Below are 72089 nucleotides of genomic sequence, written 5' to 3'. Positions count from 1 at the left end.
CAGTCTTTAAGGTCAAACTTGGTTCACGAGTTCCAAGATATTTAAGTTTTTTAAGATTTAGAAATTTCCCTTTTGAATTGTAATTGAGCTAATTCAAGGCAAATAAGCTGGTCATCAAGGATCATCAGATAAAATGTCATTTTCATGGAAGCATTTCTGGAATCAGCAGACAGTATCTAATCCACTGGACATTAGATGCATCAAGATGTAGTAAGCTTTAGTTTGAAGATATTGGTTCCTATGCATAGATAGCCAACAGGAAGGGGGCATTATATTCTGCACTAAATAGATTCATGATGAATTGCTAGTGGATGTCCTTTTCCTGGGCCCTCAAGTCTGGATCGTTAAGATCATCAAACAAGATTTTCAAATTTTTAGTTTGGTAAGGAATGCATGATGCTTCCCCTAGAAAAGAAAATTTTTAGTCTTTGACCAATAGACTTATGAATCAAAAACTTCTCCTCCTAGGAACCTCTCCATTCAGCCGTCAAAATAGCTGATGACCGTACTGAATCAGTATAATGGAAAGCAAACTTACCTTAAAGGAAGTAATGATAATAGGAGAAAAGGAAAAAAATAAATTAATTTAAAGGCATAAAGAAGAACTCAGAGTGGATTTGCTCGAGGAATTACATTCAGGAACATCTGTTCTTGTTGGCACAGCAATTTGAAGTAAAACCACTTTATCACGCCAGTACGGATTTTCTTCAAGGAACTTCTCAAATGCCAGGATCTTTTGGGGAATTCCTTTAATCATATCAAGGCGATCAACTCCTAGCATCACCTGTAATCAAATTTCTTTAGCAAAAACTAAGATCAAGTATAAAAGTTTCTAGGACATGCAATTAAATATCTCTAATGAATGGCCAATGCATAACATTCTGCAGTAGATATAAGTGTCATCCTCCTATCTTACTACAAGCAAAACAGAAGAAAGTGATATGAGTTTGATATTCATAAAAATGATAAAACAACATAAGAAATGGTTAGCAAGAACACTAGGCTGACACCTTTGCAACCAAGGGTGAGGAAATTCCAGTTAGCCTATGGAAAATTGAAGTGTTCATGAATTAGAAAGAAATAAACTTTTGCCTTCTAATGAAAAAAGGGATTGTGGACTTCGTATAAACAGAAAAGTGGGGGGAAATCTCTAACCCTAGTAAAGCCACATGGAAATTCCAAGAAGTAACATCTGCATGAAGACCAAAACAACAGAACACAACTACTCCTGGCAAACGCAAACAAATCTCTCTCTTTCTTCCTTTTTCCGTTTCTCTCTCTTTTATTTATGTCCAATTTCAACATTTAGATATCTACTCTTCGAAAATAGAAGAAGTTTTAGTAAGAAACATCCGACTCTCTAAATGGTAACTATACCAACTAAAATAACACAAACATGTATTTATTATTATGCCTTTAAGATACCCCTTCTGGTGTGTAGTGAACTGGAAAAATTTTGCTTGATTAAAGCACATGAAAATATAGTGATGACAGGTCGCCATAGGATTTGAAAATATCGTACTATTTTATGTAGCCCACATTTGATCAGAACTACGCTGTTTGAAAAGGGAGTCATTACTATTATCAATCTTTGGTTGAACGACATAAGGTATAATTTTCAGAAGATGGTAAAATTGCCCAAGATGGATCCAGGTCATGACCAAATCTGGCCTAAGGAATTATCGGAAGAAAAAATACGACGTTGACCGAATTCAAGGACAAGATTTCACAATTAAAAGTAGACAGTGAATTTGGTGAAGAAAGTCTCAAGGTTTCTCCCCAATGTGATGCATCATGCATGTAGCTTGTAAAAACAAACAAATACAAATCAGACAAAACAACAAGATATTTCTTACTTCATGAAAATGATATAATGCCATAAAAGAAAAACTAGGTCAGATGAGAGGATCCAGAGCAGGAGGGATATACCTTTCTCCCAGCAAATCTCTCTTTCAGTTCTTTAATGTGTTCCTGAACTAGATGAGCTTCAAGTGCTCGAATAAATCGCTCTGAATCGATACCAATGGGAAACTGTATGAATAGGAATAATTTAAAATGTCTCAGTAAGAAATCAAAGTAGATATTTCTAAAATGGCTCAGAAAGAAATCAAGCAGATATTTCACAAGGCTAAGTACATGAAATCGCCCAGATGAGGATTAGGGAAGTTCTTAAAGAAGAACCGTGGAGTGAAAGTGCAGAAACTTAAACTTCAACATACCGCAGCAACGCGGGTCAGTCTACCTTGATCTTCTACTCCTTCAGGAGTTCCTTCAAGTCCCAGGATACGAGTACATGCACTAACAAAATGCCTTGCATAGTCATAGGTATGAAAACTGCAAAGTAAATTTAGAATATAGATCAATTAGAAGATCAATAAAAATCCTTAAAAATAATTAGCATTCCTAGCTTGAGTAACAAAAAATGATTTAAAATCATCAAACTATGCAAGTATAGGTCAAAGTCCAAAGGAATTTCATTACATACAGACTGGCATATTCCTTTACTTCTAAATTGACAAGATGTGCTTCAAATAAACCGGTTTGGTCCCAAACCCTATCAAGTTTTCAGTATTAAGTAATAGGATCCTATTTTAGAAAAAGGAAAGAAGCACATTGACTTAAACTTTTATCTGAAGCCTTACAATCAACGAAGTGAAAGAATGTTCCATCTTATACATGGAGAACCTCTCACCAAAAATGAAGAAGGCTCTGATAGGAGACATTGGATGCACAAAAGTTCTTGAGACTGCACTCCAAACCAAAAGTGGAAACTTGTATTTGAATGCATATAGGTACACGTTTTACATGTAGTTAGAAAAGTTACTGGAAGTTGAAAGCATCTCAATTTCAATATAACTAAATCCAAATATCCTAGAAAATCATAATTCAACAAAAGGATCACTAACTTCAGCATGAATTTTCCAAGCATCTAAAATTGATCTAGAAGCAAAAAGTAATAACGCATATTCAAGGAACACCAATTATTCTCAACACTAATGATTGGAGAACTGATGGACAATTAAAATAGTAGAATCACACTCTTTGCTATTTAGATTTGATGTAGATCTCTTTAATATGCAGACTTGTTTAGTTTTACCTTATTGATTTGAGTGTCTTGCATAATCACACTAAGGGTTGCCAAAGCATACCTTTCAAGAAATGCCTCACCAAGTAAAGTTAATGAGAGGCAAAAACGGTACCCCTAGTATGTTATTTCTAGTAAAGAAACGATGAGAACCCACAAACTTAGAATTCAAGATCCTTGCATTTCACTACGTCAACTTTCACTCTCAGCAAAGACAGACAGGGATCTCATACTCTAGGTCCCACCAACTATTTCCAGACAGTAGCTCCAAAATTATGAAGGTTAAACTAAAATGAAAAGTTAGCTGTTAGATGCTATGCAGGAGAATAGGTTGTTCAAACGGGTTTACCCAACCAAATCAGCTGCAAGAACTGCTCGGAGCAGCTCTGATCTAGACGGCAATGTCCTGTGTATTTCTGAGGATGGAAAGGGTGTGTGTAGAAACCAACCGACTTTCATTTGGCTGTTGTAATCCTTGAGACATTTTGGTAGGAACATGAGATGGTAGTCATGACACCATACCACATCGCCTTCTTCATAATGTTCATTCACAACATCAGCAAACATTTGATTCGCTTTCTTATAGGCAGCAAACTGAGACTGGAAACTTCTGGTAGTCGCAAGGCGGTCTTCTTGCGGAAGTCCAAGATAATGGAAAAGAGGCCACAATATGTTGTTGCAATAACCGTTGTAATACTGATGAACAATTTCTTCATCCAGGAACACAGGGATACACCTCTACAGGGAACAGAATCAAAAGGGTAAACAAATGCAAAACATAGGCTAAGCAATCTTCTTGGAGGACAAAAAAGTAAAGCAATCTCCAAATTGCTAAATTAGAAAAAAGCAAGAGAAGTGTGGTAAACTGCAATATGGTGGCAAAAACATGAAGAACTGATGTATTAGACCTTTTCTGCCAGTGCCTTAGTAAGTGCCCTCTGCCCAGCCTCATCTGGCACATTCACACCTGCCCAACCAATCCATCTAGCCTCAAACTCCTTCACACCTTCAATAAATTATTTACGGAACTATTAGACCCTCTTTTTAACAATATGAATATGGAACTCCCAAAATAGATAATTAGTGTTCAATTAAACAATAAGAGTCAAAATGGAAAAACAGAAATGTCTGAAACAAAGCTAGCTTACCAAGAAGAGCACTAACGAGACCTCCACCACTTATCTCCAGAGACCAGGATTCCTCCCCTCTCCTTACTGCAGAGACAGGTAACCTATTTGCCACAACCAAGAGTCGTTGTCTGGTGGGCTTTCCATCAGGCCGCTCCCATCCTTCATTATATGCTTGTGCAGCTCCTTCCAGGTACTGATCGACATATGAAACTCCTCCATTATCAGCTTCTCCTTGGCGAAAATCATGGTCAGAGAGCTCGTTGCCCCTGCTGTTATCAGTAGATTCGTTTGGACAATGAGAAACTTTGCTACTTTTCCTTAGCTCTCTTTCTCTCAATAGCCTCTCCAATCGAGTGCTACCAACCGCTTGGTTTCCGTTATACTTATTCCCGGGCATCTGTCTAGAACAAGACCTCCTATGATGAATTTAATAGATTTATGGTGTCCCTGGAAATAACCATCTTTCATCTTGATTGAACAAATTGAGAGGTGATAAAAGATGAAACTCCCGAGTGAATGATATAAGAATTTATACAATTCCACAATAGCCTCAAGTATGAACAGTGGAAATGCAATTGCTCAGCCAATTTTAACATATGTGAATAGGACATCAGCATGAATAAACCACTACAACAACTGCGCCACTTCACTAACCATGTTTCTCCATTTAGACCCGTATAAATACAATATTCAAAAATGTTGAAAATCACAACTAGAGAAAAAGGAATTATATTAAGAAAGAGATAATGTGTGGGAAATGGGATCCACAGAATTCTCTAGGGAAATGGGTCTACCACCTAAGAGTCTTGACTTTTTGCATCCGAGATTTTTAATTAACCACGTTATACAAATTCATTTGGTATCCCAACTTCAGTTCAAGGAAACAAGCAAAATCCAAAGCGGACACCGGCACAAACACATTGCATGCAGAAAATCAAAAACCCGAATTCGTTCCAATAAAAAAACAAACGCGCCTGAAGTAAAATTGAGATTTCTAATCTTTCGGCTAGCTATATAAAAGCCACAAGGCACAAAGATGGTAACAGGTAAACAATCCTATCTAATTAACCCATTTCAGAAACCACAGTAAATCAAATCCATACTGGGTCAAATTACCTGTAAAATCGATGCCAAAACAAGGAGGAGAGTTCTGGCCTAATCTGATGTCAACCTCAATACCAGAAAAGGTCGATCAGAATAATTATGAGTGAAGATTAAGAGTTAACATTTGATGGATGAATTTCTGAGAGCAAATTGGTAATCTTGAGGAGGCGAAAGAAGGAGAATATATAAAGATTCCAGCGGCAGAGAATTATCATAGCGAGAGTTGAGTGGAAGAGCAGACGAATCCTCGTGTAAGTTTTAAAAGGTACACAAAGCCTTACAGCCATGCAGCATACACACAGATTTTTATTTTTGAGATTCGTATTTTAAAAGCCTGGCAGCGCTTACGGAAGAGTGCATATTCTAGGGATTAGTCAGGAATTAATACGAGATTAGTGCATCTGACACACCTCTAATTGTAACTCATGGTGATTATCAAAGTATTATTCATTTGATTAATGCTATATATTTGTTATTTTATTATTTTGGTAACACTGACAATAAACAAGGTAGATAAGTAAAAAAAAAAAAATTAACCCTTCTTCGGGAACTTTCATTTTTTTTCTTGATAATTCGTATCCACAACAAATTTAGCTTATGTTTGGAGGTGTGCCATATAAAGTCATGATTTTAAATCAGCATTTGAATATATAATTTGGGATTCAAATTTCAAATTCTCCTAAAAATATGATTTTGGAATTTCAAATTATTTTTTTTAAAAAAATATATAATTGACCCATAAGTTTATATGTTGTAAAAAAATTCACCATTTTAAATTTTACATAAAAGAACTCCGGGCATGAAGAAATATCTGTACTATGTGAAATAATTAGATTAAAAAATAATTAGTTATTACTATTATTAACTAGTAGATTTTTATAAAATTATTTATAAAAGGAACATGAAGATAAGTGATTTATAAATGTGGCGCCTTAGAATATTTTGATATCTTGTTTATGAAATATGATTTGTTCATTTGGTAAGATTATAAAAAAATTAAAAAATTTCTAATAGATTTCACAACTTGTGAATTTTTCATATTTACGAAAAAATATAATTTATGAAATTAAAATTACATATCTAAATAAAATTATAATTTCATATTTTATATAATAGTGAAAATATTGTTTTTAAAGGAAAATTGGTTGATCTAAGTATACACAATTTATCAACCAATTTTCCGAATCCTCTTTTGCATTACCCTTTCGAGTTACTGCCTTGTGTTAATATATTAATTCCTTTGTTTTAAATATCTGAAAAAGAATCTATAATATGATTTTCCTTCTATAAGGCATTAGGGACCCATGTTAATGTAGCGTTGTCTCACCAACCAATATAATTGTGGGTCCAGCAAAGTCTGAGGCTTTTAAAAATTCTCAACATAATCATAATTGTTAGTAAAAGTTTTAACAAATAATTTCAATGACATGAGACAAGAGTCAATAAGTAACACTAATAATCAAAATTTGGTAGGAGTGATATATATAGAAAATAAATTAATTAATCTGTTACAACAAATTAAAATACATGATAGTATGAAATATTTAAAATTATAAAATTTAAATATATTTTAATATATTTAAAAATTTTAAAATTATAAAATTCAAAAATCGTAAATTAAATTAAAATACTACAAACAAATTAAAACTAAGAGGTAATGTTTTGCTTCATTAGCGTTAACATCAATCTTTCTAACTAACCGAATCTTTTCCGCAACACCCACATGAGAGCAAAAACAAAAAATCCACAAGCTTTTCTGATTTCTCTCTTTTGCAACAGTATAGTGGAAAATAAAGTGGAGGGTGGAATAGTGGATTGAACACAAGAGAAAGAGATGTGACATTTACAGACTAATTCCAGGGACGATACTATAATATTAGGTATGGATTTAGATGAATACAATAATTTTGGTTTAGACTTTATATTTGTATTAAAATATATATAAACATTTCATCATAATATAGGGTGTGTTGGAATGGAGACAAATATTTTTATGTTTTATATGCTTTGAAAAATCTATTTTTTTAGAAAAATAAGTTCCTTAAAAAATTGAGAGATGTGACTTCATTAATGAAAATTGAAAAAACAAGCTTAATAAGTAATATTTCAAATTTATTGTCCCATCCCCTACCCCCACCACCCTTGATCCCTCACCTCATCCCATCTCATCCTCATAATGTTTTGCTGGATTATATATAAATATTTTTTTATTTACTTATCAAATATTAAAAAATAAGCAAGAAATCTACTAATTTTTCAAAAAAGAATATTTTTCAATGAAAATATTTTTTTTTTGTACCAAACACACCCATAAGTTATAAGTTTTATACTCCCTCCGTCTAAATTTATGTGTCAATACTTTTCGAATTTCAAAATTCAAATAAATCTATCTTTGGCTATAATATTTTGTTTATATATTTTTTAAATTCTACAATCCACATAATCAAGTAAGACTAAAAATATCTAGTTTATTTTATTAAATGTTTTTAGTTAAACAATTTCATGCTTTTGAAATTTGGCAAGTTGAGTGGGCAAGCACAACACTGTACAGCTCCTGCATTCAAGATGGAGTGGCGGACTACCAGAGCACCTTTTTTACGTCACCTTGCAGATACACTTCTATTTTCTGTCCTCAAAATTCAAAATTTATCAAATACTCCTAAATCTGACGAAACAATTTTTTTCTATTTCATGTCCAAGGATATCTATATACACTTCTATATATAGTATATATATACACACTTCATCAGAAAATTGCGCAGACAGAAAGAAAAAAAAAACAGAACGAGTATATATAGCAAAAGGATTCATATCCTCTTTCCCTATGCTTACAAAATAAAGCTTATATCCAACCAGAATTTCAGCAATTTTGTTACAAATTTCATGCAACATCATATACATATACACATATATAGATACACACTAGACAGATTCTAAAAGTAGATGACCGCGCAGAAAAAATTACCTGAAATTAAAGCACAGAGCGACGACGAGACGATGATTGTTTAGAATTCTCAAACACCGCACAGAAAGTGCTTCTGCACCGATTCAGCGATCGCAAATTCAAATCCAGATTATTCAATCATGAAAAAATCGTGCAACAACACACACAGACACACATAAATTGAAGCAGAGCGATGAATGATTAGATTCTGAAATTTGAAATGTGGCTTAAATTGAAAGAGAGAATGAATGATCATTACTTGTAGAGCATATATGTAGAGTATATAGACTGACCGATGTTATAGAGGGAGAGAAAGAGGAAGGCAGCTTTCAGGCTAAGAAAGAAAAGGCTCGCGAATAAAGAAGAGGCTAAAAGCTAGCTAAAGGCAGCTTTTTATGTTTTTTTTTTTTGCTTAAGTGAAATATGTACGTGCGCGCGCATATGAGAGGAGTATATTATACTACTAGCCTACTACTAAGATTCTCAGAATCGCGAAAAAGCATTTTTGCTGGGTGAGATGAGGATGTCTCCTCTCCCCTTTATAAATGCTTGTGGAGACTCTCACGACACACGTCGCGTCACTTCTTCTTTTAATAAATGGATGAATTTTTTAATATGACTTGAACAAATCTCTAAAGCTAGTTTTTATGGTTGAATTACATCTAAAATCTATTATTTTACACAGTGTTAAGACAAAACTTATCCTAATTTAAATTTTTCTATATTATATTGGGTTTATGTATTAAAGTTGTGTCTCCTAATACGTGATCTTGAGCAATTCTGTCCTTCGTGAACTATCGTTGAGTAAAGTTCAAGATTTATTTTTTTATTTGGCTAGGCTGGATTCACACGCCATGTGGGGGCTCCTTGTTCGTCAATCTAATTGTTGGGTGTTTGCCTGGACTTTTCTAGTATATTGAGTTTTTCTTTTCCTAAAAGAAAAACACAAAGTCTTCATATTTGGATAGTCTTTTTTCTCGTTGGAAAATGTTTATGACTCTACAAATAAAGACTTATTTCTTCTTACCTGGTAGCATTCACAAAATGTAGTTCCAGGGGCTTTGACCATTTTGTGTAGAGGGGGAAATGATGAGACACAAGTGTTACATTAGCACTTGTAGGAACCTCTTTGTATTCCGAGTGAATTGTGTAAGGTTACTTCTCTCAATATTTTTATACTCTCATATTTACAGTAGATTGCCCATCTCATCTTGTGGATGTAGATCGATTGACCGAACTACGTTAAATGTTTGTGTCTCTTTTGATATATTTTTCGTTTATCTTATTACTCATGGTCTATCGAGGTTTGCTTTGCTAACCTATGCATGATACTTAATTATTTTCGATCCTAACAAGTGGTATCAGATAGAAGTTAAAAAGAGTTGTTCATCTTGGCGGGTTCAGTTCTAGCCGCAACCTATTTGACAGTAATGAAAAATAATTTGGTTGAGAAATTTGTCAGAGAGATTCTCTATACGAGACATAGATTTGATGGATGAGATTTGGAAGATGGAGATGCAACTTGTTGAAGATTATGTGAAGAAAGTGGATAAATTTATTTTGTCAAAAATTCAGGCCAAAGGGGAGAATTGTTAGGTTTTTTGCCCTGACTTTCCTAGTATAATTGAGTTTTCCTTTTCTTAAAATGAAAACACAAAGTCTCCATATTTGGCTAATCCTTTTTCTCGTAGAAAAATATTTATGACTCTATAAATAGAGGTTCATTTCTTCTTACGTAGTAGCATTCATAATGTAGTTCTAGAGGCTTTGAGAGTTTTGTGTAGGGGGAGAAACTGTGAGACACAGGTGTTACGTTAGCACTTGGTGGAACCTCTTTGTATTCCGAGTGAATTGTGTAGGGTTATTTCTCTCAATATTTTTATACTCTCATATTTACAGTAGATTGCTCATCTCATCTTGTGGATGTAGATCGGTTGAGAGAACCACGTTAAATGTTTGTGTCTCTTTTGATATATTTCTCGTTTATCTTTTTACTCATGATCTATCGAGGTTTGCTTTGCTAGCTTATACATGACACCTGATTATTTTCAATCCAAACGGTTTATATTCTCGAAACCGTTGAAATAGAGAACATCTTAGTAGGGAGTATTTTTTAATTAACTCCTATAGTGAAATTATTAGTGTGATCGATTCGAATTAATCTAGTCGATTTTAGATAAGGGGTGGTTAAATAAAAAAATAGTTTGGATTATAATTTCGTTATTGGCATACTTTTAGTAAATCTGCTTTTTGATGGGAGTTTTTAGTTTTGTTAGAAATTATATTTAATGAAAGGATAGAGATCATGAGATTTTGATAATCTCTAATATGGAGAATTGGAAATTTTAATAGCTTAGTTGGTTGACTATCTAAATTTTTACCTTGTTAATGATAAGAGTTCGATTCCAATCCCTCACTCATTTCCTCTTTTCCTACCCATTTTTTATTTAAAGAAAATTAGAATTTTTTTATTTATATTATAATAAACAAATTACTGAGTTCTTAAATAAATCTAAATCTTATAAATTATCGGTTCACATGAACAATCGTTTTTGCTATTTGTTATTATATATTAATTTGAGGTTATTATAAAATTCATCAACTTCCAATTTTAAATTCACCTTCAAATTACGAAAGTAGACAAAATGGTGTGAGATTGAGACATATGATCATCTGTATAGTCCACTTTATTTTGTTTATATATAATTGAGACATAACTATCGTAATATAATCAATAGAAAGTACGAATATCTAGCATGATATGATCACTATTATTTCATGGTGGACACGATATGTTCATCTATATTGGGTAAGATTATAAGCATTTGGATGATAGGGACATTCAATTTTTTTGAGCTGTGACCCTATGAAGGAATTTGTTCTTTTGGTCAATTTTTTAAAAATAAATAAATGAATGACACACATTACTCAGGTTAAATACATTGATTGTTCTTTAAATTTATCAATAAATTATATTTGACTTTCAATTCAAATTTATAAAAATCTAATGCGCGTATTTTCACATATATATTATATAAATAAATAAATTAATTAAAATATATCATCTCATCTTATTATAAACACAAACATATTGTGGCGGCCCCTTTAATTCACAGAGCTCTTGAACCACTTTGGACCTACTTTAATCATCTTCTAACCAATTGTTGTCTCTGTATTTACGTAATCTTTGATTATTTTTTTTTTAAATAAAAAATCATCAGTTATTACAATTTAACTAACAAAACTTGAAAAATTTAATGTGATGTCCGTAAGCCAAAGGATGTCACTTAAATTAGGAAAATGTACTCAACTTCGCCTCAATATTATCTCAAAATTGCTCAATTTGTACTCTTATAGGGTTTTTGGTCCATTTTTATCTTTGTCATTGGCAAGTTATTTTGTATTTGTCCTTATCATTACAGGGCTTTAATATGTGTCTTAATTTACCCCTCAACTTTTGACTATAGTTAATTTAAAGTCAACCTATGTTGGAGTTTTATTAAGTGTCAAGGCAAAAAAGGGTTTACCCCTCAACTTTTGACTATAGTTAATTTAAAGTCAACCTATGTTGGAGTTTTATTAAGTGTCAAGGCAAAAAAGGAGTCTTTCTCAACGACGGATACTATTAGACCAAAAGTTAAACATATGAGAAGAGAGTACATGAGCAAATCTGACCTCTTCTCCAAAATTAAGATACAACATGTGTGCTATCTTTTCATTCTAAAATAATATCAGTGTTTTAAAAATAAAATTTACACATTTAAAGTGTTGATTAGTAAAAAATTCTTCAAAAAGGTTTTAGAAATCCTAGATAAAAGAAATATTATCTACCTTTCCAAATGTACGTTAATACATCATACTCTTTAGCCAGAGGAACATGTAAATTGAAAAAGAGAGTGTCACTTTTCCTAACTTTCTTGGATTTATTGACTCCACTACATATATATGGACCTCAAAAATCTTTTGTACAATAATAAGAAGTGGAAGTGCAAATCTTGAGTACAAGAAGATATATAATAGTACTAGTAGTAGACTACTAAAAATTAAAGAATATAGTACTAGTAGCAGACTGTACTTTAATAGTATAGACAAGAATTGTCTAAATTTTCAGTATTGAATTTGATGAGGAATCTCAAAGCATAATGCTAGTTGGTGATGACAAAAAGGGGGAGAAAAAAGACATGCTTTTTGGCTTTTGCAAAGAGAACAAATCCATCTTTATAAAATTAGCATGAACATGATAATACTTGGCATCAACTTAGAAAAAGTGAATGATAAAAAAGATATTAGCTCACGTGACAGCCAAACACGTACCAACATTTTGCACTAATATAATAAAGAGACATAAAACTATTCATCTTTGATTAGTTAGTTTAAGGTTAAACTAATCATTTTATAACTTGATTCGTTAGGATTTAATTATTACCTAAAAATAGTTTACTAGTTGACTTGACACTGTCCATCAACGTTTTCATGTCCTGTTATTCTTTTTGGTGGTCCTAGACTCGTAGGGATCTTTCCTCGATGTCTACACATGCATGCATCTTGAGTTTTTATTAAGGAATTTAAAATATAAAAGCGTAAATACATAAAAAAAAAAAGTTTAAAAAATTCAATATTTATCATGTACACAAAATAATTATAACCTTAAATATAATATATTTTTTGTCAAATGTGTTTGAATAAAACCCCTACCCACGTGGCTCCGTCCTTGATGGTGAAGCCATATTTTTATTAGGATATTCAAAATATAAGAAAGTATACATGCCAATTAAAACTCAATTAGGGATTCAACATCTTATATGTATACATTAAAAAACATAATTTTTACTTTTATATATAATGTAAATTTCCAGCAAGAGAATATAGATGAATCCCCTTCTGCTTCCTAGCTCCACCCCCATGAATGCGAGTGAACAAATAATTACGTTCGATGAATAAGTCGAGAAGAGGCAAAGTTGCGTTAGAGTGTGACTAAGTAGTTAATGAAATAGATTGAAGAACTATCTCTCTCAGGTTCAAATTTCAATGAACATAAAAATATTAGTGATTTCTTCTCATTTATCCAACTTCGAAGGACAGGATTACTTGAAAAATAATATGCCAGGCGATATTAGCAAAAAAATGGAGTGCGGTAGAATTCCTCGGTACGGTCATTTGGGAAGTCCCTCCGAGGGCAACTCCCATACAATTCAGGCATACTACTAATCCATTATTTGGCCTAATTGAAACAACCTAGGAAAGGTTGTCAGCCTACATAACCAACTTACAAACACTACTGGAACGGCACGACAACAATACCATAACAGATATACTTACCGACAAGAGAGAGCTCAGCGAAGGTCACCGAACACAAACAAGATACGAAAGATGTTAGGCAACCTTCCATCCATCGACAAATCTATTCCTGTACGGACGCCGGTATGCTTAACAATAAGTTAATTGCAAAAGCAGGTTTATCAGCCGGAAGTCATGTTTCCGACTAGCGGAGAAATGGAACTATCCTTGCAATCCATTCCGATGGATAACAAATCTTAAGTGGGATTTATTCGTCTCTAACACATGCTATGCGAGCGTGAGAAATAGTAATTAATTCATAAAATTAATTGAAGCGTACATGAGCTGTAACACTTTTTAAAATAAAATAAATCTTAACGTGCCAAACAAGAAGGTAATGATTAATTTGGGGACAAAGAGAGAAGTTTGACCCATTGCCATGCAGTAATATGATTACACGACAAATTGGTTCCCCCTAATTGAACGTTTGTTGTTTTGATTCCAGAGAATTCTACACAAAAGCATGCAACTTTCACCAAACTTTGACTGTTTTGTCAAAGATGGAGAGGCTATAGTGATCTTTAACAAAACCTTTACAATTTGGTGGAATTTATGAGTCTTGTTTATTTGACTTTTTTCAATGTATAAACTTTTGAATTCGCCCTTAACAACTAATTGTTTTGATGGTTGTTACACATCTTTATTTCATAATATTTGTATCATGTTACACATCTAATTGTTTCGTAAGAATTTTGGCTCCGTCAAAATAAGCTCCTTGACAAATGTCATCATCCCTCTTACCTTTTCTTCCTCAATTGGAGGCCCCCACTCTAAAAGAAAGGGAAAAGAAATACTTAGTCAAATGGACAAACAAGTATTCGTATATATATTCGTTTCACACAACAAGTGTAAGTGGATGAGGTGAGGTCCCTTTCAAAAATCTAAGGGGAAGCAAGAAACACGGATAAAGGGGGAAATGGGAATAGATTTTTTTGCGTGTGGAGAGGACCGCCTATCTTTCTCTTTATACGTAATATCTTGAAAGGCAAAGAAAAAGATTTATCTTGGCAACGAACACGTCATTGACTGGTAGTTTCTCTTTTGAACCGAAACAATACCTATAACAAAAAAAGGCCAAAGCCCGCTGAAGCACTGAAAAAATGTAGAGAATAATTGGTGAATGAACCATCAAAAGATAAGGTACAGTAAATGATACTGTCTTTTTTTAATTAAAGCTCTCGAGTTCGAACTCTAATAATGATAACATATTTGGTAGGATGCGCTTCTCCTTAATGGGCTATACGGAACACAAATCCAGATAATTTGAGCTCTAGCTAGGGTAGATACCAAGACATTTGATGAGACTTTTTTATTTTTTTAAAAAAAAAACTTTGTAAATGGACTAGCTAGCTATGTGTGCTCGATTGTGCTTGGCTTTTTCAAGCACAAAAGCACAAACAGAATACTTACTTGAAGGATTTTTTTTAGCCTTTCGGCTACTCTGCATTTACGTACTCCACAAAATACACAATGAAATGATTGTTTCCTTACCAAAATATATTCGTAATCTTTTTGATTGTTACCTCATGCCCAGGCCAAGACAATTCACACGATTCTCTTTTGATTTTGCTAGATCTCCTTTTTTTTTCCTCCAAATTTACTTACTGAGTTAAAGTCTGTCGAAGAATTTCACATCCGGTGAGATTAAAGGGTGGATAATTTCCTTATATGAACTTTATCAATTCTTTCCTATTATTTCATTTCATGATGTTAATATTGTCCATGCACCATCTAGTTTTACAGCTTGTTTGGATAGTGGTTTTCTATGGTATGATATGGTATAGTTAGTAAGTGTTGACATCCAATTTTGATCGACCCCATAACTACATTTCGGATCGCTGTCTTAATAGATAGACATTTCTCAAAATTATTTTTTTATTAAATAAATAAGACGACATTTAGCACATAAAATCTCAAACATGCCTCTAAATTAATTAATTAACATGCTTGAAAACATATACAAGTTGTGAAGGCCAAAATAAATATTAAGTGTGTGCAAATAATCAAATGTAAGAGAGTAATGCAAAAACTAGTTTAGTCGTAATAAGAGAAAGGCATTCTTGACAAATTGATTTATTAACTAAAGACCTTAATAAAATCCTATGAACATGGTTTCGAATCAATAACATGTTGAAAGTTTATTAAAATACCATAGATATGGTTTCTAAATGTTGATATGCTGAAAATTTATTAAAATATAGACATGATTTCAAAAATAAAATAACATGATAAATATTTATTAGAACCCTATAGGCATGACTTCTACACATAATATTATAGAAAATATTTATGAAGGCCTACAGACGTGATATCTATTTAATTGGCATGTTAGAATTATAATGCCTATAAATCTGATTGTTATATGTTGAAAATATTGTTAGGTCTCATGGACCTAATAGGCTCAAAATATTCTATGTCTAAATAAAATGGATAAAAAGGACTATGTTTTAAATAAATTGGAGGAAAATTGAATAGATTGCTATCTAACTAATAACATAATATATATTGAATAAGTAAAATTATAAAATTTATTATATAAAGTAAATACCTACATACATACCATGTAAATATAAGTGTATATATATATAGAGAGAAAATGCCCACATGTATATAATATGTACTAAAATAGGTGTATAATTAATACAATTAACTAAAATATATAATAAACTTAATTAAGTAATAACTTTTATATGCATATGTGTATAAAATGTATTAAAATAGATATGCAATATATATATATATATATATATATATATATATATATATATTAATAAGTAAAACTAAACTTAATTAAGTAATATTTTTTTATATAAGGAAAATACACACACATATATAATATATACTAAATAGACACGTAAAAATATTTGAACGTATGAAGCTTGTTATTTAAGAAAAAATAAAATAATAATACTAGTAATAAATAGTGAAATATTATAAAATATGAATATCAAAATATACGATTTATTGAGTAAAACTAAATATAAATTTATTTATTTAATAAAGAAATAATTTTGAGAAATGTCTATCTATTAAGATAGTGATCCAAAAAGTAGTTATGTGATCGGTCAAAATTGGGTGTCAACAGTAAAAGAACCATGTTTGTTTTGATTGTTTCTTTAATTACATGGTACGGTATGGTTTGGTTCCATGGTTTTGTAACCATGAAAACCCTCACTTTTTAAAATTACCAATTTGGTGGTATCCCATTTTTTTCTTATTTTTTTCAATTATACCCTTACTTAATTTTAAATAATTCTAATTTATCTTTTATTCTTTATTAAACGTTATCATAATATATCTATTGTTTTTACCGTCGTATTACTCATTCTCCGTCGAAATAATTTTTGAAGCTTCTAGAAATTTCAAATTGAAATTCTCTCTTCAATTGTGCTCGTTATCTCTTCAGTTGACGCTTCTACGAATTTCAAATTGAAATTTTCTCTTCAATTATTATTAATATTTATAATAATTAAGGACATTTTCGTAAATTTATTAGTTACGATACAGTGTCATACAGTCAAACCAAACAACAAAATTATCATTAAACAATAGCAAACCATACAGTTTATCTAAATATAATGTTGTACTTTAAAGTACAATATCATACCATACCACACCGTACATTATGAAATCATGGAAACCACCATTCAACAGAGTGTTTAGTTCATTATATTAAAAATTGAATGTAGAATGTATAATGTATAATGTATAACTTTGTTGGTGAAATTATAAGATTACAAATTACAATTGAAAAATAAAATGAAGAAATTAACTTCACTTCTTGGCCGAGGCGCGGATATCTCGCTCTCTTTAAGGAGATTCAAGCCCACTGCAGTAAATCGTTTCACTGGTCCAGCAGTAGTCCTCTTGACTTGTCCCCTCCAGGATACAACAGCCTTATCACAAAAATGTAACTCAACAAACTCTGGACAAGAGTTGAGTTTAAAGCTCTACACAAAGAACACCTCCCTTCAACTAATAAGAACTCTCTTTTTTATATAAACTTAACTCTCTCAATTTTTTCTTCTCTTGTCTTCCTTTCAAAACAAAGAAGACCTCTCTATTTATAGGAGAGAAAATCATACAAAGATGAAAAAATAATAGAATGCCATCATTATCATCATTTAGTGTACCATTATGATTTAGTGCACCATTATGATTTAGTGCACCACTTATTATTGATAATTAGATTAAAAATACATAATAATATGATTTAGTGCACCACTTATTATTGATAATTAGATTAAAAATACATAATGGAATGATTTAGTCTTGCACTAAATAAAGATGATAATGAAAGACATTTTTATGCACTAAAGAAAGAATAATAAAGATGACATTAAATATCATCAATGGACAATTGCTAAAATTGCAATATAATAAAATATTAAAATGCTCACACTAACAATCCCCCACTCATTTTAATATTGTATAAGAGAGTTTATCAGCTGAAGGAAGATTACTATAGATAATGAAGGTGTGCTCTGCATTGAACCTCCAATTAGTGAAACAATAACTTTTACTCCAGAATCGTAGTGGTCTCAGACTTGAACTATGACTTCTTAAGGGATATAAAATATTACTGCTCACACATAGTAATCAAGGTATTGTCACGAGCTTTATAAGCCAGCACATTACGGCCTTGTGCTATCCCGATTTTATGAGTGCTTTTGAGAATAAGCCCAATTCTCATAGGAAGCGGCCTACTTTCATACTCACATAGGTGAAATCTGTTGAGAGTGCTCTTGTAAATTTAACACTCCACCCATACGGGCTACAGATTTTCATTAAGAGTTTTTTAAACTCAACCTCCACAATTCACTATAGGAAACAATGCACTCACATCATAGGGAGGGAATAAAAAATAGTGCATTTTTTTCACAACAAGTCATCATATGATTCGTTTTTCCCATTGAACCTGGTTATAGGATCTCTAGTCTCCAGGTTGGGTTTCCTCATCTATGACTCATGGATTTATAGGCTTCAATTCCATCCCCCTCGATGTGCTCCAGACCTTTTCTCTTGTTAAGGCCTTAGTAAGAGGATCTGCAAGATTTTCACAAGATTTGACATAATCAATATTAATGGTACCACTTGTCAAATACGATCTTACATTACTGCGTTTCCTCCTTATAGGTCTGGATTTACCGTTGTAATAACGATTTTGAACTCTACCAATTGCTGTAGTGCTATCACAATGAATTAAAATTGGAGGAATTGATTTTTCAAAATAAGGTATTTGAAATAATAAATCTCTTAACCAATTCGCTTCCTCACTAGCTGAAGCTAAAGCAATTAGTTCAGCCTTCATGGTAGAGTTAGCAATTATAGTTTATTTTTTTGATTTCCAACAAACAGCACCACCACCCAATGTAAAAATGTAACCAGTGGTAGAACAGGAATCACCTGCTAGAGTGTTCCAATCTGCATCAGAAAAGCCTTCAAGTACAGCAAGATATTTTTTATAGAACAAACCACAAGTTTTTATTCCAATTAAATATCTCATAACTCTTGTTATAGCATGTCAATGTTCATTACCTGGCTTGCTAGTAAACCTGCTAAGTACTCCTACTGCATATGCAATATCAGGCCTAGTGCAATCAGTCACATATCTCAAACTTCCAATTACGCTAGCATATTCCTTTTGATTTATCACATCATTTTCACTTTGAACAGGAAACAAGTGTACACTTGAATCAAAAAGAGTTAAAACATGCTTGCAATCAAGAAAGTTATATTTTTTTAAAATTTTCTCAACATAATATGACTGGTCAAGGAAAATTCCATCACATGTTCTAGTAATTTTTATTCCCAGAATAAAATTTGCCTCACCAAGATCTTTCATATCAAAATGGCTTCTAAGAATGTTCTTAGTATCATCAATAACATTCATATTCGAGCGAAAGATCAATAAATCATCAACATATAGACAAATAATAACATGTGTATTATTTCAAGACTTATGATATATGCACTTATCACACTTATTTGTTTTAAAATCATTTTCAACCATGCAGGAATCAAACTTTTCATGCCATTGCTTTGGTGCATGTTTCAAGCCATATAGGGATTTAGTAAGTTTACATACTTTTCTTTCTTGGCCTGCTTCAACAAACCCTTCAGGTTGTTCCATATAAATTTCTTCATTAAGGTCTCCATTTAAAAAAGCAGTTTTTACATCCATTTAATGAATATGCAAATAAAAAATTGCAGCCATAGCAATTAAAAGTCTAATGGATGTAATTTTTGTAATCGGAGAAAAAGTATCAAAAAACTCTAGGCCTTCTAGTTGCTTAAATCCTTTAGCAACTAGTCTAGCCTTATAATTATCGATTGATCCATCTGGCTTTAACTTTTTTCGTAAGACCCATTTGCAACCAATTGTTTTACAACCTGGTGGTAAATCAACTAACTTCCAAGTTTTATTAGAAATTAGTGATCCTATTTTATCATTTACAGCCTCTTTCCAAAAAATAGAATCATGCGAAGATAAAACTTCTTGTAAAGTGAAAGAGTCATCTCCAATATTAAAAACATAAAAATCAGGCCCAAAATCTTTTTCTACTCTAGCTCTTTTACTTCTTCTTAACTCAAAATCATCAATTTCTTTATTTTTTAAAATGAAAGAAGAAGAACTAGGTAGTGATAAAATATTTTGTTCAATTCTTTGACCCCCACTATTTTTAGAATCAAAAAGAAATTTATTTTCATGAAAAATAGCATCACCTGATTCTATTACAATATTATCTTCAAGATTAAAAAATCTATAGGCTGTACTATTTGAAACATAACCAAGAAAAGCACAAGTAGTAACTTTCTTACCCAATTTTGTAACTTTGGGATCCATTAGCTTCACAAAGGCTAGACAACCCCAAATTTTTAGATATCCCAAATTTGGCTTGTGACCTTTCCACAACTCAAAAGGTGTTAGTTTAGTCTTTTTATGAGGCACTCGATTTAACACATAACACGCAGTCAAAATAGCTTCACCCCAAAAATTCAAAGGTGCATTTGACTCAATAAGCATGGCATTAGTCAATTCAACCAAAGTTTTATTTTTCCTTTCCGCTACACCATTAGATGAAGGAGAATAAGGAGGAGTAGTTTCATGAATTATTACCAATGATCTAACAAAAGAATTAAACTCATTTGACTCATATTCACGGCCTCAATCACTTCTAATTCTTTTTATTTTCTTTCCAAACTGATTTTCAACCTCATAGAGAAAAATTTTAAAATTTTCAAAAGCATCACTTTTATTTTTCATTAAGTAAACATATGTAAACTTAGAAAAATCATCAATGAAAGTGATAAAATATCTATTTCCTCCACGAGTTAAAATTCCTCCAAGTTCACAAATATTAGTGTGAACTAATTCTAATAAATCAGTTTTTCTTTCAACTTTAAAATGAGGCCTTTTAGTGATTTTTGCTTTACTACAAGCTTCACACTTTTCAAAATTCTTTTTAATCACTGGGATTAATCCTAAATTACTCATGATTCCAACATAACGATCATTAATATGACACAAACGAGCATGCCAAAAATTAGTAGAAGAAAGCATGTAAACAGAAGAAGAAATTTTATTCATTTCAACATTCAGTTTAAACATCCCATCACAAGCATACCCCTTTCCCAAAAAAATACTTTTTTTCACAATTACATATTGATCAGATTCAATAATTTGTTTAAAGCCTGCTTTATTAAGAAGAAAACTAGACATCAAGTTTTTTCTCATGGAAGGAGTATAAAGTACATCTTTCAAAGTTAATATCCTTCCAGAGGTAAAACACAATTCGACATCTCCCGTTCCAAGCACTTGAGTAGTATGAGAATCACCGAGCATGATGGTTTTGGGCTCTTCAAAAGGAGTATATTTTTTAAACCAATCTTTGTCATAACAGACACGACGGTTTGTACCAGAATCAGTCCACCATCCATCAACATTCTCAACCATGTTTATGTCTGTAATCATTGCCACAAAAGGTTCTTCGGTAACGTTTGCTTGAGGTATAGGACCACATTTTTGGTATCTGCAAAATCGAGCAATATGCCCACTCTTGCCACAGACAAAGCACGGTCCTTTATCATAAACTTGTTGATTTTGTGCTTGGCTATTTTCACCATTATTTTTCTTGGGAAGTCTACCATTATTTTTCTTGAACTTTTTCTTCTTAGGCTTCAAAGAGGTATTTTTGTTAGATTCAGGAGTAGCATATTTTGAAGTAACTAAATTTACCTTCGTTGTGATGTTGCTCTCTTCATTTTGTAAAAGTACATCTTGGACCCTTGCCTCCTCTTCCATGCGTATTTTCATGATCAAAGTCTCAGGAGAGGTTTCCTTTTGTTTGTGGCGCATAGTTTTTTGAAACTCCTTCCATGAAGGTGGAAGTTTGTCTATTATGCCACAAACAATAAGGTTGTCTCCAATTTTGACTTCCTCGGACCTGAGCTCTCCAACGATCATTATAAAATCTTGAGCTTGGTCTATCACTGATTTGTCATTCATCATTTGGAAACGAAAAAATCGACTAGCAGCATATTTTTTCGCTCCAGCTTCTTCGGTATCATATTTACTCTGCAATGCTTTCCATATTTTCTTTGCACTAGAGTAAGTTCTATCATAATAATCATAAAAATTATCAGATAGACAATTAAGAATATAATACCGACACTTGTAGGAATCATTATTGTACTTTTCTACTTTCTCTTGATGAGAAATAAGTTCATCATTATCAATGGAGAGGATGTCAATTTTATTAGGATTTTTTTGAGTTAACACATATGAAACATTGAGAAGACTTAAGTAGAAAAGTACTTTACCCTTCCATCTCTTGAAATGATTACCATTGAACCGAAATGACTTGTTTAGATCTCCCATCTTGATATCCGTGGATTTTTCAATTATAGCCATATTGAATCTCCTTAAAATTGTTGGTGAAATTATAAGATTACAAATTACAATTGAAAAATAAAATGAAGAAATTAACTTCACTTCTTGGCTGAGGCGCGAATATTTCGCTCTCTTTAAGGAGATTCAAGCCCACTGCAGTAAATCGTTTCACTGGTCCAGCAGTAGTCCTCTTGACTTGTCCCCTCCAGGATACAACAGCCTTATCACAAAAATGTAACTCAACAAACTCTGGACAAGAGTTGAGTTTAAAGCTCTACACAAAGAACACCTCCCTTCAACTAATAAGAACTCTCTTTTTTATATAAATTTAACTCTCTCAATTTTTTCTTCTCTTGTCTTCCTTTCAAAACAAAGAAGACCTCTCTATTTATAGGAGAGAAAATCATACAAAGATGAAAAAATAATAGAATGCCATCATTATCATCATTTAGTGTACCATTATGATTTAGTGCACCATTATGATTTAGTGCACCACTTATTATTGATAATTAGATTAAAAATACATAATGGAATGATTTAGTCTTGCACTAAATAAAGATGATAATGAAAGACATTTTTATGCACTAAAGAAAGAATAATAAAGATAACATTAAATATCATCAATGGACAATTGCTAAAATTGCAATATAATAAAATGTTAAAATGCTCACACTAACAAACTTAATCAACAATTCTATTGGATGAACATGAAGATTTGAAATTACCTTCTTGTTAAATTGTCATATCATGTTTCCCTTAGCCTTCAGTCCTATTAGACTCTTTAACAAAACCAATTTAGCGGTTATTTGGTTCGTATATTAAGTTATCTCAAAATTATATTTTTAGATTATAATTTATGGATTAATTTACTCCACTAAAAAGGTAGGATAAGATTTTTGTTAGTTCGATGGAATAACGTGGGATATTTGGATTAAATTTATTCTTTGTTTGATTGAAGATATAAATTTATCTCGAGATAATTTTTTTTAAAACGACTTCATTTTCTTCGTTTTCATTTTTAATGGGAAAAGGAACTCACCAATAAGATTTTTTAGAACCCCTTCAACTTTCACTACAAAAAAATCTAATTTGCTATAATACGCATTTTACATATGGTTATCCGGCTTTTAGTTTATTACACAAAAATCTTAACTTTAATCTTTAAAACAAAAAAATAAAAAAACTCAACAGTGGGTATATTTTACGAAAATAAAAGACATTGAGAAACACTAAATTCAATCCCCCCAAAACATGTAAACTGCCATCACATATAAAATTATCATGTAAATATTATTATGTTAACAACTCACCTTACTTAATATTCACCAAATATCACAAAAAAAAAAAAAAGTTATCCAATCCAATCTATATCAATTATCTTTCACCATGTACACATCAAATCTTTTCTAAATCATGCCACACGAATATTATGTCAATGGAGGAGTTGAAATTATATCTTACTTATCTTTTAGATATCAAATTACATGTTATATAAAGTGAGTTGTTAAATTGAAAGCTTACTTGTATTTTTTTGAAATCATACTTACATCGTCTATGTTCTTTTACATAGAATATAGTTGACTTGATTTTACATTATAAAAATTAGTTTATGATTTTGATGCAATAAGCAAAGTGAGGTAGAACCACTAGTGCAGTGGATGGTTCTGCTCCTCCTTTAATTAAAAGTCTCGAATTTGAGTTCTGAATATAAAAAAATACTTGGTAGGAAGTGCTTTCTCCCTAATGGAGAGCCAAATCGGATTAGTCGAGCTCCAATGCAGATATCGAATACCGATCGAAAAGCCAAAAAAAAATTGGAGTATAATTGCAAGACACTAATTTAATTTGGAAAGTATTCCCTCCATTTCAAAATGAATAAATTTTTGGATAATATGTCAATATTATGCTTTTATTTCTTCCCAATCTTTTTTGATAGCTAGAGATAATTGAAAAACTCATTAAAGAGAATGGTAATTTTAAGTTTTTAACAAAAATTATACACGACTTAGAAAAATTCAATCAAATTTCGAATATAGAAGAAGTGCCAAAACCCAAAAATTCATTTGTTTTGGACGTGAAGTGCCAGGGGTAATTCTGGAAGCATGGAAAATTCTGAAACAGGTTAATGACCCGTTAATTTAAATCCGGATTAGCAGAGTGGGATCCGAGAAGTTCGACCCGTTTCTTATAGAAAACAATAGGCATCACAATTCTCCGTGACACTGTCGCTGTTTTACTGAAAGTTAAAGAAAATTCACAATGGCGAGGAGGCGATTGTTGCTATTATTAAAGCCATTCGATGTGTTACCAACACGCCATTCTGATGACATTTCTTATTTCAGAAACGCTAAGGTAATCTAAAGTAACTAATTGTTGTGTATTTTAGATGTTTGATAATATGCCAAAGCCAGTTGTATGCATAATATGCCCTGCCTTTGAGAATCAGTCTGCTATTTATATTGTTGATGTTCATGATATTATATTGACAAAAGGTCAACATTGGATGGACTTGGTGAACTTTCGAGAAAACTAGTTGTGACAAAGAAACGTGTTACTTTTGCTCTGATGTATCAACAACTAACATACTCAATATAGTCGGTCTCGGGAAGGTGAAGTGTACACAAACCTTACCTATACTTTTGTGGAGTAGAGAGACTATACTCCACAAATGCTAGAGTAAAAGGCTATGATGAAAATTTAAAGAAAGAAAAGTAGTGACAACATAAATATTAAAGATAACCAAAGTAAAAGAGCGTAATACTAATAATACCGGGAAGGGAACAAATTGATACTCCAAGCTAGAACTTTACTCTGCCACTAAACGTTATACTATCTATTAACTGTCTAGCCTAGTCCTCGACCTCCATGCTCTCTTATCTCCAGGGTCATGGCCTCGGTAAGTTCAAGATGTGTCATGTCATGTGTAATCACCTCTCTCCAATTCTTACTTGGTCTACCTCTACATCTCTTCAAACCTATCACCGTCGACCTCTCACACCTCCTCATTGGGGCAACTATGTTTCTCCTACTCACGTGTTCAAATTATCTCAATATAGATTTCCGCATCTTGTCCATCACCGTATCTACTCTCACCTTGCCCCATATATCTTCTTGACTGGGCATCCATCTAAGCATCCTCATTTTTGCTACTTGCATCTTCTGAAGGTGCGATTTCTTGACTGATCAACACTATATCCGCACAACATAGTGGGTTAGCAATCACTCTATAGAACTTACCTTTAAGTCTCGATGACACATTCTTATCATATAGTACACCGGATGCGAGCTTGTATTTCATCCACCTCGCTACAATACGATGTGCGACATGCTCGTCTATCATTATAGACCCAAGATACTTGAAGCTTCTACTCTTGTGGATGGCTTGTGTATCAATCCTCACTTCCCCATCCACCTCCTGTGATGAGACACTGAATTTGTATTCCAGTACTCTGTTTTAGCCCTACTCTGCCTGAAACCATTAGACTCTAGGCTTTGTCTCCATACTCCAACTCCTGTATATTCGTACTGGTTGAGGCAATGGACAGGGGTAGCCCGCTTTGTGGTGTTCCGTGTCCACAGATGGAACTACAATGGTTGAAGGATGGTAGTTGAAGCTGCCTATTCAACTGACCGCCCTTCCGCCGTCACTGTATCTCTACCCCTGCCTTTGCGAATTAGGCTGCTAATTATACTGTTGATGTTGGTAAAATATATTGATAAAAGGTTTCCGTTAGAAGGCCTTGGTGATCTTTTGAGAAAACTAGTTGTGACAAAGAAAGATTGTACTTATTCTCTTATATATCGCTTAGTGAAATTCAAAGCTTTGTTGACTTCTACATGTTACCAATTTCAAAAGCAAATATTCTTTTGTTGACTTCTTTATGTTGGTGTTGATTTGTAGAATTGTTAGTTCTATTTAAGTGTTTTTGGATATTTAGTTAAATATTACATAATTTAATTTAAATTTTTGATGCACCCATTCATTGGAAAAAAAACTTTTATTTACTTCTTCACAGTTTGGATGTCCTTAGAGAGTTCCTGATTTTGCCACTGTCCTGGGTCCATCGCTCAATCATTGGTTGTGCATGAAATTGTTGTTCAACAGAGTAGAATTGTATGAACCGGAATTAACATGCACCATTGGATAAACAGAAAAGAAGAAATTAATAGTCCTTGTACAAAGGGGGCAATTATTTGACTATCCATAGCCGTTGACAGCTCAAATACTCCCCTCCCTTTCCTTTGAAAGTTGTACTTTCTTTTGTTGATTGTTACTTGCATAATTAGTTATGTGCTAGAACTTTAAAGTATTCAAGCAACTGAATGATATCACCTGGCTGATTCTGGTAGCTATCATGTCTTTACCAGGTAATAAGTTTTTAAACTTAGAACATTTCTTGACTCCTGAGACTAATTGACCCCTAATTAGTAGCAGATAATTTGCACTCCAATCATTTTGAACATGATATTCTTTTCTTTCACACGTTATTCTGCAAATATTTGAAGTCCCTTACACATGCCTCAATTCTTAAATTTTGATGCTCCAGTAGGGTGAGACTTCTTCTCCTGCAGTTATTGCAGGTATTAAAATATCTAGACAGTAGATGTCTGGTTCACAAGGAGGCTATAAACTTCTGTCAGAACATTTTAAGGAAAAAGTTTGTTGATTGGGAAGCTGTTTATCGTTTTAATCTATGTCGGCCGATCCGTGATGTAGATTTAGTAGTTACAATAGGGGGAGATGGTACATTACTCCAGGCAAGCCATTTTATGGATGATTCCATTCCTGTTCTTGGAGTAAATTCTGACCCAACTCAAGCAGAAGAGGTTAGCTCATTTTGCAATTCTCTATGGTTTGTGTCTATCAACTTCTTCAGAATCCATATTCAAGTCCACTTGTGATGAATTCTATTGCAAGTTGCTAAGTCATTTCTTATGTGGTTTAGGTTGAAGAATACAATAAAGAATTTGACGCTACAAGGAGTACAGGATATCTTTGTGCGGCAACTGTCAAGAACTTTGAACAAGTGAGACTTTGTTACTTATTATTTAAGCTTTCCCATAAATATACTAATGACTTTGTATGATTGCTCATGATTAGTTTAATTTGTGAAAATATTGCTGAATAATAATACCCGTCAGAATAAATTCAAGTGTATTCTTATTGATACAATTCTAGTGTGCAGTGTATAATGGTTGATTTTCTGGTCATTCTGGCACCTAAAGTTTGTTTTAGTAGACTTGCTATCACCAGTGAGACTTGGCTGCTGTGGCAACCGAGCCTCATAACCTTGAGATGCGTTTTATTTTATGTTTTTGAGAAAGAAAAAAAAAGAACTACTGATTTTGTCGAACTGTTTGGAATTATTATGTCATGTTCCATTACGTTGCCCTTAGTAGTTTTTTTTTATGATTCTCCCACACTGGATTATGCCTCACCCTTAAAAAGAGCAACATAGTTGTTTTTTGTTCTCTAGCTTCTATTTGTGCATTTAAAGTTTCCAAAAGATCTTATTCATAAAAACCTGGAGCGTAAGAAACTTGTTTATTTCAGACTACCACCGAGCAACGTGCATAGGTGTCAAAAAGTGCAAATTGTGGTTCAAAAATCATGAAACTGTCTGCTTCAACAGAATGATGTCCCTACATATATCCTAGTTGTATCCTGGTCATGTTTTAATTTCAGTAGGGGGATCAGGCTGTCATTATAATGGTTAACTTGCTCGTTTATACTGACTTGCTTCAGCTGGAGTAATGTTAGGCTCTTCTCATGTGGAGTTATGTATATAAAAGGGGTGACTCCCGATAAAATTAATCATTTCATGCTCACTGAAGCAAATTCACTTTCACATAGGGACACAACTTTTTCACCATGCTGCTGCCACAACTCTTGATTTAGGATCCTTTTTTTTTTGTGGCTGGGGATTAATTTCCTAGAGCTGCCCAAGATCTTAACTAATAACCTTTTGTTGCAGATAATAGATGATATCCTTGAAAATCATGCTAGACCTTCTGAAGTCTCAAGGATGTCAGTCACTCTCAACTCAAAGCTACTTCCGACTTACGCATTAAATGATGTTTTGATTGCCCATCCTTGCCCTGCTACAGTTTCTCGATTCTCATTCAGGTGAAGGTTTTATTTGTTGTAGCATATGAAGCATACTGCGTGTCTATTCTCCTTTGAGGTGGTGCTTAATGATATTTTCTCTTGACAGTAAAAAGAAAGAGGACCAGTCTTGTTCTTCTATGGTGCATTGCAGATCAAGTGGACTTAGAGTGTCAACAGCTGCTGGGTCAACAGCTGCAATGCTTTCAGCAGGTGGATTTGCAATGCCAATTTTATCCCAAGATCTCCAGTATATAGTGAGAGAACCCATTGCTCCAGGAGCTTATAATAGCCTGATGCACGGTACTGTGAAGCCTGAGGAGTTGATGGAAATTGCATGGTATTGCAAAGAAGGGCTGATTTATATTGATGGCTCTCATCTTATTCACTCTGTTCAACATGGGGATATCATTGAACTCTCTTCCAAAGCTCCAAAATTGAAAGTTTTCTTGCCATCTCACTTGATATCTTGAGAGTACATAACAGAATTGAGTTCTTGTAAATTTGTTTACATGAAGATGTAAGGGTTTGGCAGATTCTCCCTTTTAGCTCTTGCAACCCTTTCGTAATAGTGCACACTGCTAAATGGTGATAGTTTTACAATTTCTCAGCTCAAAAGCTACAGGGAAGACGGTTGTGGCCTAGGATTCTGCTCTCTAGATTGCAACTCCAGAAACCCTATTACTAGGAGATGTGGATCACATTTCAAAGTAGTTCTAATCATGCAAAAAAGGTAGTTTCTGGTTGAAGAGGCTTATAGGCTTGTAACATTGTTATAGTATGAACATCGAGGTGTCAGAGTTGAGTCCTCCTTAGGGAAGTGTTATGAGGTTTATCTAGGTTCCGAGTTAGTCACATACATTCAAAAAGAAAAAACAAATGGAAATTTGCTCTGAGAATTCTGGCATTGAAGATAGGGATACAATGCATAGACACTGACATATTTGTGAAAACAAGCATTCTGTTTGGTTAAGATTTTTTGCTGCTACTAATGAAATGTTGTTTCCCCATTGAGGTTAAGCATAAACTTATGCGCATTTCTTATAGATCTAAATCATCGAAATTTCATGCAATAAAACAGAAAAATTATACATCACTAAAATAACAGATAGAAAAACTGCAAATAAGGACCCCCATTTGGTTTCTCCTTCATCCTGTTCATGAATAGATCACCTAAGTGCGTGTTCATTAACAGTGACAATTGCCATATGAAGATTCACTATTCCATTCTTTTTTTCATTTTCAATCTCAGTAGAAATTTTTTAAGAAGAAAAGTTCACAAAAGATTCTTCAATATTTTTACAAGTTCACGAGGTTCTACCACTACAAGATTCAATTGTCGTTCTCCCATTACTCAAGTTGTTCAAAGGATCGGTCCCTGCACTGTATTAAAGTTACCTTTTTTATACCATTTGTGATATTTTTCTTCTTTATATAAATTGATGGAAAAAAAAAATGTATGTGTGTTGTGGTGGGAGGGTGGGGGCGATGTTAACACCTTGTTTGGATGGTTATTTTCCGTTGTATTGTATTATATCGTTAGTTTAAATATAATATTTATTTTGATTGTTACTTAAATTATATTGTATCGTATCGTTTAAATCCATTGTTACGTAACGCCGAAAAGACCCATTTTATTGTAACGAACGATTTGGTGTGTTCACGTCGTTACCTTAATATTTTCTTCTCATTTTGTCTTTATTTATTATTTAATAATTATATTTCATCTTTTGCCCTATCTTTTTATAGTAACTCTACTCCGTACCTTATTTTTCTTGTAAGTTTTATCATTCGAATCATGGATGTGTGACATTATGTAACACCGGAGAACGATACAATCTATCCAAATACTGTATTCATTAAAACAATACAGTACGATACAATACGATACATCATAACCATCAGACCAAAGTGTAAATGTCAAATGGCATTGAAGATCTTAGTAATTGCAATGAAGAAAATATGAATTCACTGGTTGTGACAAACACACGCAGGCCAGTAACGAGGTATTCAGATTGGCACCCACACTAAATTGCGTGTCGGCTTCATTAAAACTATTGCCCTCCACTAGCAAAGAATCGAATTCATTTTACCTAGGAAGGACATGAATAGATTGTATGTATCATGTGCAAAATAATATTAAAAAATAATATTCGTAAATAACATGTAATCGATAAATATTATTTTTTTTATAAAAAAAATATGGAGACATGCGATTATTAATGCGGTATCTTAAAATATTCTGATATCTTATTTATAAATTATGATTTATTCATTTGATAAGATTGTATATAAGTTGGAGAAACTTTAATAATTTTCATAAATTGTATAACTTTCACGTTCATAAAAAAAATACAATTTACAAAATTTAAATTACATATTCAAACAAAATTTTAATTTAAATCAACATGAGTTCAAACCATGTTCAAACATACCCATAAGTGATAAATGAGAGTTATGCACTATATTTCAAACGGGTAATACTTCAAATTAATAATATCTCATTGCCATTGTAAAATGTAATAAATTATTTTGAATAATGTTTAATAGGAAAAGAGTGAATTTATGATATATACATGTGGGTCTTCCATGCCCTCCCCACTAGTATACGAACTACACCAGAAACCCCCCATTATTTTTAGTATTATCATTATATCATTGCATAATAGAATGCCTAGTAATCAATAATCAAATTCAAATTTTAAAAATAAAAACATTAGGCAAATAAAAAAATTGGCTTACAAAGGTATCTAATATTTATACTAAGTGATAGGTTAGAAAAAAAATCACACATAAGAAAAAGCTTCTCATATATATTAATTTTTTTTATTTAAATAAATACTTTAAAATTTGAAAAATTGTTATTTCAACACCAATCATTACAATATCAAGTTTTTTAGTACAAATTCCACCCATCCGAATAAATTTTTTTGCAATCACTTAAGCACGTGATTGATCTTGTAAGTATTAGAGTGATCTTGTTGTCACACTTCATTGAGATTCAGTTATTTTTTATTTCAATTTAGTAGGAAAAAAAACTTTTATATTATTATATTTTAGTCCTTGATTTGACTCTTACATAGATATTATCAACTTACTTATAATCTTTGTTCTTACGTCTATAAAATAAAAATATATATTTTTTAAGATAGAGTACTCTAATGGATATTATTCTTGTCTTCTTATTGAAACCAATAATATTTATATGATTATTTATACCAAATATCATTGGGACATAGAATAAAATCTCCTACAGTACCCACATCCAGCTCAGCGGGTCACCATTCTAAACCCGACACGTTCTCTCAAAATCAACCATTTCTTTATTTTCCCCCAAATCTCTCAGAAAGCAACCGTACAAATACTAAAAACATCAAAATTCCATTTCCCCACTCACTGCAGGCACCGTTATTCGGTTCATTTACTGCATAAATCCACTTGCACTTTCAGATCTTTTGCTTGTTGCTCGCTCTAGAGTGTTCTGAGGAGGAAGAGGTGATGAAGATTCAGTGTAACGTTTGTGAGGTTGCGGAGGCGAACGTTTTGTGCTGCGCCGATGAGGCGGCGCTGTGCTGGTCATGTGATGAGAAGGTTCATGCTGCTAATAAGCTTGCTAGTAAGCACCAGAGAGTTCCTCTCTCTGGTTCTTCTTCATCTATGCCTATGTGTGACATCTGCCAGGTATATAATTTTTATTTCTTCATATGTTACTCATCTCGTTGATTGAACGGATTATGTGGATATTGGAATTCGGTTCAGCTGCGTCAGTTTGTATTGATTTCTACATGTTTTGTTGTAGCCTCAAGTAAACATAGATAAAATCGTGATTATTGACTTTTTTTTGTTTTGTAGTAGAATCAGTTAATGATAGATATTTTGGGTTTATTGATACTACTGTTTATAGAACAATAACAACATTAGCCAGTGTAATCCCACAAGTGGCGTCAGATGGTGGTGTGTATGCGGTCTTACTCCTACCTTGGGATAACCTTGGGAAGTCAGAGAGGTGGTCTCCAATAACCCTTGGCTCAAATAAAGCATAACACAAACAATATGAAAAGAAAATATAGGGATGAAGAAGCCATGATGAAAATAAAGAAGAAAAAGAACAATAGTCACAACAAACAATATCAATGATTGTTGCAAAGGAAGCAACATGTAATAATAAAATCAAAGACTAAGATAGTATGGGAGTAATAATAATGATACTAATAAGGGAAAGTAGGCGGTGCTCGACTACCTACTAACCTTCTATCCGAATCCCCGACCTCTGTATCCTAGGATCATGTCCTCGATAAGTCGTAGATGTTCCATGGCCTACCTCTACCTCTCCATTATAGCCAATCAATCACACTTTCTCACTGGGGTATATGTGCATTTCCTCTTCACATGCCCGAATCTTTTCAATGTCTCTCCCTCATCTAGTCCACCATGGAGGTCACTTCCATTTTGTTCTGAATATCTTTGTTCCTAATATTATCTCTCCTTGTATGCCTACACATCCATCTCAATATTCTCATTTTTGCTACTTTCATCTTTTGGTAGGTGTGAGTTCTTGATCGGGCCAAACTCTGCCTCATACAACATAGCTGGTCTAACAACCATTTTATAAAATTACCTTTATGTGTTGATGACACATTTTATCCAGATGAGAGTCTCCATTTCATCCGTCCCGCTCCGATTCGATGTGTAACATCATCGTCAATATCTTTATTTCCTTGAATTATTGACCCAAATTATTTGAAACTTCTTCTACCGGAGATGATTTGTGTATCAATCCTCACTTCCACATCTGACTCTTGAGTTACATCAACGAACTTACAGTATAAGCACTATGTCTAGGTCATGCTCAACATGAACCTTTTAAACTCCAGGGTCAGGCTCCAAACCTCTAGCCTATCGTTAGCTTCGCTGCATGTCTTGTCAATCATACTATGTCATTTGTAAATAGCATACACCACAACACCTCTATTGGATATGCTGCTTCGGTTCATTCATCAACAAGGCAAATAAAATGGGTTTAAAGTTGATCCATGGTGCAACCCCATCACAACTAGAAGTGTTCTGAGTCTCCTTCCATTGTTTTTACCCAGATCTTGGCTCCATCGTACCTATCCTTAATCACCATAATGTAAGCTATCGGTATACCTCTAGCCTCCAAATATCTCCACACAACCTCCCTAGGGACTTTGTAATATGTTTCATAGAGTGATTAACATCATACGTAAGTCCCTCTTCCTCTCTCTATACTGCTCCGTACAAGATGAATGACTTATGTTGTTGAACGTCCTGACATAAAACAGAATTGGTTTTTGGTAGTAGAAACACTCCTTCTCACCCTCATCTCTACTACCCTCTAAAAAAATTTAATAGTGTGGCTTAACAACTTGATACCCCTATTGTTGTCACAATTTTGAATATTTTCCTTATTCTTGTAAAAACGAGATCATTGTACTCCACCTTTATTCTTCAAGCATTTTTACGTCCTAAAATGACGTTAAACAACCCAGTTAGCCACACTATACCTGATACTATTGTTTATATAAGTCTTAAATTTGAGTGCTACTGAACTGACTTTTTACCCTGTGGAAAGGTATGCAAGTAAAGTTGATATCTAGTTGCGAATCTATTTCATTTATCCATGTTGTTTCAGTAGAAATTGCATATTTGGTCTTTGATTCCCTTTAGAAAATAAAAAGGAAATCCACAAAAGAGGAAGGAAAGAACAAAATAAAGAAAGATTAGAGGTATTCCTTCCTGTGTACATTATGGAGATATGCAAATCTTGTTTATGAATGGATATATGGAGGTCCAAGTTGAAATTTTCTGCTGCCTTCTTGATTGGTTATGGTTCCATGGAATGCTGCTGATTCATGGAAATTATGTAGGATATGATTTGCATATGGCATGTGGAGAGCTCGTCTAGAGGTTCTTAATTTTAAACTATGGGGTACCTTTTCCTTTATTTGGCAGTCCTTTTGGGTGAGAGATTAAGAAAGTAAGAGGTGATAGATTCATACTTTTTTGCTTAGAAGTTTCTCAACATCTGTTTATAAGATATAATTAAATGCATTATTGAGTGCCCCATGATATAGGAATAAAACTGGAATTCGAGATGTAATGATAAAATTCAGTTTAAACATGTGATCATCAGAAGAACTAGTGTATTACACATATCAAGAAGGAACACTCATTATGATTTCATGTTGTTCACATAAGGGTTCAATGGCTAAGGATCATCTATTGCGAGTCAAGGACCTAGTTGGAAAATCCATTTGTACATTTTCCTGAAGAGGAAAAACATACTGAGGTTGAGCATTCACTATAATGATTTCTCCAGTCTCCTTAAATTATTTACCTTATTGAAAAAAGGGAACAAAAAGAGGTTTTGGGATGGGGGAGGAGGGGAGGGGAGGGGAGGGTGCATTTTCCCTCTTATAAAGCAGAAACCTTAGTCTGGAGTCTTAGCATAACCTGTTCTCCTCTTCATAATTATGAATAGGGAAAAGGGTCAAAAATGTCCTTAAACTATTTAAAATGAACAAAAATGCCCTCCGTTTATACTTTGGTCCAAAAATGCCCTTATTATTATTTAATGGGTCAAAAATGCCCCTATTGTTACAAAATGGGTCAAAAATGCCCTTTTCCGAATAAATATATATTTTTTTAAAAAAAAAATCTTGTTCCTTATAAAAATATTACTTTTAAGGAACTCTATTCTTGTTTCTTTTTTAAAGTGGAGTAATAAAAATGTAGAAAATTATTTTATTCTTCGTAATCTCATTTGATCAATTAAAAAAGAATAATTTCATGTACTCTAAGTTTTAACGGATAATATATGCCATATATATAAGGTCATAATAAATTCATCATTAATTTTTATTCAAATAACGATAAAAAATAATTATAATAAAATAAGAAATATTTTTAATTTTTTAAGTTTTTCTAATTGAAGTAGAATAAACATTTGCTAATAAAAGAAATATTATTAGGAAAAAAATATGTTCAAAAAGAAAATAAATAATATATTTATTTGAAAAAGGGTAATTTTGACCCATTAAATAACAATAAGGGCATTTCTGGGCCAAAGTATTGACGGCAAGGGCATTTTTGGACAAAACTATAAATGGAGGGCATTTTTGTTCATTTCAGATAGTTTAAGAGCATTTGTGACCCTTTTCCCTTATGAATATTGATAGACAGAAAACTATTGTTAGCTTTTGCAACCCACACCTTCGCTCTAAGCTGATCCACTTCTCAAAATATAATTTCTTCTTTTTTAAAAGATAAAAGAGAAGAAAAAACTACTTCTCTAAGGAGGATGCAGCTCCATGTTTAAAAAAACATATAGAAGTTCAGTTAGTGGTTGAAAGTTTTAGTATCACATAGGATTAAATAAATGTGCCTGTTCAGATATGTAATGCTTATGCAATCATCTGGAGTGCTCATGATATCAAATCATGAACATCACTGGGATTTTATTCTATTGTAATTGCAAAAATTAATCACCTTAAGGAATTTGTGGTTATTAGTTGAACTTGTACAGTCACAGGAAGCATAAGTTACCTATTTGGCTTAGCAAAAGCGATTTCATTTTTTTTCTTCTGGAGATTTGATTTGATGGCTAAGGTTTTTATTTTCCTTTCCTTTGTGTAGCCAAAGCAGTTATATTTCCCCAAGTTTATGAAATTTTGCTACCTTCTAATGAAAGTCCCTTCTCTTCTATGCTTCAGAGTGACTTTAGATGTGTATAGTTCATGTTTATTTATCTGTCTTTTTTTTAAATCTTATCTTCAGTTTATTACTGTTTTTACTATTCTAAATATTGATAAAAGGATTCTATTTGTGCAGGAAACAGTTGGCTATTTCTTTTGTCTCGAGGATCGGGCTTTACTTTGTCGAAAATGTGATATTGCCATTCACACAGCTAATCCTCATGTTGCAGCTCACCAAAGATTTTTGCTGACTGGAGTGAAAGTAGGGCTTGAACCTATAGATCCTGGTGGTGCATCATCCTCAGGGATGTCACAGTCCATTCTGAAAGTTTCTGAGCCAGAGTCTGCTCCACTTTCTAAACGAAATGCCCCAGTATTGTTGGATGCTCAATTTAACAAAGTATTACCTCCCCAGACTAGTGGGGTTGGAGATTTTGCTCCTATTAAGTCTCCGTTTGCTGGAGGTTCTGCAGCTGGAAGTATGCCGCAATGGCAGTTCGATGAATTTATTGGTCTGAGTGATTTCAATCAGAATTATGGATACATGGATGATGGATTATCTAAGGTATGGTTTAAGTCGTAGCTTTTGTTGTTTGTAGTATTTCACAATGGAAATTAGATGAATTTCTTGGACTGCATTTCACTCAGAAGTATGGGTACAATGGATGACTGATCATTTGAGGTATGGTTTAGATCTTACCTTTCATTAGTTGTTCTTTAAGTAATTAGCATCTTTATTTCTGTTATTTCCTTCGCTGGACCTGGTTGTATTTGGACTATCACCCAAACGAGAAAAATCCCTGGTGGAGTCTATTCCTGCCTGAACAGTCGTGTGTCATGCATGCTCTGTTATCTATACTTAAGGGGTGAAGTCGTAAGCGTGTATTTGCCCCAACAAGAAACCAGAGAATAATCTTCATCTGAAGACATGGAACTGAAAAAATGAGTTTATGGTTGGACTATCTGTTGGTAGGAACACTTAATGTGAAATGGATATTGTTAGCCCCAATTCAATCTTTTGATTGGCCAGACACATTTTGCCATGAACTTGCCCTTCCCCTTCATCTGACAAACCCATCGGTGCTAAAGATTGTTGGAGTATTACCATATTGCCTATTGGTTATCTTGCACTTCGCCAAGTAAATTTCGGCCTCTCAAATGATTGAAATTCTGTGTCTCAATTAGTGTTCAATATAGACATTTAAAGCGCTCCATTATTATTAGCATGTGGCTGGATCAACAACTTTGCTTGTGGTTGTGACAAAAAGAAGCAACTTTAGCTATTGTGTCGGGCCTTTTATTTTGGCCATTCATGCTACAGAAAATATGCCTAGGTGTCAGTCACATTATTGTTTCTATGGTGCTTAGTATGTGAAGATACATTTTCGACCATATGTTTGTTAGATATGGCTGTAGTCAAAGGTGGGGATTGATGTTGGCAAAGGTATTTTAGTCAAGAGCTTGACAGCAATGATGCTGTTTCATTTTCCCAAAGGAAATTTTCAGTGGCTATCTCTTGCCTCTTTGCTATAAGTCAAATGGATGGATATACTTAGATAATCAATAATTTGCACAGGGATTATGTTCAATGGCTTCTAAATTAGTTCCTGCATTAAAATCTATCAGGCGGATAATGGCAAGCTTGGTGGAGAGTCAGACTCTTCATCAATCTTAAGAGTTGAAGATGAAGAAGTAGATGGTGATGAGTGCTTGGGTCAGGTGCCAGACACATCTTGGGCAGTGCCACAAGTTCCTTCCCCACCTACGGCCTCTGGACTTTACTGGCCCAAAACCTACCAGAATCCATTCGACTCTGCAGTGTTTGTGCCTGACATTAGTTACTCCCCTTCATCGAGCCTTAAACAGCAACCTCCAAGTGGTACTCATCTGAAACGAAGAAGGCAGTGTTAATGCATTTACTTTAATCTTTTTCACTCACGTTAGTGATAGGTAATGCAGATCCCTAAGCTGTTCGCTCACGTTAGTGATAGGTGTTTCAGATCCCTAAGCTGTTCACTAACGTTAGTGATAGGTGTTTAGATAGAGCAGTGTGTGGTAGTTGAAATTATTTGAGTAATGAGTAGTGTGTGTTTCTCCTTTAATTTGTAAGTAATCTGCACTGTCTGCTGCAGTTACATCAAAGTGTATTAATTCTACTTCAATGCCCAGAAGTTGTACAAGAAATGAGGTTGTGTAAACCGAATTCCGACAATTTGGAACCAGCCATTGTATCATCTTAATTTACCTTTCTTTCACTTTTTCTTCTAGTCGACTCAAAATTGCATTGTCAGAATTGTGCTCTGTAGTTCATGCTGTCGAATGTTTGTATTTTAGCTGATCAAATACAACAAAAATATATCTAGTATAATTTCACATGTGGAGGTTGAGGAAGGTAAGATGTATGCTGACCTTAAAATAAATCCTTATTCTTTTTCCTAACATAAAAGAACCTATATATATACGCACATGTTTCTTAATGTAGAAGGGGAGTCTTGGAGTAACTGGTAAAGTTGCTGTCATGTGATCAGGAGTGACGGGTTCCAGCCTTGGAAACAGCCTCTGGCGGAAATGTAAGGTAAGACTGTGTACAATAGATCCTTGTGGTCGGACCCTTCTCCGAATCCTACACATAGCGGGAGTTTTAGTGCACCGGACTGTCCTTTTGTGTTTCTTAATGTAAAAGAAACATATATATTCAAACTTCAAACTGTCATAGATAATATGGATATCTGCACTCTCCGGCACTTAATGCATTGTTTACCCGTATTAAATATAGGTGGGTCAGGTGTTGATCGTTTTTTGTCTTAACCTATTTTCAACCTGCACATATCTGATCCGAGTCCTTTAGCTTCATCATTCCCATAGACTCATAATGGGCTGTAAAAGTGCCTGTCCAAGCTTTGCTTATCGTTCTAACTTCTATATATAAAATCATATTCAAAGTGGATGAAGTAATAAGTGGTCGAAATCAAGAGGCAGCTCATTGGTAGTGGTACCTACTACCAATTATTGTAAAGAAGAGCTGTAAAAGCTTTACTATTTGCTCATCTTTGTTAACACATGCCTTTGCCTAACCTAAGGTCCCCCCACATGGGAGAAATTTGCAAATTTAGGCTTCTAACTTGGGTAAATACTAGACTTTGACTATATAATTTCCATATATAAAAAACACATGGAATGGTTGGCTTCGAGTGGGGAAGCTAGCTATTGGAAATGATTTCAACTTAAATCTCTTCATAAGATACATTATTGAATTCCCTTAATAGAATTCATGATTTTGTCATTGTCGATTCTAAACCCTATAGCATATTTTGAATTCTGTTGATAAAATTTCTAATTCCGTGACTGTACGCTTCGAAACTCTGTATCAGAAGCAAGGACATTGGCTTTTGCATTGAGCAAATGACTGAAAGTTTGCTGTAGTGGTATTGTCCGATTGGCCTTATGATTTGCTGATAATATAAATTATTCTTTTAGATGCTTTAAAAAGCCTTAAAAGACATAATAAACGTGCTAGCCTTTTACTTTACGAATCTTTTAAGTTGTGGTAGCCCATCATGTGCTTGGGAGCCATTTTTCTCCTCCTTTTTTTGGGCGGGGGGGGGGGGGTCACTTTTGTTATACGTAATTTATGATGCGTCAGGAATACCTGTTTTTTTCGTATTAATTGTAGTGTCAAGAGTCAATTTTCACAGACTCTAGCAAATTTTACAGGATACATGAAAAATTATCTAATGTTTTTTGTTTCTATTAAGATTTGATTTGAGATCTCTTGATTTTCAATTACTAGATCACACTCTCGAATGTTAGACCTTACATTTTATCGAATATTTACCATCTTTCACGAGTACAGATTCATTTATCAAGACTTAAACAAATGAAAAGAAGAACCATAATATCTACAGAAATTTGAATTTCAGACCTGATATTTTTCAATCAGTTTTATTGACTATTAGGACAGTCACATATGTAGGTGCATTATTATGCGTCAGGGACATTGTGCCTTCACATTAATGTATGCCTGCAAGATTGACTTGGAAGACCTTGGAAAACTCAAGAAACTTAACTGTTGACAACTGCAATTGCATCCCATAAATTTGTAGCACAAAAAAAATAATAGAAATTAAATAACTAACCATTGAAATTCCAAAGTTCAAACATGGAATTGCTTGAACTGAATTCATTACACTATGAGTACTAAGTATAAACTCCTTGTTTCAAACAAACATGGCAGAATCACCCTATACATATTAATTTACAGAAATTCACCTAAATCATCACTCCCAGTGACAATATTTGTTATTCACTCTTTTAAAGGATACTAATAATAATAATAACAATGAGTCTTTTAACATTTTTGATCATGAGAAACCAGAAAGGACATTGAAGAAATTTTACTTGTTATAGTATCCAAGATTTCTGAAGCAGAAGGCCTAAGGCTTGGTGAATCACCAAGACAAAATCCTGCTAATGACACCATAGCTTTAGCTTCTTCCAAATCATAAGCTCCATTGAGCTTTGAATCCACCATTTCTGCTACTTTAGATGAATCCTTTAATATAGTACCAGCTTTTGATGTTAATCTTTCTCCATTGTCAGATGAAAGTGCTTCAAATCCAGAAATTAATTCCAGAATAATTATGCCATAGCTGTATATATCATTTTTCTTTGAAGCAATACCAGTTCTCAAGTAATGAGGATCTGTGTATCCCGGAGAACCAAGCATCATACGATTTGCTGACGGTGGTAAGATCGTCGAAGAAAATCCCATTTTAGCTGACCCAAAATCGCAGAGTTTGGAGTTAAATTTCTTGTCTAGTAAAATATTCGAAGATTTGATATCGCCATGAACTATTGGGAGTGGACATTTGTCATGGAGATATTTAATAGCTTTAGCAAGTTGAAATGCTATAGCCATACGGTTTCTCCATGAGAGTGATTTTCTTCCATCAGCGCCGTGCAATTTCTCCTGTAAAGTTCCATTGGGAACATATTCAAAAACTAACATACCTTCTTCTCCATTATCACAATTGCCAAGAAATTTCACGATGTTTTCGTGTTGAATTTGAAGCAAAATGTCTAATTCTTGCTTGTAAACTCTCTGGAAACGCTCACTGCTTAAATCCATGATTTTAACAGCAGCCAACATTGAATCAGGAAATTGGGCTAAATACACTGTGCTAAATCCTCCATAAGCAATCAACCTCGACCTCGATAAATTCATGGTGAATTTCTCTACTTCATCACAAGTAAATAACCTCCTCACCTCGATTTTTTTCACACCATCCCCATTTTCTTCCAAATCACCAGCAACCCTAGCGTCAGTACCCCCACCCCGCCGCCTTAACCTGAATCCCAAACACTTAAACAACGCCATTAAAGCAAAGAAAACAAACACCAAAACACCCAAAACTGAAATACTAACAACTACTCTGTTATTAGTAAATGGGTTTTTGTGCTTATGGGTCTGAACAAAATCAACAGTATTATAAAGGGCTTTCGTCGGTGGAGTGGCTACTAAGGGTTGTGATGAAGCAAAGGAGAAAGAAGAAGAAGAAATGGAGAAAAAGAGAAATATTATAGAAAAGAAATAGTATGAAGGGAAAGAGGAACAAGTGAACAAAGAACCCCACCACCTACAGACAAATAGACCATTTCTATGAGTAGAGTCGTTTGATTTTGAAACTTTCTTAGTATTTGACAACTTTTTACTCTTTACAGTGCTGGAAGGTGAGGCTTCCATGGAAGCAACAGGATCCAACAGGGGTTTTATTCTAAAACAAGACATCTATCTATACAGATTAAAAATAAAAGTGGAGACATGATTAAAAAATTCAACATAGTAGGAATAATAAAAGTGCGAATATGAATAGTTTATTTAAGGTTATAAAATGTGAAGGGGGTGACTCGGAAAGGCAACACTTGGATTAAAATAGGCTATTTAATGCTTTCTTGTCAATCATTTGATTTACCACGATATTTTAAAAAAAAAATCATTCAAAATATTTTAAAAATATATTATTTCTAATTATAGTTAGATGTGATTCTTTTTGAGACAATCTAAAAAGAAAAAAATATCATATAAAATAGAACAAAAAGAGTAGTATTTTTCGTTTATTTTAATTATTCACTATATTAAAATCAAATGTTTACTTTTACTTATCTAATTTTAAAATATAACATATAAATGTGTCTTTTAACTTGAATTTAACTTGGATCTATGCCCTTCAACTTTAAGTATGCAATATAAATAGACTTAAATTTGAATAAAGTTGAATAAGTAGACACATGTACATAACAATTTACATACTTCATATAGTATGTCACGTAAAACACGTGTGCCTACTCGTTCAATCTTATACAAATTTAAATATTTACTTATGCACATCAAAAATTTGAGAACATAAATAACAACTAATACTAAGCTGCAAATGCACATTTATGTGTTATGCCTTTAAAAATTTAAGAGATTATTTACAAAACTTGTATCTATATTACTTTTATTATTAATTATTTTGAATTTATTTCTCAACATTAAATAACTCATAATAATTAAAAATAATATAATAAAAATATTATTTAATTTATTACTTTTAAGAAGTGTCTCAAATCAAATACTCTCTCGATCTCTTTTTAGTTGTCATGATAAAATTTTGCACAATCCTTAAAAAAAATTAATTAGAAGTGTTGTTTGACTAATATTTTCCTTATTAATTATTTAATTTTTTTATCTATATATGTGCCTCTTAATTTTAGAATAATTAATGTTAAGAGAGAAGTTGAAAAAATATAATTAATTCTCTCTTAATTGTTTAAATTGACAACTATTTTGGAATAAGTATTTTTAGTATACATGACAATTAAAAAAGAATGGAGAGAGTATGAACAAATAAATATAGAAATGGAAGTTATATGATAAATTATACACCTTGTATTAAGGGTTTAGTTTGAGTCAGTTTTTTATTTAACGGAAATCAAACCAATTAGGAGTTATAATTGATTTTTGAAATATTGGAATACTAATTAAGTCGTTTTTGCACCGATTCAATTGTTATTATATTTTTTGTTGGTTTTTTAAAAACGTGACATACACTACCAAATAAAAATTTCAGCGACTATATGTCAAAATAATATTACCAAGTCAATTACTCTTTCAACCAAAAAATCATATGTATTTCTCTAAGAATTTAGTCATTTTCAAAAGTTATGATAAAAAAAATAATGTTTTTATGTGCAAAAATTAAACAATACCAAAATATTTTGAAACGAGAACTTTAATAGTATAGTTGATTGGTTACGTGAACATTTTAGATTATTGATGGTTGAATTTTCTACTTTATAATCTTCGCACCTTATGTTTTCTATATATAATAACTAGAAGAGAAATAGAAATGTTTTTGAAATTCACTTGTTCAGTTGAAATAAGTCACAATTTAGTTGTCATGTATACTAAAAATAGTTGTTAATTTAAACAATTAAGAGACAAATAATTATATTTTTTCAACTTTATCCTTAACATTAATTATTCTAGAATTAAGAGACACATAAATAGATATCAAAGAATTAATAAGAGATATTTTAGTCAAATAACGATTCTAATTAATATTTTTATAAAAATTGTATAAAATCTTATCATGATAATTAAAATAAGACGGAGAGAGTCTCTATTTATCCTTTTATCTACCATAATTTTAGCACATTCATGTAAAAGTCATTTAATAGCACTTATTGTAAGGGAGATTTGATTAAATAAACTGTCATCTGCCCCCCCCCCCCCCCCTTTTTTTTTTTTTTGAAGAGACGCAGGCTTTTCAGAAAATTAATACTACTACTATAGATTATTCATAAATATATTTAGTAAAGAATAACTATTGCTTTAATTAGTGCAATTATTTAGGAGAAAGATTATTATTTTGAAAAATAAATAATGGGAAGAAGTACTACTCTCGGTCTCAATTTATGTGATATACATTCATTTTTAATCCGGCCTAAAAGGGATATTTTATATTAGAGAGAATTTGAAATATAAAATTTATAATCAAATAAATATTTAAGATTTGTTTTAAATCACAAATTTCAATTTTTTTTTACTCTTAAATTTTGTGTAAATCAAATAATGTTATATAAATTGTGACGGAGAGAATAGTAGTCAATAATTATCAATCAAATCAACATAGTAAGACTAATTAAAATGACAAAATGCATAATTTTAAGTTTATAAAACGTGAAGGGGCCAACACTTGATTAGATAAGTACAATTAATAATTAATAAATTGTAGTTAGTACATAGTTTTCAGAGGGGTAAGTAGTAATTAAAATAAAAGGAAAAAAAGTCTATACAAGGCATGAAGACAGACACAAGGAGATTTGGATCTTATGGTCAACTCAGCCTAATAGTGACATCTCAGCAGGCGCTACTATTTTTCCTTCAATTTGTAATATATATATATATATATATATATATATATATATATATATTATAAAATTAACTTAGCAAATTAATAAAAGAGAGTAAGAGAAAAGAAAGAGATAGTGAGAATTCTTATATTTGTGTGTGCCATTTTCATTGCCAAATTACGGCAATTTATAGCCAAGAAAAGGGAAAAGATGGTGGGCAACTTGCCCTAGTGGAACATCCACTTTCAGAACACTCCCCCTTAAATGTCCACGTGTAATAAAAAAAATTACAAGAAATAATATACATAGTTATCCTGAATATCTATAGATATTGTGTTTCGTTAAAACCTTACTAGTAAAATACAACAACTACAACAACCCAGTGAAATTTCACAACGTGGGATCTGGGGAGGGTAAAGTGTACGCATACCTTACTCCTATCAAGGTAGGACGGCTGTTTTCGGGAGACCTTCTGCTCAAAAGAAGCATAAAAAGAGGTCAGATAAGATTAAGAAGTTCAAAGCGATATGTGAAAGCAAATAATGAATAACGCAAATAACGAAAGCGACACGGATAAAATAGAGTAATCAAAGTACAGAAAGTACTAGAAAGATAACAACAGAAGTCAGAGCACAAGAAATTATAGTGCGTTAATGAGCCTACTAATACGGGAGAATAACGAGACTATGTACTAGCCTTCTACCCTAATATGGGTCCTCCACATCTTCCTATGTAAGGTCATGTCCTCGTTAAGCTGTAACTGCACCATGTCCTGTTTAATCACCTTTTCCCTGTAAAAAATTCAGTGAAAAAAAGCTTAATAAAAGAAAAAGAGTATCTACATATGATAATACGCCTTGAGTTCTGCCTCATTTAAAATCTTACCTGGAAAATCCAATGGGACAAAACCTTGGTTAAGGAAAAAAGAGTGCAGCGCATATTTTACTTCCCAGATGAAAACTTCATTTGATATTTTGGAGACGACACACTCCAATCTTATATCTTAGTTCTCAAAAGTTGATGTTGGTAATGCCTTTGTGAATAAATTTGCAAGATTATCATTCGAACGAACTTGTTGTACATCAATATCACAATTCTTCTAAAGATCATGTGTGAAGAATAATTTTGGTGAAATATATTTTGTTTTATCTCCTTTTATGAAGCCACATTTTAATTGAGCTATGCACGCGACATTATCTTCGAATATAACTGTGGGTACTTTGACATCATTTTCCAGTCCGCATCTTTCTTTGATGAACTGTATCATTGATCTCAACCACACACATTCTCTACTTGCTTCATGAATTGCTATTATTTCAGCATGATTTGAAAAATTAGCAACAATAGACTGCTTTGTAGATAGCCATGATGTAGTAGTTCTGTCGTATGTAAATAGATAGCCTGTCTAAGATCAAGCTTTCTGTGGATCTGATAAATAACCTGCATCTGCATAATCAATAAGGTCTGCACAACCTTTGTTAGTATAAAACAAACCCATATCAATGGTTCCCTTTTAGGTATGACAAAATATTTTTGATACCATTCTAATGTCTCCGTTTTGGGAACAAACTATACCTGGCCAGTAAATTAACAGAAAATGTTATATCAGGTCTGCTTGCGTTAGCAAGGTACATAAGTGCACCAATAACACTGAGATATGGTACTTCAGGACCAAGAAGTTCTTCATCCTCTTCTGGAGGTCGAAATGGATCTTTTCCCACTTCAAGTGATCGAACAACCATTGGAGTACTTAATAGATGTGCTTTATCCATGTAAAATCATTTTAAGATTTTCTTAGTGTAGACAGATTGGTGGAAAAATACCCCATCTTCTAAATGTTCAATTTGTAGACCCAGTCAAAGTTTTATCTTGGTCTTTCATCTCAAATTCTTTCTTTAGATATTCAATCGTCTTTTGGACCTCTTCAGGGGTTCCAATAAGATTTATATCATCAACATAAACGGCGAGTATAACAAACTCTGATTTTGTTTTCTTGATAAAAACACATGGACGAATAACATCATTTATATAACCTTCATTTATCAAGTACCCACTAAGGCGATTATACCACATACGCCCTGATTGTTTTAGACTATATAATAATCTTTGCAATTTGGTTGAGTACATCTCCCGAGACTTAGTATATTATTCAAACAATTTTAATCCTTTTGGGATTTTCATGTATATTTCATTATCAAGTGAACCATAAAGGTAAATTGTAACTACATCCATTAGTTGTATTTTAAGATTTTTCTGTACAGCTAAACCGATGAGATATCGAAAAGTTATTGCATCCATAATAGGTGAATATGTTTCTTCATAGTTGCCCCCGGATTTTTGAGAGAATTCTTGTGCAACAAGGCGTGCCTTGTATCTTACAATTTCATTTTCCTCATTTTGTTTTCACACATAAACTCATTTATAGCCAATTGGTTTTACACCTTTAGGGGTTTGGACTACAAATCCAAAAATCTCACATTTAGCAAGTGAGTCTAATTCTGATTGAATTGCCTTTTGCCATTTTGGCCAATCACATCTACTCGACATTCTTCGACGGATTTAGGCTCGAGACTTTCACTATCTTGCATGATGTTAAGTGCAACATTATATGCAAAAACATTATTAATCATGATTTTTGATCGATCTAAATTTATCTCATCACTGGTAGAACTTATTGAAAGTTCTTCATTCACTTGAGTCTCAAGTTCACTAATTTCTTCAAGAATATCAGAATTACTCAAATCTTGACCTTCTGCAGAAGATTCTTTTTGTAGTAACATTTTTATTATACATCACGCTTCTCTTTCTTGGATTTTTATCCTTTAAATTCAATGGTCTACCACGCTTCAGGCCTGTTTAGGATTCAGAAGCTATGATACTAGTAGATGGTCATTTTGGGATATCAATCCGGATAGGCACATTCATTGTAGAGATATGTGACTTAGTTATCCGTTGTAAATCAGTAAATGCATCTGCATTTGATTTGCTAGGTTCTGTAAGTAGATGATATTATGGATCTCCTGCTCACATGTGCGGGTACGTAGATCAAAATGAGATAGTGATGAAACTTTTTACGTAATTTCTCTTTCGAATTCCTTTTTCTCTCCTTCTAATTTTGGGAAAGTTGTTTCATCAAACCCACAATCTGCAAATTGAGCAGTAAATAAGTCTCCTGTCAGCGGTTTAAGGTAGCGAATTATGGAGGGTGAGTCAAACCCAACATATATGCCCAACCTTCGTTGAGGGCCCATATTTGTACGTTGTGGTGGTGCTACAGACACGTATATCGCACAATCAAAAATTCATAGATGGACTATATTTGGCTCATGACCAAAACTAATTGAGATGGAGAGTATTTAATATAATTTATCGGCTTGAGACGTACAATTATTGCTGCATGTAAGATAGCATGACCCCAAACAGTAATTGACAATTTTGTTTTCAAAAGTAGAGGTCTTGTTATCAATTATAGGTGCTTAATAAATGTCTCCATGTATACGCTCTAAAAAGCTAGGAAATTCGATAGCAACTTTCAGGGTTGATGGTCTGGCAATTAGTTTGCCTTAATAACAAGCAGCACACAAAAATTCATTATTTTTAAGAATCTTCAGGTTTTTTAACGGATGTTCAGTCAAATTTTTAAGATTTTGTCTCATTATTATTGATCCAAGATGACCTATTCGATCATGCCATAGCACAAATGTATTTAGATCATTAAACTTCTGGTTTACGATCAAATGTGTTTCAATTGCACTAATTTTTGCATAATATTAGCCAAAAGACAAAGTTGGTAATTTTTCCAAATTATATTTCTGGCCTGAGACACTCTTGGTTATACCAAGGTATTCAGTATTCATTTCATTTAGTGTCTCAACATGATATCTATTTCTGCGGATATCTTTAAAACTTAACAAGTTTCTTGGGATTTAGAAGAGAATAGCGCATCTTCTATAACAATGTCCCCAGCCTTCAATCATTTTTGAATTATCAGAAATTGTAGTAACATTTGCTTTTATTCTAAGCAAGTAGAAAAAATATTTTTCATCTTTAAAAATGGAATGAGTCATTTCACTATCAATTACACAAATATCCTCGTGATTGATTAATGATCCAAATAAAATTTGAGGCATATCTATATTTTTCTTCAAAAAGAAATAAAGTAAACATTATAATTAAAACGTAGCTCATTATACAAATTTTATTTATTAAATGAATTAGAAAAACACAAACATATTATTTAGTATAAACAAAATAAAAAGAAAATCATTTAAATATTATTAGTCTTATCAATATTCATATTTTCTTTTGAAAAATTATAGAAATCAGCTACATCCAGATGCATGGGCTCAATATTATTTTCAAAGATAAAGTTTGTCTCTAGATTATTTTCTGCTCTCTTCAAGAATGTCTGATATAGCTGAATCAAAAGTTTTGATGACCGGCAGGTCCGTGACCAGTGCCCCCTACCTCCACATCTATGACATATATTTTCTGAATTTTTTTTGGTATATCTTTTCACTCTTCTTTTTATATTGCTGAACATTTCTCGATGTCAGCCGAACATCATTATTATAATTTCTTCTTCGACCACGACCACGACTGGGTCATGACATCTTTCTCATTGGTTATAGTTTGTCTGATTCACTTCAGGGAGTGACAAAGAACCAACGGGCCGACTATCATGAGTTTTCATTAACAATTCGTTATAGAGTTCAACAATAAGAAGGCGAGAAAGTAATTCAGAATATTTTTTAAATCCCTTTTCACGATATTACTGCTGCAGGAGTATATTCGCGAGTGAAAATGTAGAGTATGTTTTTTCAAGTTTGTCTTGCTCAATGATTTCTTCTCCGTATAAATTTAACTGAGTTGTAATTCTAAACAAGGTAGAATTATATTCAATTATATTTTTAAAATCTATTAATCTCAGATTGAGCCAATTATGACGTGTCTGTGGAAGGATAACCAACTTTAGCTGGTCATATCTTTCTTTTAGACTCTTCTACAGTTTAAGGAGGTCTTTTAATGTGAGGTACTGTAATTTTAACCCCTCGTCAAGATGGTGACGGAGAAATATCATGACTTTGGCACGGTCTTGACTAGATGCCGTAATTTCATCTTTGATGATATCTGACAGACCCATCGATTCTAGTGCCCATGATGAGTAGCCTTTTTCCAGACATATCAAGAGCAACAAATTCAAGTTTATAGATATTAGACATCTTAAGAAAATAAAATTCTTACCATTTTGTTACCTTCTTAAAATAGCTCAAAGTGATGGAGTCTCGTATTGATAACGTGTTATAAAACTAACTTAACAAATTAATAAGAAAGAGAGTAAGAGAAAAGAGACAGATAGTAAGAATTCGTATATCTGTGTGTGCCATTTTCATTGCCAAAATATGGCAATATACAGCCAAGAAAAGAAAAAAGATGGTGGACAACTTGCCCTAGTGGAACATCCACTTTCATCCACTTTCATCCACTTTAAGAACAATATATATATATATATATATTTGTTTTTAAATTTTTCAAATTCTTTTGGGTTGGTGAGTCATGCCAAATAGCGGAGTTCAATTTTGAGTTTACGAGTTTTAGATTTTTTAAAAGTTTATTTGTTGAATTTTCAATAAATTATTGTACATATTAATTGAATTATTAAACATAGATGTAGGATTTGCGGTAAAACTATTGAATTTTATAGAATTTATGGGCAAAATTATAATCCCATCTTAGATAAATGGCAATATCTGGTGATAGTGACGAAATAGTGTAGTAACTTTCGACCTTTTATATTATTATACTGAAATATTTTCTTATTTAAGAAAATTTAGTAACTTTTATATAATAGAAAAATGATTCTTTACCTATTTACACGGTATATATGAAGCTATATAAGTAGGGGTGGAGCTGGGTGAAGATAATTAGGCCTGAGGGGGATTCAATTCGATCCTATTATCTCCTAACAGATTACATATAAGTAGAATTATCCGTTAAAGTTTAATTATTATTTTTTTGTTCAAGTTAGAATTTGAAACGTGATCTCTAAAATTTATACTACCGTGCTTATTATTGAATCAAGGATTTAAAACTGATTGATTTACTCTGGAAAGTTCTCTTCATGCACTTTAATTATTCAATATTTTGTAAAGATTTTAGTTAATTTTAACATGCATAACTATATTTCATATCAAAACTTATTATGAGGGTAATTAAACCCATCAAATCCATAGTCCCATCAGTCTCCGTGTGTCACTGCTTATTGGACATTAGTTTATAAAATATTTTCTGTGAATAGTTACTCATATGAATTCACTTTTATTGGTGTCGGTGCAATCACTATCGAATGACCTACGTATTATGTATAGTTAAAATAACTTCGAAAATTTAGTTATATGAGATATTCATATTTAATAAATAGTGAATAATCGATTAATACTTGTATCTTATCGATTGATATGATCCTAAGTAGAGGATATCAAGGCTGGAGATTATGGTAGCAGTGACGGAGTCAGAATTTTGATTTTAGGCGTTCAATTTTTTGAAGAAGTAGACACATGAATTTATTGATGGGGGTTCGACATCTACTATATATACATTAAAAATTATTTTTATCATATATAAATAGTATAATTTTCCGCCAAAGAGAGTTTGAATGAATTCATGAGCAATAGGTGGTTCCGCCCCTGGTTAGTAGATAGTCGAATATTGTCTAGTTTTCTTAATCACTATTATTAATACTACTCTCCTGCTATATGCTCTTCGATTTTATTGTTATGTATTAATTTTCTTTGCTTCAATTATCGTATTTATTTGTTGTTGCTCTTGTTCTTTCTCCTTTATTTTTTGATATGACTTATTCACTATTGTTTTTTTTTTCATACTAATGATTTTTATCTGCTTTACTTGAGGTAATGATCTATCGTAAAGAACCTTTCTACCTTATAAGATAGGAGTAAGATTCCGTATTCATCATCCTTTTTAGACCTCAATAATGAGATTGCATGCACTGTGTATATTATTGTTGTTGTTGTTGTTAGTGAAAGGTATATTATTTGATAATTCTTGTTTTTAAAATCCTAAATTCGACTATGTTGAATGAAAAACTGAATAATGTAAAGTTATAAGTGGTATCCACCCTAGAAAGAATGATGAAAAAATAAATAAAATGCAATCAGATAAAGAAATAAATTTTCGCCTAACTCAAATCATATTTATAATTGAGGAAGGAAACTCAACACTTCCTTGTACGTTCAAGTCTCTCAATTGAAGCGTAAACAATATAATATGGACCAATAAATTCAATATGTGAATTCTTCTATTATCCCAATTATTTTTAAGAAAAACTTAATCCCTAGTATACCCTTTTTTGGGTTTAGTGCAAATTAAATATGAAATGTTTTATTTTTCAATATTGTAGTTGCTTCGTATTTTTCTTTCTAATATTCATGATTGAGGCACCAACCAAATCAAGAAGACTAACGAATCCTGACAAACATCCCACGTAAGATATTGAAAATGTTGGATTAGGTGTTGTATAAGGGACGAAAAATTCATACATCGAATTCTTCCCAATTTTTAATTTTTTTTTTGGGTTTGTTGAATAAATAAAAAGAAAAATATAGATAGAGAACGAATGAAGTTTCACTTTAACAAACCACGTTTATCATATAGGACACATTAAATATAAGCATGGTTTTTTGACCAAGAAAATTGTCTTAAAAGAGTTTGCCTTTTTCTACCAAAATATAAAGTTATGCTCAATCAAAGACCAACACAAGAATAACTAAAGGCTATGTGGATCTAAGATTTTATGGAGATGATGTACTATTTGCGTAAAGGTACATTAAAACGTGTTTTTTTTTTCCCAAAGTTGAATTTCGAGAAACAAGTTTGGACATAAAATTTTAAAAAAAATTGTTTTCACTTAATTATCAAAAAGAATTCAGAAAATATTTTTTTCACTCCAAATCACTCACAAAAAATTAAAGACAACTCCAATTTATTTCATGGTCAAATACAACCTGACAATTTCCATATATCATTTTTTACTTTAAAAACATAAATTATTTTTTGTATTTTCACAATAAAACATATCCAAACGTCTACCTATTTTCTTATGGGTTGAGTTTAAATTTGTTTTATTATTATAAAATAATAATTCAATGTAATTTCATAAATAGGGTCTAAGTCAAATAGGGTCTACACAAATCTTGCTTCTATTTTTACAAAATAGAAATACTATTTTCGATAAACTTCCGAAGAAATGTATACTTTGTATCAAAATATTACTAAATATTCTTTTTAATTATATAATTTTTACAGTGACCGAGGAAGAATATAGATTTTTTTAGGAATTTTGAAAGAGTGGACCAAATGAAGAAAAATAGAAGAAGAATAAAAAGTAGTACTTATTTAAACTCAAGAGGGGACGCTAGAGATGCCTCATTTGTCGTGGTATCTCCAGTTCTAGTAAATGAATGGAAAAAATAACGAGAGAAAAATGGAATTATTTGAATCTCCAACTTCACCTATCAAGGTGTATCCAATAATCATTATATTATAAAAAAATTTAAGTTTGAATTTGCACATATATTTTTTAAATAATTTTGTAAGGATGTATCATCGTTATACATAATTAAGATGAAGATCATGAGTGCATATTGAACTCAACTTATATCCAATAATCATTATATTATAAAAAAATTTAAGTTTGAATTTGCACATATATTTTTTAAATAATTTTGTACGGATATATCATCGTTATACATAATTAAGATGAAGATCATGAGTGCATATTGAACTCAACTTATTTTTATCTTTATTGTCTTTTTAGAATTAGGTCACACCTTCATCATTTTCTTTCTTTCTTTTCACATTATGAAATCGAAAACTCTATCATAGATAATTCGTATGCAACACCCCTTTATATGAATTCACCTTTGCTTAAATGGTTATAACCATCAAAAGATTGATATATGATAAAATAATTAAAAAAAATTCACTTTTAATTAGAGATTTTAAATTTCATATATCAAAAATAAAAATAAAAATTGAGATAAGACGTTTTACCTCTCATTAGATCTTTTAAGCACAAATCTAAATTAGGTGAATTAATCTGAGTTCAAGATGTCAAATCCATACAAAAACTAATTAAAAGATTAGCAAGGAATTTAATCTTTTCCACTAATTAGCATTTGAAAAAGTTGCGCAGTGGCTCCCATCTAATTTTTCCTTTGTTATATTCCGATCTTTTCATTTGTTGGCGCAATAAATGCGTTGTAAATCCCATTTTAATGTATGTGAAAATTGTTTAAAATACGAGAAATTATAAATTTATTTTAAAAAATTGATATTAAAATTACATGGAAAACACTATAAATCAATTGAATGTATCCTTCCTACATTGTTATTTATGAAATCACACTAAATATGTTATTCTCGTTATTATAATATATTGTGTCATATAAATTTAAGTAACTTTTAAAAATAAAATAGTCTGAAAGACTCTTTTATTTGTTCTGAATTGTTATCTAGCTAGCGATTGCATTCCCGACTTTATCAAGTGTATACTTAAATCTTTTGAAACTTAGCATTTTTTTTTAGAGATTTTGAAAAAGCTTGTTTGAATTGGCTTGTTTTTATTTTAAAAAAATTAAAATAACTATAAAACACTTCTATAGTGTTTGAGTGAAATAAAAACAATTATTTTAAAGTCAAAATAACTATAACTATATATATTAGTTATATAACACTATTGTACATAACTAGAGGGGATGACTCCACACCTTTTACATAAATTCATCCCTAATTACTTAAAGGGTTATAAGCATTTTTTTTTCACTTTTAATTTTGAGATTTTAAGTTTGATATCCCAAAAATAAAATATTTGTGATAAGACGATTTACCACTCTCATTAGATGTTTTAGGTACAAATCTAAATTATGTGAAATAATATGAGTTCAAGATGTCAAATCAATACAAAAACTAAAGGATTAGCAAGGAATTTAATCCTTTACACTGATTAGCATTGTAAAAATCGTGCAGTGGCTCCCATCTAATTTTTTCTTTGTCATATTCCCATCTTTTCATTTGTTGGCACAATAAAATGATAAATACGTAATCATTTCTACTTCAATTTAGGTGAAGTAGTTTCAAGTATTAAAGTTAAAATATTTAATTTTAATTATAAATTTCTTAAATAAAATTGATATACTTAAAATTACACGATAAGTAGTTAACCGAGCTAATAATTTTCAAAATATTATTTAAAAAATGAGAAAGTATAATTTATTTATTTTTGTTTAATTCTCTAAATAGTAATACCTTCATGTAAGATAAATCGAGAGAATAATTAATACTAAGAATGCTTTTCCCCGCAATTGACGTTGCTATCTCCTTTTCATATTCATAAGTGTCAATTACTTAAAATTTATCAAATAAAACTTCTATCTTTTTGATTGAACTGAAAAAAGCAAACCCTGAAATTAATACTTTCATCTATCGCTATTTTTCATTTTGGATCTGAAATTGAATAGTCAACTAGTTTAGCTGTCATCTTCTGTTTGCTGTACAAGAATTTAATTGGACACTTTGTGCTGATTTTAATTTGGGAAATATTGATAAATATATGATGTATCAACTCTTCTCTACATGTTTTTTTCATCACTTACAATTACTTAAATAATAGTAGTAATAAAAACAAAAACTACTAAAATTTCAGATACCATAATACTGGAGGGGTGGCAAAATCAAACTCAACCCATCCAATCCAATTCAATTCGTTTAAGTTTGAGTTGGTTATTGACTCGCCATTCATTAGCTCAACTCATTTCAACATATAAAAAAATTGGATTGATATGTAGCCCGAATTGCCTCATGATAAATTTCATTAAAATATTTTTATTTTTTTCAATTTGATATGTTATATATAACCATAATAAAGAAAAACAATAATTTTATTAGGTAGTAAAATAGTTAATAAAACAATTAAGCTAAGTAAAAAGTGAGTTGGGTTGGGTCTTGACCCGTTATATAACTCATTACCTCACTCATTTTGACTCAATCTAACTTGGGTTGGGTTGGGTATTGATCCAATTATTATCTAAATCAATTATGATCCGTTCAAACTTGACTCAACCCGTGCAATTGCCACCCCTGCCTAATACTAAACATTCTAAAGTTCAAAGTAAGAAATAAGAATTCACCACTAATAACGGAGTCAAAATTTCTAATAAGGAGAATCAAAATATAAAATAAATAGATAATGAACTTAGTTGGATTCAACATATAATATAAGAACTTTTTAGTTTTTTACTTGGTTACACAAGGTACTTTTTTTTTTCCGAAGAAGGGTTGTGAATAGTAGAGTGAAAGTCTAGTGGCAGTGTCACATAGATTGACAGGTGGTTAGTTGAAAATTAGTCAGAAAATTATATTATATAGATCAAAAATTACTTTCAATAAATATATATTAAAATTTAAATATTTTTTACTTCATCGGTGAGTGCATAAGGGATACGTTTGTTAGATGGGCACATCACATATTTGAATTTGTCATATGTAAAATCATAATATATAAGTGGAGATTAATTAAGGCATATGAGAACTAATTTTGAACAATTTTTTTTTAATAACGACAACTAAAATGAACCGACGGAAGTAATGAGTTTGTCTTGTTGCATCCTCTTTGGTGGATCGATGCTTCCACGTAACTTTTCCCATAACAATATTATATAAAAATTATAATCGTTAAAGTAATATATTACAATCACACATTCAACGTATCTTTTTATATAATCTCTCTTTACTTTTAAAACTTCCAAATTGTATGGCTCGAAAGAGACAATTGCTTCAACTACAAAAAAAGAAGGATAAAAAACATGTGGATTCTTAAACTATTGATTGTAAGTGATTTTTTTTAGGTAAAAGACAATTACATAGTTCTCATAACTTGATTTGTCTCTCATAACTTGATGCTAACAATTTGGATCTTGACATAATGCATCAACATATCATTTAATTTGACCTCAATCGATATCTACACTCTCCAACTTTAAATGTGCACAAATAGACAATTAAACTTATTTCAAGTTGAACAAGTAAACACATACGTCCTCGTGCAATTTGCGTTCTAGGTGTATTATACCACGCAAGACATGTGTGTGTACTTGTTCAATTTTATATAAGTTTTAAATGTCTACTTGTACACACCCAAAGTTGAGGCATAAATGTCAGCTAATGCAAGTTAAATAACACGTTTTGGATCTTACAAAAACTATTTTGTGAGTAACCAAACATAAAGCACTGTACAATACTATTGGAAACAATATATTTGCCACTGGAATAATTAGGTAATTTTGAGGGGTGATTTATCAGAATTGTTTCTCAACTATAACAACATGAATATTCTAACAAATCTTTGTTTCTAGATCGGATGATTCTGTCCACCTTTAAGTCCCACCTACACTGTATGCAATGAAAGGCGACAATTCAAGCTCCATACTAAAAGTATGTGCATAGATTTAAGTAAGCTAACTTTGGAGTATAATTTTCTGCATTAGAACGGCCAAGATACTTCCCAAGGATATGTTGATGACGTTGACAACATCATTGTTGAGCTGAACATCAAGGGACAAAAAAAGGTGAGTGAATTACTTAACATCTCAGAGTAAACATTAAGAAATCTATTCAGAAAACTACATACCCAACGAAATCCTTCTTTCTCTTGAAGTGAAGCACCTATTAGACTTTCACCAAAGTTTGCTATCTGGGCGGCTATTACACATATTGCAGCCCCAGGTCCGTTAATCTGGAAACAATTTTCCTGGTCAGAATACGGAATAGGTCTTCCTAAAAGTTGAATCAAAGTTATAAACGAAAAGATGAAGAGCGAGTAGAATAAATGGTTTTGTATCTGTCTCTCAGCACGGGCAAGATAAAGCTATAAATCAGGTAATATAATGCAAGGCTTCATCGAAAATCACCCATTTCATAGTATATTCGGATGGAAAAATAGTTAGTACTACTCTCTTTGTCCGGAAAAAAAAATAGAAGAGTTTGGAGTATGAGCTCATGCATCTAATTTCCAGTGTAATTCGGGATCAATTCCCTAATTTTTTTGAAATAAAATTTGAATATTTAGTATGTACATTTAAAAGATGTACCAAAATAACAACATTTTAATAATTAAAATGTTTGAAAATTATATTCAAAGAGAACTTTCTCAACTCCACAAACTACAAACTCATTCTAATGGAAAAGTATACCTCGCGGAGGGCATGGCTAGAGAGGTCCAACTATATGAGAGCATGCCTTTCCTTAAAAAATCAACATACATAAGCTCCCAACAAATTATCATAAAACAAGACTCAAGTTAACAAGAACCAAACCACCACTACACATAATTATCACACTTTTTTTTGTTGAAGAAATACTACACATAATTATTGATCCAGCCTTGCACACCTTCATAGCACGAAAAACTCAATATCTTCACACAAATCCCAGAAGGGAAAGGAGAATAATAGGATTGCTAAAACAATGTAACCACTTCCAATTTACGCTCTTTTTGATTTTATCAACAAGGTTTCAAAAGGATGCATTTGTAACTTAAAAATACAATAAAAACTATGGTAACTTGGAAACCATCAAGAGTGATATGAGACCCATAACCTTCAATCCTCGCCAGATTAGATACTTATAGGCAGAACAATCCACATTAATTGAGATTTGAGGGTAGAAGAAATACTTCAACAACAGAAACAATATCTTATGCTATTGCAGCAAAAGGATCCTCCCCAGACCCCATGTTGTGGGATTTCACTGGGTTGTTGTTGTTGTTGTTGTTGCAGCAAAAGGATGATCCTTTCTTCCTCACAACCTCAAGCAATAAGCCAAAAGTCCCGTGAAAACATCAATCCCCTTCCATTGAGCCCACAGTTAGTCCAAAACTTTCTTCTACAACTACTCCCCAGTCCTTATAAAAAAATTCTTTTACATCTACTCCCCACAACAATTTCAATGTGTTTTAAGAGTTAAATCATATATTAACACCTAGATGCAAAAAATTTCAACGTGACATTTTTATTTCCACATCCTTAATCCCATTATTGACTAGTATCTCCAGGTTATCCTGCTATATAGAACAGAACCCACACGGTACATCCATAAGCAAAAAGTTACAAGACTTACAACCATTTATGGAAGACATACCTGACCCTTTAGATAACCAACAAAAGCAAGGAGAACTGAAGCAAGAAGCCCAGCTAAGGTTCCCTCAGCACTCACAGCCCCTTCAGTACCCCGAGGCACTATCTTGAATGTGGTGACAAGATACCTGCAATTGTTGTGCAAGTTCTCAGCAGATAATTCTTAAAGAGAGCCATCTGCTCCTGCCGATGACAGAATTGAGCAGATAAAAGCGAGAAGAGGTCTGCGTCGCTTACGATTTCCTTCCAAAGGAGATAACTTTGTAGCTAGTACTATCTAAAATTGTATATGAACTACAAATAGCAGTCCACAGAAGTGTTAAGTCACAGAGCTTATCACACACCTAACTACCTAAAATGAAAACTAAATTATGTAAAATTGCATGTTGCAATATTGACTGGCAATTCTAGCACGTAGGGGTGTGGCCTAATGGTCAACAAAGTGGGTGCAAAGTGCAAACATTGGAGATCATGATTCAAATCCCAACTGAGTTAAAAAATACTAGGTGATTTCTTTCCATCTACCTAAGCCTTGATGGGTGGAGTTAACTGGTACATGTATTGGTGGGAGGTAGCAAGTACCCGTCGAAATAGTAGAGGTACATGCAAGCTGACCCGACCGACAATTCTACTATATTATGACACTTTTCCAAGTCCTTGGGTTTTCAAAGGATAAATTTTCAGTCTTCATTTTTTACATGTAAAATACCTTAGTGTGTTTTTCACTAGGTCTAAAATTAAGAATTAACAGAATTCCATACAATTAAAGAATGTATTTCCAGTTTCTACGTAAACAAGTCACTGTTTTCAGTACATCAAATTCTCTTAGTAGTTAGCCAGAGGTGAAGAGGCTGTACTCACGTAGTTCTACCATATGCCTTTCCTATCTCGCTCGAGACAGTATCACTCAACTTGGTACAGAAACTGGCTACAAATGCAAGCTCCCAGAGGCGAGTAAACGCCTCCCCACCAACACCATTAATTGATAAGAATGCACAAACACAACCGGCTGCACTGGAGCCTATCACGCTTCCAGGTCCTCTCCTTCCTTTCCTCTTCTCTGCAACCCCTTGAGCCTCTTTCTGAGCCATTTTCACCTTAGTCACAGCGGTGCCCTGTTTGGTTTAACTTATTAGTCCAAGTTTCCTGACATCTTTGACCATAATCATCAGCCTAAGCAGGAAAAAATATACCAATATTATCCATCATTATTTCCAGTCGAAAGACATCCCAAATATTATCTACATTGAAGTATTGACTATCTTAAAGATTAAGTAATTAGAGAGAGCACACATTTATTATATTCTCAACAAGCCCCCTCACATGCGGGCTTGATTCTTATATTTTTTTCATGAACCAAGCATGTGGTAAAATCTTTTTTATAATGAGTGGCGTGAGATTAGATCCCAGGACCTCTGTCTACACTGATACCATGTTGACAAATGGATGTTGGGTCTAACTCAACTCCAAAAGTTAGCCCGAGAGGGAGGAGGAATTCCCAAGCTATATAAGGAGTCCAGGAATGTCGTATATCTCTCTTCAACAACCTCCTCACGCCTAGACACTTTTCCCGACTGGAAAGTGCACATTCATGAGCTAGCTTTTTGGGTTGAGTTAGACCCACATTCATTTCTTTGACATGGTATCAAAGTTAGGCCCATCAGATGTGGGCCCTATACCGATTGAGGTGGGGTAGGGGAGATTACCCCCAGTCCCAGACCGATTGAGAGGGGGTGGATATACCCCTGGTCCATGAATATACACTCTCTAGTCTGGAAAATGGTCTTGGCATGGGGAGGCTGGAGAGAAATATAACACACCGGTGAGGAATGAGATTCCTGAACTCCTTAGAGTTGTATGGCTTAGTCAATCCTACTCCGTTTGAGTTAGATTTTGGGGTGTGAGACCTAATTTGACAATCTAGATCAGTTAATATCAGTACATTTTCTTGTTTACTTATGAGGTTCCACTAATCTATCAAGAGGATGCAATTTCTTCTTCTTTGTTCTTTCTTTTTTTACTTATATCGACTATTTTATTTACTTAAGCAAAGAAAAGAGGGATCTGCAAGCAGTATTCATGATTAAGTATTCCAATTCATTTTTGCATTGATCTGAAATGTACATAACCATAATTTGTTACAAAATAGAATCCTCAAAATAACACTTGCACGAAGAAAGTTCAATTTTTTACTTACAATAACAAAATATGTAGCAACAAGAAGAAACCCAGAAGACCCAAAAGCTCTCCAAGTAAGAGTACCAAGCAAGAAAGCAGCCCCAATACCAGAAAGTGACAAACCAGAGACTAAAAGTGGAGAACCCACAGTAAAGATGATGATATTACTCAGCAAAGCAGATTTCCACGTGGGTGGTGAAGATTGAACCAATTGTATTGCTCTTTCGACAATTCCAAGATCAGTAACTGATGCTTGTGCTTTCATTGTTGACATTTTCTGATGATGTCTAGGGTTTAAAGTCGACAATTGAGGAAATGGTTCAAATGGGGTTTGGAGATTTGAAGTGAAAAATGAAAGCTTTGGTTTTTGAAAATGGGGAAGTAATGGAAGTCCCGATGTTGAAAGACTTGAAAAAGCCATTTTTTAAAAAGTTTTAGAACTTCTCACGTAAGAATCCGGAAGCCGTGGAATCGTCGATAAACCGGAGCTAAGATTCTTGTTGGGGTAATTTGCACATTAGACCCTTGGATTATCATTGTCTATCATTTGTGACCCCCAACATGTTTAAAATGTTACTCAACCAATTCAAAATTTAAAGTAATAATTAAGTTTAATTGTTGTACTGTATTTCTGTTTATGATGTGTTTATTGTTATTTGACTCTCAACTATATAATATCACTGTTCCAAAACTTGTTAAAAGTAATGTTGCGTATCAATGGATTCAATTCAATTTTAAAGTTTATCAGTACTACTTATCAGTTATCTATTTGTAGACATGTTAAATTATTATAAAAGCACTAAGATATTTGTTTATCAGTTATCGGTTTATCCATTATAAATCGTTATCGATTTAACCGTTAATATTTAACATAAAAAATTCATTGAAAAATTCACTTATAGAAATAAGGTGACAGACCAAATAAACTCTGCACATGAGTGAACAAATTGCATCTTATTCAAAAGCATATATTGAATCATTGTAGAATACTCGAGAGTTTGAGACAACCAAAAATAAAAGTATGAAACTAAACTCTAAGTCAAGAGCTTTACATACCGAATGGTATCAATATAATTTACTAATCTACTATCAGGTTATCGGTTAACTCGTTAAAAAAAAACTCAAACCGTTAACAATTGATAACTCGATAATAAGAAAGATTAGATTCATTATCAAAACCGCTAAGTCAATAACCATTATCGATAAACTAATAATTTTTTTCGATTTTATTTTGAACAACCCTAGTTAAAAGTAATGTAATATAAAAATTGAACGCTCCTGTCTCCCGATATTTTGTTAACTATTTCTAAATTCATACCAACATTATTTTATACTCCATATGTTTCTTTTAGATTGTGATATTATGTTTTTTGGGAGTCAATTTAATTAATTTTTAAGAATTAGTTACTTTATATTAATTTGATATTTTAATATAAAATTTTTTATATACAAAAAATAATCGAAATAATGTACTACTTAAAAAAAATCCGCGGGAGTACTTGGAATCAAGCCAAATGAAATCGAGGGATTACTTTGTTTGAAAATTTTACTCATGATAACAGTAAACATAATGGAGCAATAAAATCAAAAGAATAAAAAAAGAACTCCCCTGCTCTTTCTTTTTCTTATCCACTCTATACCGTGCTGCCATTTTCCTTAACAATGGCTGTGCCGCTACTCTTTTGTATTAAGATTAATAAATCAGAAATAATAAAAATAAAAAAAAATAATATTTGAGTCCACAAAATTTATTGTGTGTATTTAAGAAATTTAATTCCCTCACTACTGTATTCGAAGTTATGAATTATTTCCTCCATAAACTATTAAAGAAGTAGCGGTACCTCAAACTTCAATAATTTCAGCGAATTCAAAAGCTAACAACAAAATCACACAAAAACTCAATTTTGTTTGAAAGAAAATATATATGCAAAAGAAGGAGAAATTTGATTATGTTTAAAAATGAGAGGAAAATTCTTTATTTATAAATAACAAAAGATAGTGTGAACAGATACTTATTATGGCTTATTAGAAAAATCACAACCCTTCGCAAAAATCACAACAACTCTTCAAAAAAATCATAGCTTTTATTAAAAAATTCACAACCTTTCGAAAAATTATAAAATTTAAAAAAATTACAACCTTTCAAAACTACCGCAACTCTTGGTAAATATCACAGCCTTTCGTATTTGCACCTTTGGAACCCAACTTGTGCAATGCTCTTCCTCTTCTGTAATATTTGCATCGCATTCACGATTCACCAGTAAAATTTTTCTCTACCTCACACAAAAAGATCCTTTTCTTGGGTTTCTTCCTCTCTTCAAAGACGTCCATTCGAGCTAATCAAATTAGTTGCCAAGAAAAGGAAGCTCTTATTCCTCTGGAACAACGATGGATGTTCCAAGAGTCTGAAATCAATGGCCCTGTAATATTTACTCTTCTCTTTTTATCTTTTTGTCGATTACTTGTCTTGATTTTGCTCTGGGATTTTTGGGTTATTGTGAAAATTAAGGACTTTAAAGACTACCCTTTTCTCTTCTCTACTTAGTTTTCGTCATTTAAGGTGTAAAAGACTTAAACTTTCTTCTTAATTTGGTATGTATTTGGAGTTTGCTTGGGGTTGTTTTGAGGAAAAGATGTTTTGTATTTAGTTTTAGGCGAATTTGCTAAGTTTGTGATTTAGAAGAGAACTAAGGGTAGCTGGCAACACAACAACAACAACATACTCAGTATAGTCTCACGAGTGGGATCCGGGGAGGTTGTGTACGCTCTTTACTCTTGAGAAGATAGAGGCTATTTTCGAAGGACTCTCGATCGAAGTAACGCATATATAAATAAAATGCAAGGGAAATATAGCAGTGAAGAAATCATGCTGAAAATAGTGGAGAAAAGAACGATAGCAATAACAAATAAAAGGATAACCTAAGCAAAAGTTAATAAAATATCGAAGAATAAGATACTAGGAGAGTAATATTAATATTACCGATAAGGAAAACTAGACAACGTACAACTAATATTGATAGGGTAACTGCCACATATACCTGCTTTGAAGTTACTGAGAGTCAAGAATTGAGCCCAGCTTCCAGTTGGAGGTACTTTTTTCTGGGATATTTGGGTTATTGTGAAAATTGATAATTTTATAGACTATCCCTTTTTCTTCTTGAGTCATAGGAGTATTTAGTTTTCCATATGAAAAGTGTAAAAGACTTCAACTTTCATCTTAATTTGGTATGGATTTGGACTTTGCTCGGGGTTGTTTTGAGCAAGATGTTATCTATTTAGTTTTTTGGCGAATTTGCTAAGTTTGTGATTAAGAAGAGAACTATAGGTCAGACTGTAACCTATGTAGGTGACACACATACCCTGCTTTAAGTTCAATTGAGAATCAAGAATTGCGCTCAGCTTCCAGTTAGATAATTTTATAGACTATCATTTTCTCTTCTTGGTTCATAGGAGTACTTTGTTTTCGACATTAAATGTGTAAAAGACTTCAACTTTCATTTAATTTGGTGTTCGGTTGGACTTTGCTTGGGGTTGTTTTGAGCAAGTTGTTATATATGTATTTTTGGGGCAGAATTTGTTAAGTTTGTGATTTAGAGGAGAACTATAGGTGAGAGTTGAAACCTAGGTTGTTGGCACAAATACCATGCTTTAAGTTCATTGAGACTCACGAGTTGAGCTAAATTTCCAGTTAGTTGTTTTAGAGGTACTTTTTCTGTTGGTGAGAACCTCACAGTTGATATCTTTGAGTTCTTCTTATTCTACCCCTCTTGTCCACAATATATTACTTGATGTGGAAAGCAGCAGAATCCAAAACAACCAACAAGATCTGCTGTGCCATTTTTTCTTTAATCCAGTCTACCTATGCTAGCTACTGCAGACAATGCCTCAATGGTGCTCCTGATACCCGAAACACTAGATGGAAAGGACCATATCAAACTAATGTATAGCAATCATCACCTACTTGGGGCGATTAAGATTTCCGGCAGCATTAAAAGAAGAAAAAAAAGGGGGGAAAGGCTGTGGGGCAGTTCTTTTGAGAAGCAAACTTAACAAAGAACATATTTCTTTGCTTTAATTATGCTTCAGTGGTTCTACACATCTTTTGATCTTAGTGAGTGTGCATAGAAGAGTTTTTATCTGATGCATATCACTGTGTTCTTCCTGCCTCCAGGACATTTGGAATGAAACATGTTATCCCAAAGGTGCAGACCATGTAAACACAGACAAACCTTGGTATATCGTTGATGCCACCGATAAAATTCTTGGAAGATTGGCATCAACTATAGCAATACATATCAGAGGGAAGAATCTGGCAACGTACACTCCAAGTGTGGACATAGGTGCATTTGTAATAGTGGTATGCTCCTGTGCTAAATGCTTATTCATTTCTCTGCATTAGAAAGAAGGGACAACCGGACAAGTCCTATTTTCGTTGTAGGACTTTCTGGTTCTATTAAGGCCTCTTTGAGTCTTAAAAGAATATGGGACATGTAGTGTTAAAAGACTTTGATTGTAGGTAAAAGGCCTTGAAAATATGATGTGGGAATTGAATCTTTTCCCTTTTACATTATCGTGATAAATGGCTAATCCACCATAACTTTATGCTTGTACGTACATCCTCTGAAGGTTTCTTCATGCAATCTTATTTCCTTTTTCATAATCGTTCAAGTGGAATTATCCATTCTCTTCTAGTTCCCTGAGCTTATGTAGACTATTTTAGTTTAAATTTCTTAATTTATATAGGTTTTGTTCAGGAAATTCGGAACTTCTTTTGTGCTCTTTTAATTTTCTATCCAAGCAAACCTTAAGATTTCGTCTCTTCAGGGACATTTTTTCCAAAATGTAACAGGTCCCTTAGGGGACATCTGATTAAAAAAAACTTTAGGTTTACAAAAAGTTCGATCTTTATATCAGTATGAAATTGATTTTGATATGTGCCACAAGTTTTTGTAACGACACGTACACAGTTCCCTGCTTCTATAAGTTTCATAAGAATGGAATGTGATTTCTATTTAGAGGTCCACTGCTTCTCCTTGTCCTTTCTGTTTCCCTCCTATCTAACTAGTGTTGATTAATAATATGGATATTCATTATGCATATTTTATGTTCAACTATGTTGAAATCTCTTGTGCATAAGAACCTTGGTGATTCTCACTTTCCGGCCCATTCCTTCTATCATCTTGTTGCTGAGATGGATTTCGAGTCAAGACGCTTCTTATGTTGCCTTCCTAAAGTCACCTAAGCAATATATGTTGTTAATTTATGCCTTTCCCTGCATGATAAGTGCCTTTACATCATTGAGCTCCTTTAATTGTAAAGTATCTGTTATTTACACAGTTGGTTTAATGTCTGAACAATGTTCTTTGTAATTGAACATCTAAAGGTTAATGCTGAGAAGGTTGCTGTATCTGGGAAGAAGAGGATCCAAAAACTTTACAGGAGGCACTCGGGGAGACCCGGTGGAATGAAAGTAGAGACTTTTGATCAACTTCAACAGAGAATTCCAGAAAGAATTATTGAGCATGCTGTCCGCGGCATGCTCCAGAAAAGGAGAGTAAGTCTGCTATTCTGCATTAATGTTTGTGGAGATTCTATTCATACAACGATCTGTATTTAGGTTTCTTTCTTATGTTAATTAAAGCGGGGAGATATTAGGCAATATATACGGATTGTGTTGGATTAAGGAGGAAAAAAGTAGTTATGCAAACTTGTGTGTTCTTATGCATCATGATTGTTTTGTACATATACTCCCTCCTCTTTTAAGAAAGTGATACAACAACACGCCCAGTGTAAATCCAACAAGTGGATTTGGGGTGGGTAGAGTGTACGCAGACTTAATCCCTACCTTTGGGAGATAGAGAGACTTTATCCTCATGACGCGCAGAAGCCAATGGAGTTGCCTATGCGAGACAAGAGAATACAAAAGCAACGGTGAGAGATCAGCTTACATTTTCTCATTTCCCATTTCCAGCTGTTCTTGGTTCAACAGACATAATTTAACTGCTTAACACCATTGCTGTACCTGTCATTCACCATTCATTTTAATGCTTTATTTGTCTGTGTAGCTTGGTTTGTTAAGCAAATGAGCATTTATCTTCTGGTTTTAATTTTGTATGCGAAATTCACAATATTTTGACCTCTGTTTATAGTTGGGTCTAATTATGCCTTCCGGTTATTTAATTGGTCTAAATATGCCTTTATTTCACAAATGACGCCGGTATGATTAAAGACTAATTAGACTAGTTAGTGTAACCTCCACCTCCACCTCCACCACGCCGCCCCTACCCAACCCTCTCAAACTCATTTAATCTGTTGAGACAGGAGTATTTGGATTTAATGCTCGGATCGTAAGCACACCTCACTTCCAACCCGAAGGTTGTGAGTTCGAGTCACCAAGGGTGTAAAAAAAGTGGGAGCTCCCGGGGAGGGATAAAATAAATAAATAAATAAAATTTGGATTTGATGCTAAGGTCTTTCATATCAACAATCTTTTGGCCAAATTTTTATGTTTGTATGTAGAAATGATAAACTCTAAAAGTCTGTTCCAACTACCAATTAATATGGTGTTTGGTTTCTGATTTTAGAAATCTGCATAACTAATACATGTATACATTATAACTTATGAGGATATCTATGCATTATTTTATACAGGATAGACAATAATAAAATCACCAATGCATCTTAAATAATTGAATTATATCATAATTAATTTCTACGTAAAATAATACATAAATTCTTTCCTATCTAATTTATGTTGATCAACCACCAATCAATCTCCTAAGGTACAATCATTGTCAAAGCTTTACGCCGGGGCCCAGGGTTAGGTACATAAATGTAGAAAAAATAGACTAAACATACCGTTGGAGTTTTATATGATTACGTGGCAATTAGCAATTGAAAATGATAAGAGCAACAAATAACGCGTGCATTCACCCAATCTTGTTCAGTTGCATCCACGCTATAATGACCTGGTAGGTCATTTTGGAGAACGAGTCCTCTTCCTTTCATAGAAAATCCTTTTTATAAATTTAAGTTGAAATATTTTTGGACTTTTCGATAATTTCAGTTAATTAGTTGAGAAATAATTTTAGAGAATTAATTTAATTGGTAGGCTAAAGTATTAATTTATTTCATTCCTTATACCACTTTTCTCATATTTAATAAAATAAGTTAGTAGGGTTTGTTACTTTAATACATAAATAATAATGAAAGAAAAGAAAAAATATATATATATAAAATCTGATGGCATTAAGTCGTGAGTATAAAGCAGCCGAAGAAAACGCAGAAAAAAAAATACGGAGGAAGAAAGAAAAGAAAGGGGAAAAGAAAAATAAAGGAGAATTTTTTTTTAGGAATTTTCATTCCAAAGCGTCAAGGTAATTATTTTCATCCTTTCTATTAAATTTTTATGTGATTATAAACATATTTTTAGGGTATATTGGTAGAGAAATAACACTGAAATAAGAAAATATGACCCTAAGGTTCTTCACATAAAATCTTGATTTGGGGGTCGAATAATGATCCGTTTTAGCTGAAATTTGACATGTGAGTTTATTTTATCATGAGCGAACATAATCGATTTTTTTTCCAGATTTGACTTCAATGACTCGGGATGACTTTTTGACCCAATTTTGATCCGAAAATAAATATAGCAATATGGGTGTCATTGAATTCGTATTCTTATGAAGATTATGTATTTGAACAGGTTTTGATTGTTAAGAAGCGTTACGAAAGGATCAAGTTTTAAAGTGATTATTCAATTTAATTGAGACAAGTGAATTTCTAAACCTCAGTTTAAGCTTGTAGATGCTTGTATTTTCGTGTTATGTGTACTGGGGAGTAATGAGAATTGGACTGAGTTATTGATTGTATGATTGGCCTTAAAAATGGAGATGAGGGGTATAAAATAGTGATCTAACGACATGTATTGGTGAAATTGATATGTTGTGATTATAGATTTATTTTGGACATGTGAAATGACTATGTTGATGTGAGATAAGAAAAATTATTGTTGTTGTCATGTTATTATCGTGAATCATATGAACATGAATTGATTGCATTGATTCTGACATACTGTGCTGAGACTGAAAATGATATGAAACAAAGGGGTCGGGCCACACGCTTCGTGGTAGGATATGTATATTGAGGGGACGGGCCACACGCTCCGTGGCAGGTAACATGGACAGAAATGTCCCCTATGGGTTTCGAACTGTAATTCAACGGATGTGTACCGATAGGACATACATGCATCATTTCATTGCATTGCATCGCATTTTGTTGATATTTGTGAATTCGTGTTTACCACTTATTGCTCTGTATATGTCGAATTTGACTTGATATGATTCACTTGATAAGACTACCGATGAATATTCGTGGACTATATTGTTATTATTGTGTAGAGTGTGGAGTTGGGCTGGTTTTATGGAGGTTGTAGTTGAGGAGGTTCGGTTGGGATGACATGAGTACTTGTATCTATCGAGCTTTGCTTAGTTTTAGTTGTCCACTTGCTGATTACCGTGTTGTTTGGTATTCACCCCTTGCTTCTACACTTGTGTAGGTTGTGAGCCCAGACCTGCTTGATCTCCTCACGTTTTATACCACATCCGAGGCTATCATCTCGAGTGTTGAGGTAGTTGTTACATTCATCTAGCGGACACCTCTTACTCCTTTAATAGGTTTTAGTCCTATTCTAAAGACAAAGACATTGTGACTGTATTTTCTTTCGTACTTCGGTAATGTATTAGTGGCTTATATACGTGACAACCAGTCTTGGGGGATTTTGAGATTATTTATTTATTTTTTTGACTAAGTTAAACCTTGTTTTATCTTAATTACTTCCGCATTTACTTTCCATTGAGTTTTAAGCTGACTTGTCTCGGTGGGTTGAGATGAGTGCCATCACACCCGGATTCGGATTGTGACACAAGCTCCTATTTTCAAGCTTTTGAGGAAGAAGAAATTGAGTAGAACGATGCCCTAGACTGACTATGCAGAGTGCTTTCAAGAAGATTAAGACCTATCTTTTGATTCTCCGATCTTGGTACTCTCAATAGATATCGAGATTCATATTGAAAATAAAAACTATAGTAATTCAAACTATAAGACATAGGAGTAATTTAGATTGATCAGAACAAATAGATATCGACCGATTCAGTTCGATCTTAAATAAACCTTCTTTCATGTTTTGTTTTTACATTTAATAAGTTATATACACGAATAGTCTGAAAAACTTTACTTATTATACCAAGTTATTCACAAATTATTTTTTGTCATAAATTCATGCTTATTAATTAATTTTTTTTTGTGTGTGTGCGCGTGAGATTATTTTTAAGTGACATGAATAGGATAAATTAAAGGGAAGAGATAAAAGAAATATGAAATTGACAAGTCCACTTCGATCCACTCAAAAAACAATAATTGTAATGACCCGTTAGGTCATTTTGAGAACGAGTCCTCCTCCTTTCATACGAGATCCTTCCCATAAAATTTTAATGGGTTATTTAGATTATTTGATAACTTTGGTTAATTAGTTGAGGGATAATTTTAGAGAATTAATTTAATTGATGGGCTAAAATGTGAATTTATTCAATACCCTATACCACTTTTCTTATATTTAATAAAATAGATTAGTAGGGTTTGTCACTTTTAGTACATGATTAATTTAGAAAAGAAAAAGAAGAAAATAAATAATAATAAAAGATATATATATATATATATATATGGCATTAGGCCATCAGATGAGCGGCAGCGTAAACCAAAATAATAATAATGTAGAAACTGAAAAAATACGGAGGAAGAAAGAAAAGAAAGGGGGAAAGAAAAATAAAGAAAAAGAGAAAAATAGGGATTTTCATTTTCAAAGCGTCAAGATAATTATTCTCATCCTTTCCATTAATTTTTCATGTGATTATGAACATATTTTTAGGGTATATCGGTGGAGAAATAACGCTGAAATAAGAAAATATGGCCCTAGGGTTCTTCATATAAAATCTTGATTTGAGGGTCGAATAACGATCTGTTTTAGCTGAAATTTGACATGTGAGATTATTTTATCATGAGTGAACATAATCGGAAAGAAAATTTCAGATTTGACTTCAATGACTCGGGATAATTTTCTGACCCAATTTTTGATCCGAAAATAAATATAGCAATATGGGTGTCATTGGATTCGTATTCTTATGAAGATTATGTATTAGAACAGAGTTTGATCATTCGAAAGTGTTACGAAAGGCTCAAGTTTTAAAGTGATTATTCAATTTAATTGAGGTTTAACTCTAGTCTTGAAATTTAGAAAATATGAGAGTTGACATGTTAAGTGGCATCAAAATTAGGAACGTGTTTATAGAATTGGGTGAGTTATTGAGTGTAGGTTAAACATATATATTATATTGGTGTACAGATTAACTTACTTATAAATATTATATATTTGATAGATTGAAATTGGTCCGAGGCATTGAAGAAAGGAAAGACATTGGTGGATTAACTTGCTTTACTTCGGTTCTTCGGTTGAGGTAGGTTATGGTTTTTTATTCTATATCATAGATAGACTCTTAATAGTGATTGATATTCATTGAGTAATGTGTGAAGTTTACTACGCATTTAATTGTTGTGGTTTGGATGGTTGATATGTTGTTGTGATTGGTCTGAAATCTCGAGGCCATGAAATCCATAATCTTGAACTTGCCCTATCAAAAATGGTGCCTTGAATAAAGAAGGCTTGATGAAATATTGTTAATGAAGTGGAATGTAATCATGAAAAATGATAAATTAATTATATTTGAATCGGGTGTCACGTTCCGACATGGTATATTTGGATCGGGTGTCATATTCTGACATGGTATATTTGGATCGAATGTCACGTTCTGACATGGTATTATTGGATCGGGTGTCATATTCCAGCCCGGTAATATAAAAAGAGAATAACTTAAAATGACTTAATGCTACCCAATCTCCAATAACCCATTTTCCAAAAGAGTGTGATGTGGAGGCA

General features: G+C 32.6%; 5 protein-coding genes and 1 pseudogene across 10 annotated transcripts in view; 3 read left to right on the top strand and 3 right to left on the bottom strand.

Moving 5' to 3' along the window:
* LOC129893334 (alpha,alpha-trehalose-phosphate synthase [UDP-forming] 1) overlaps window positions 1-8761 on the bottom strand; it is a 15804-nt gene extending 7043 nt beyond the window's left edge. Inside the window, exons 1-8 of one of the 5 annotated variants that reach the window (XM_055968840.1) lie at window positions 8523-8761; window positions 8285-8357; window positions 4234-4662; window positions 3994-4091; window positions 3435-3823; window positions 2220-2334; window positions 1930-2031; window positions 634-784 (exon numbers count right to left, since the gene is read on the bottom strand). In XM_055968840.1, the coding sequence (XP_055824815.1) occupies window positions 634-784; window positions 1930-2031; window positions 2220-2334; window positions 3435-3823; window positions 3994-4091; window positions 4234-4612 (1234 nt within the window). In that variant the 5' untranslated portion in view covers window positions 4613-4662; window positions 8285-8357; window positions 8523-8761. Of the gene's footprint in view, window positions 1-633; window positions 785-1929; window positions 2032-2219; window positions 2335-3434; window positions 3824-3993; window positions 4092-4233; window positions 4663-5331; window positions 5393-8284 lie in introns of those variants that run through there. The other 4 variants (XM_055968841.1, XM_055968843.1, XM_055968844.1 and 1 more) reach the window with 4 other exon arrangements.
* A 15897-nt stretch (window positions 8762-24658) lies between these two features.
* LOC129892044 (NADH kinase) lies at window positions 24659-29438 on the top strand. Its single transcript, XM_055967578.1, has 5 exons — window positions 24659-24845; window positions 27066-27320; window positions 27440-27520; window positions 28469-28620; window positions 28709-29438. Exons 1-5 carry the CDS (start codon window positions 24753-24755, stop codon window positions 29070-29072), a joined length of 945 nt encoding a protein of 314 aa, XP_055823553.1. The 5' UTR covers window positions 24659-24752; the 3' UTR covers window positions 29073-29438.
* A 2439-nt stretch (window positions 29439-31877) lies between these two features.
* On the top strand, window positions 31878-38605 carry LOC129892021 (B-box zinc finger protein 22). Its single transcript, XM_055967544.1, has 3 exons — window positions 31878-32280; window positions 36451-36879; window positions 37941-38605. The coding sequence occupies exons 1-3, from the start codon at window positions 32098-32100 to the stop codon at window positions 38223-38225; spliced, it is 897 nt and encodes a 298-aa protein (XP_055823519.1). The 5' UTR covers window positions 31878-32097; the 3' UTR covers window positions 38226-38605.
* A 1827-nt stretch (window positions 38606-40432) lies between these two features.
* On the bottom strand, window positions 40433-42148 carry LOC129893234 (probable receptor-like protein kinase At1g33260). The gene has a single exon (XM_055968737.1). It carries the CDS (start codon window positions 42100-42102, stop codon window positions 40663-40665), a length of 1440 nt encoding a protein of 479 aa, XP_055824712.1. The 5' UTR covers window positions 42103-42148; the 3' UTR covers window positions 40433-40662.
* Window positions 42149-57025: 14877 nt separating this feature from the next.
* On the bottom strand, window positions 57026-61594 carry LOC129892633 (protein VTE6, chloroplastic). Of its 2 annotated transcripts, none has more exons than XM_055968216.1 (5): window positions 61119-61589; window positions 59783-60036; window positions 58926-59049; window positions 57418-57522; window positions 57026-57331 (listed from the first exon to the last, which is right to left on the bottom strand). In XM_055968216.1, exons 1-5 carry the CDS (start codon window positions 61518-61520, stop codon window positions 57245-57247), a joined length of 972 nt encoding a protein of 323 aa, XP_055824191.1. In that variant the 5' UTR covers window positions 61521-61589; the 3' UTR covers window positions 57026-57244. The 2 variants fall into 2 exon arrangements, with proteins under 2 accessions (XP_055824191.1, XP_055824192.1); XM_055968217.1 differs by lacking the exon at window positions 57026-57331 and adding an exon at window positions 57980-58030 and having other exon boundaries at window positions 57433-57522; window positions 61119-61594.
* Window positions 61595-63247: 1653 nt separating this feature from the next.
* On the top strand, window positions 63248-69895 carry LOC129891832 (50S ribosomal protein L13, chloroplastic-like; annotated as a pseudogene).
* The last annotated feature ends 2194 nt before the right edge of the window (window positions 69896-72089 follow it).

The sequence above is a fragment of the Solanum dulcamara genome, chromosome 6 (genome assembly GCF_947179165.1).
Source record: "Solanum dulcamara chromosome 6, daSolDulc1.2, whole genome shotgun sequence".
In the NCBI taxonomy this organism is placed as follows: Eukaryota; Viridiplantae; Streptophyta; class Magnoliopsida; order Solanales; family Solanaceae; genus Solanum; species Solanum dulcamara.
The sequence above is the reverse complement of the archived record's forward strand: the minus strand, read 5'-3'. Positions and strand labels throughout refer to the sequence as shown.

Coding starts and splice junctions, on each gene's coding strand:
- LOC129892633 (XM_055968216.1), bottom strand. CDS start 61,520: ATGGCTTTTTCAAGTCTTTCAACATCGGGACTTCCATTACTTCCCCAT. Junction 59,050..59,782: donor AAGGCATATGGTAGAACTAC/GTGAGTACAGCC, acceptor CAACAATTGCAG/GTATCTTGTCACCACATTCA. Junction 57,523..58,925: donor TTGGTTATCTAAAGGGTCAG/GTATGTCTTCCA, acceptor AATTGTTTCCAG/ATTAACGGACCTGGGGCTGC.
- LOC129893234 (XM_055968737.1), bottom strand. CDS start 42,102: ATGTCTTGTTTTAGAATAAAACCCCTGTTGGATCCTGTTGCTTCCATG.
- LOC129892044 (XM_055967578.1), top strand. CDS start 24,753: ATGGCGAGGAGGCGATTGTTGCTATTATTAAAGCCATTCGATGTGTTA. Junction 24,846..27,065: donor CTTATTTCAGAAACGCTAAG/GTAATCTAAAGT, acceptor CTTCTCCTGCAG/TTATTGCAGGTATTAAAATA. Junction 27,521..28,468: donor CTGTCAAGAACTTTGAACAA/GTGAGACTTTGT, acceptor CTTTTGTTGCAG/ATAATAGATGATATCCTTGA.
- LOC129892021 (XM_055967544.1), top strand. CDS start 32,098: ATGAAGATTCAGTGTAACGTTTGTGAGGTTGCGGAGGCGAACGTTTTG. Junction 32,281..36,450: donor CTATGTGTGACATCTGCCAG/GTATATAATTTT, acceptor CTATTTGTGCAG/GAAACAGTTGGCTATTTCTT. Junction 36,880..37,940: donor TGGATGATGGATTATCTAAG/GTATGGTTTAAG, acceptor AAAATCTATCAG/GCGGATAATGGCAAGCTTGG.